Raw genomic sequence first — 69232 nt, forward strand, 5'->3', positions numbered from 1 at the left:
TTCCACATTTAGCAACGACATCTGAGTTTCACACTTACATTTACATACATTTACAGTTACATTTGACCAGCTTTTGTTTCGAGAAAACTGCTTTTCCCTCCCTAAAATAAAGCAACTGTTCATTCTCCTCACATGAGTTTCAACCAGGTTTAGAATGAGACAAGCAAAACACTTTTCCTTCTTCCCTCAGCAACTGTGTCAAGGGAAATAAGTCTTTCCACCTCACCTTCCACCTCCACCTCCAATTAAATCCCCTGTTACTCATTCCGAAGCCTTTATGAAGTTCATAACTCCCAAGTTCTTGTAAACTCTGATATTATCTTTGCCTTCTTGTGTCCTGAAAAAAATCATCTTTCTGCCTTCATGGTTTTTTTTTTTTTTTTTTGATTTCTGGTGAGGGACAAAGACAACATTATGAAGGACATAAGGGACCAGCTGGAAGATTCCAGGATCATCTACTGGAAAATCCTGCTCTAAAGCCTTTAAGAACTCGGGCCCTGCCTTCTCAAAATCTCAGCAGCTTGCAGGAGACAGGAGATATTTTAGGTTTTGGCTTGGCTGAGATTACAGGGGGTGGGAATCATAAACAAGTGCCTGGTTGAGCTGCTATTTCTGTACCTGCGAGGGGATGCTGTTGGCTGAGATAACTGGGAATGTGGGCTGGCTCTGCTCTGCAACTCAACGTTCCCTCTGCTGAGGGGCATCACACCCCCCCCCCAGATAATCACTAAAAAAAGCTGATTTACCAATCAAATCTCTCCTGACCTGGGGAAAATCAAATATTTCACAAGCAAGAGAGGGTTTCACTGGCATGGAAGGCGCCAGCTCCTATTTTCCTCCCTCCTGGTGCCTTTGGAAGGCTGATGAAGCCAAACACGCCCCTCCTTGGAGCCTTTTGGCTTAATTGCCACCTCTGTTCCAACTGAGTTTCATGCTCTCCCTGTTGAGAAAGCAGAAATTTCCTCACCTCAGTCACGTGAACAGTGTTTATAAGCCCGATTTAGAGGTGATGGAAAGTCTTACATCACCCCAAGAACCCCGGGGTGGCTTTTGGGTGAGACAATGGCTGGAGGTGGGTCACGTCAGAAGGCCAAAATATTTATTGGGAGACGGAAATCTGAGGAATTTGGAGATGAGGAAAAAAAGGGAAATAAGGCAGATGGGGAGCAGCAAGGGGCAGAGTCACTGGCAGAGGCTTTGGGGCAGCTCCTGCAGCTCCAGGTGTCACGTGGAAGGAGCTTTTCTGGGATTGTGCCTCCGTCCCCGTGAGGAGACGGCAGGAAAACAACGGCAGGAGGGAAAAACAACAACAACAACCCGAAGAAGACGGGGAAAAATTCTGATTTTATGCAGGGAGACAGGATGAAACATGATTTAAAAAAAAAAAAGGAATAAAGAGCACAACATGGAAATCCAATGGAATATTCTTGTTGGCATTTCACAGAATTTTGGCTGGTTTGTTTTTTTTTTTTCCTCTGAAAACTTAACGAGTTGAGATCGTTGATCAGCCAACCCCTCGTTCTCCATGCTTTAATTGGTTGGTGTTTTTCTCCCTGACATTTATTTTTTTGGAATTTGTGAAAAAAAAAAACAACAAACGGCACAGCTTGTTGGATGCCGTGGGAGTGGGTGTCATGTCTGGTTTTTAATTTAAGGGGTCGTTTTCATTGCCCAGTGGAACTTATTTTGTAACAAGATAACATTTTCTTCTCATATAAAATATTCACTTTTTTTTTTTTTTAGCAGAAACATTTGTGATTTTTTGAGCTACTGCCTTAAAAAAGAGACAGAAAACGATGCCTGGTCCCCTATGAAAGGCAGTGGAAGGATTCTGCTCTGCTGCTCTAGTGCTGTTGCCAGTCCTGGGAGACATTTTGTAGAAGCTTCAATCCCAAATTCCATTTGAAATTTAAATCCAACCCATGCCAGGGGGTTGGATTTAAAGGGATCTTTAAAGGGATTCAGCCCTGGGAGGGCCAGAAAGGAGAACTTTACTCTCCTCGTTGTTTTGGTTTTTTGTGTCCTTTGCTTTTCCTCCACTTCCCCAAAATTAGAAACTGTCTCAGAGTTCACACAGGATGAAGCAGCTGAGTTGTGAAACGAGGAGGAAAAGAAGTTGGGGGGGAGAACACACCCCCTCTTAGACTTCCAACAAAGAGCCCTTGGACACACAAGCCCCGACACGTTGCTCCCAATTATCCCTCCTCTGACACAGCAGCCCCGTGGTTATTATCTCGAGATCAAAGCAAACACTCCAGAGGTATAAAACCTGCCCTGGCCGAGTCCTGCTTATTTTGGGAACTGGCAAGAACCTGGAAAGGATGAAGGCTCCTCTCCTCCTCCTCGCCGCACTCGTCCTTGCCCTGTGCACGGACAGGGGTGAGTCTCCAAGGGTTTGCTTTGCTTGTGGGGAGACCCTCCCAAAACTTTGGCTTTGATGTGGTGGGATGATAAGAGGATTTTGCAGGAGGGTCACTGAGGTCCAGAAAATATTCCAGTCCTTGGGATAAGAAGCCAGGGGACGTGTTCCCACCAGAAGGTGGGTGGACAAGGAGCCGAAATGGGGGATGAGACAGCCACCTCAGACGACTCATGAAGACCCAGCCCAGCCCTCGGAGTGGTTGAGAGCCCTCGGTGCAGCTCCATGGGAAGGGGGTTAGTTGAGGGATACACAGAGCTGGGCACTAAAGCTGCAGGTTTGACCCAGGACTCACCACAGCCCGATCATTATGAATTTTTTTCACTTGTTTATTGGTTGCAATTACAAACCATCATTACCTAAATCACTAGAGATGGTCAGACCACAAGAGGAGAGGCAGTTCTGGTTCCCATCTCTCTCGTTGCCTTGAAGTGCAGCAAGACTGGAAATGATCATTACGGTTGGAAATGACCTCTCAGATCGTCAAGACTGACCATTAACCCATCAGGAAAAATGCCATCACTGAAAGGGTGCTCAAGCATGGGAACAGGGAAGGGGTGGAATCACCACCCAGAGAAGTGGTGGAATCACTGCCCATGGAAGTGCTCAAAAAACATGTAGACGTGGTGCTCAGGGATGTGGTTTAGTGGTGAACGTGGCAGTGCTGTGGTAATGTCGGACCCGATGACCTTTGAGGTCTTTTCCAGCCCCAGCGGTTCTGTAATTCCCAGTGTGGTTGATCCCAGGTCTGGGATGGAGATGCAGAGTCCCATTTTCGTTCTGAGAAGTGTCTGGAGTTTTTTTGGGGGGAGAGCACTGGGAACCTGCATTTCTGTCCTCCTGGCTGGGCTCTACCTGTGCCTCTGGGAGCCCCCAAGGTTGGGCTGTGGGTCAAGCAAGGAAGGGAAGGTGCTGCCCTGAATATTCCTCTATTTTAGGGGAATAGTTGATTCCCTCAGCTCAGGGTTTTTTTGCCTTATTACAAACTGAATTTTTCTCAGCCTCTGCTGTAGCATTTGACCTGCAAACTACCACCCATTCTGCTCCTGGTCTAGCAGAGCCCTTCAGCTCTGTAAATATTCTTATCAGGGGAATACTTATCACAGGCTTTAAACTTGGTATGTGCTAAATCGTTGTGCTCAAGTTGAGAACCTTAAGGACAAGAAAAGGATCTTATCAACTGTAATCACACTTCTTAAAAAGATCAGCGGAAATTACCCCATGAGCAGCCCCACTTTGCTGTGCAATCCAAGGTTGGTTCCTCTTCCAATTAATCCTGAAACTGGTGTCAATCCCTGCACTTCCTAAGGCTTCACACATGTAAGAGGTTTATGTGTGTGGCTGGAATTATCCATGAGAACATTTTCCTCGGGGAATGTTCCCCTTCAGTCAGAGCAGAGGTCCTGGTGGGTGCAGGCAGGAGACATCCAGTGCAAAATACACTGATTTTATTTGAGGTAAACCAGCTTAGGCCAGCCTGGTTTAACTCCAGGTTTACACCTTGGGTAGGGCACTGAAAGAAATAGTCTCAGCCCTCAGATACCTGAAGAGATTAAATAAAATTAGAAATGTTTTTTCAGTAGAATGACCAAAATTGTCCTCCCTGAGTTCAGGGTCTTAATTGAGCTGCCATTTAGGATTCCATCTGCTTCCAGAGTCCTCTAGGGAATGGTGAGTAAGAAATCTCCTGAGGAGAGTCAGAGGTTGGAAAAGGTGATGAAAGGCTCCCAGGGCAATTGGACTCTGAAATGAAGACTCCCAGCTTTGGGAGGATGGGATGAAACAGGATTTGGGCACATGACAAGCTCCACTGTTTCCTGCATTAATTCAGGAAATTATTCTGGGGATGGGCTTGGATTAAAGAAGCTGTATTATTAAGGATTAAGCTAGGCTATGTGTCTGGAAAATCCAGTTTGGGGATTCAGCTTTAGTGCGTTTCTGGGAGGAAAGGGTGGTTCCCAGTGGGGTGGAGCAGAAACATCCCTGGATGGGATTTGCACGAGAAAAGAGAGTGGAGCCACACATTTCTCACACAGATGGTCCTAAGGAGGGTCTCAGACTCGAACAAATAAATTTATCCATCAGGGTCAGGACAATACTGAAGGCAAGAGCCAAGTGGGAGAACTGGTGAGATTCTGGAGATGGAAATGACTGAGGTAGGAAGGAAATTGCAGCAGTTTTGGTGTGAAGTCAAAGAGAGCCGAGGGTGCCAAGGGTGAGGGGTTTGAAACAACCATGGCAATGGAGGGTGACGGGATCTGAGGCACTGCCAGCCCACTTTTATGGCCTCTCTGTCCTCTGTGTTCTCTGCTCATGGACATTTAGTGGGATATAACAGAGTAGGGAATGGGAGGACTATGGATCATGAAAGGAAAAGGAAGGTCAGCACTGGGAGGCCACGGAAAGGGAGAAGGGGCTGAGTTGGAGTGGGAGAAGAAGGCAGCTTCCACCGAGGCAGAGGATGAATAGTGACCTAAAAGGCATTTCCTATGGAAACCAGTGATCCCGGGGTCATGGACTGAGCTGGAGCCAGGGCTGAGCCTGTTTGGGCCACATGAACTTGTCTTAAGGTCACACAAGGGCAGGGATGAGGTTGGGACACTGCGGACAAAGGTGCTGATGAGCTTGGGCAGGGGAGAGGAAGAGCAAGGAAGATGAAGGGCAAGGAAGGCAAAGATAAAGGGGAGAAAAAGAGAAGAAAGATGAAGGACAAGAGGGAAGAAGAGCAAGGAAGATGAAGGGAAAGGAAGGCAAAGCTAAAGGGGAGAAGAAGAGCAAGGAAAATGAAGGGCAAGGGGGAAGAAGATCAAGGAAGATGAAGGGAAAGGAAGGCAAAGCTAAAGGGGAGAAGAAGAGCAAGGAAAATGAAGGGCAAGGGGGAAGAAGAGCAAGGAAGATGAAGGGAAAGGAAGGCAAAGCTAAAGGCCAGTGCTGCTCCAAGAATTAAATGGGTATTAACGGGCCGTAGAAAGAGATATTCTGGACATGAGGATGAGTCTAATCCCCAGAGGGTGACATTGCTGTCAGGAGTGTTTGTGCCAGATAAAGAGATGAGGAGGAAATTCCTCTTATCATGCAAAAAAACCTTCCCCAAGGATCTCTTTGCCATGAATGGCTGTTTTAGCCTCAGTGAGTGCAAGCTGTTTGCATTCATTCCCGTCAGCAGAGCGCTTGGCAGATGCAGAGTGTTCCAGATGTGCACATTTTGTGGAGAGAGGATGTTAATACCCATGGATGGCTGTAAAAAGGAATCTGCTGCAGCCCAGGGGGTGATTTGCTCAGCCCTGTCTTCTGCAGGTCCAAGATTTTCCTCCTGACACAGGAGAGCTCTGAAAATGAACCAGAAAAATCATGGGATGGTTTGGGTTTGAAGGGATCTTAAAGATCATCCACTTCCAACCCCATGCCATGGGCAGGGACAACTTCCACTATCCCAGGTTACTCCAAGCCTTATCCAACCTGGCCTTGAACACTTCCAGGGATGGGGCAGCCACAGATTCTCTGGTCCAGTGTCTCCATCCAAGAACTATTGTCCACCAACCAAGGCTTGAAGGAGCCAGGCTGGAAAGGGATCCCAAGAGCTTCACACTGGAAGTGACAGTAGATCAGGGTGCTCTTTCCAACAGCACAGTGGAGATGCCACACATCTAAATGGATTCAAGGCAGAGTCAACTAAATATCCAACAGGAAGATCCCTGAGGGTTCCTAAAGGAGCAAAGCACATCTGTGGTGGGAATTTGAGCTTAAACTAACTGGGCTCCTGGAGCCAAATTTAACACATGGAGGTGGTTGTCAAGCTGTGGCCGCTGGGCTTGACAGATCGTCCATCCACCACCAGTTTTGTGCTCCTGGGGATGTTTCTGGAGGTGATTGATGGGTGTTCTGTGCTTTTTTGGCAGCTTCCTCCTTGACCTGTTTCTCGTGCAAAGACGCGACTTCCAACATCCACTGTCTCGGCACCACCAAATGCTCCGACAACGAGAAGTACTGTCTGACCACCTATTCCACCACGGGAATGGGTAAGTGGGAAGCTTTTCCAAGGCTCTGATGGCGAGATGGGGATCAGGGGAGGCTGACTGCAGAGCCTGCTCCCACCAGGAGGCGTGGTGGAAGAATTAATGAGGATTGTAGCACGCAGAGAGCAAATCTTGCAGAACTCAGAGATTATCTCTGTAGCTGCACTGATTAAACACTCCTGGGAAAGGGAGACATTGGAATAGAAAGAATTTCCCTCCACAAACTCCTTCTCTCAACTCCAAGGTTAAGTAGGCTCTCAAGAGGTGGTGGAATTAGAAAGGGCCAGGCACTGTGGAAGGAGCCACCCCAAGGCACGGTGACGCTGTCTCAAGATTGCACTTCACAAATGCATTAAAACCCAAAAATTCTTGCCCTAAGTTGCTCTCAGCTGGCCCTGAAACCACCAGAAGGGTTGTGAGGGCTGGAGTTGGTCTCCAGAGGTCACAATATACACAAATAATGGTGCAGCCAGAAGGGAAACCAACAGCAGCAAGTGGGAGTAGCCTGGGATCTACTACCGGATATTGCACATCCAGGTGATCATTGAGGCCTAAAAAAAAATATATGAGATAAAAATCCTGACTTTTCCTGCTGTTTTCTGTCCCTCCCACCCCAGGCAGTGACAAGAACCAGCGCATCACCAAGAAGTGTTCTGCATATTGCCCGACAATCGACCTCAACATCGGCATAGCCGGGGTGGCCACCAGCTGCTGCGAGAGCTCCCTGTGCAACATCAGCGGCGCCAGCAGCGTGAAAACCAGCGCCACCATCATCGCCCTGGGCCTCCTGGCCAGCCTGGCCTGCATTCTCAGCATGGGCTTTTAAAGGCTTTCCCCGGGGGGGAAATGAGGCCTTGCACAGCCAGGGCTCGAGGTGGCACCTGCAGGGTGGGAATGCCGCCCTGTTTCCCCCGCCCGGGGAGGTCACATCCCGTCAGGAAGCGCTTTTGCTCCGATGACAAAGCCCAAGGGCACTGCCCTACCTCAAAAGGATATTTTTGGAAGGGAAAGGCGTGATGTGGAGCCCACCACGGGCACCATCTCTCCTGCTATTGGCATTTCGAAATCAGTGCAGTTTTTCCCCTTCGTTTTATCCCTCGTGCTGGTTTTTTTCTCTTTATACCATTTTTTGCCCCACATAATTTTGCTCCAAGGAGGCCCTTTAATATCAGAGTTGTTAAGCAGCAACTGGGCACAATAAAGTGTTATTTTATCCTCTGGTGTGGCTGCATGGTGTGGGACGTGGGGAGGAGCTGCTGGGTGCATCCATGGCAGCAGGAATAAAAGTGGAGGCTACAAGTGGAAGGGAATAATGCTGGAATATGCTCAAATTGCTTTGCATTCACTTCAGAAAGCCTCTCCCCAGATTTTATTTTTCTGCATTGGCAGAAATGTAATTTTTGTGACTCTGTTTCAGAATAAACTCTATTTAATTTGCTTTCAGTTCCTCTTGTGGGTCAGCTGCCCGAAGAGAAGTTGGGCTCCCCAGCAAACAGAGGGGACAGGGCAGGACTCCACAGGAATGGACCTCGAGCATTAAGTTTTCTTTAAACTGATGGAAGATCTTCCAGTGGAAATTGCTTTATAAGTATTAAGGATTATCCAGAAAGGGGAGAAAAGCATCTTGCACGGTGCTTAAAGGCAGGAAAGCCAGATGTGTGTCCGCTGGAGTCTGGAAATTCCAGCCTCATCTGCGACAAAATATGAATTTGGAAAATGAATCTTTTAGGTTTGCCAGTCAGGTGTCCCAGCGTGGGTAAAATGGTAGGGATTCATCACCCTGCCCTGCCCTTCCCTGTGGATAATCTTGGGAACGAGAGATTTCCTCACTCAAACCCTTCCAAAGGGAGCCAGGGGAGGATGAGTTGCTTTCTCCCGAGGCAGCTCTTCCCAGGGATCACTCCAAGGAAGATCTCCCAGGATAATTAGTTGGCTGCAGCTGACCCAGCTGGTTTTCCCTCTGTAGACTCGTGTCACAGGGAGAGCAGCTGCATGTTCTGCTCCCTCTGATGGGCATTTCCTCAGAAACAGCCACATCTTTGTTATTTTGAACAGGTTTTCAAAGGAAACTTGACCTCAAGACCAGCTCACCCGCACCTGCTCTCACCCCTTCCTCCCATCCATATCCCTCTTCCAGCTCTGTACTCCTGACTGTTTTCTCTCCTAGGTTTCCTCTTTGGCTTCTTCATCCAGTCTTAGTCCTGTTTTTTCCACCCAACCTCTTTTTTCTTGCTACAGCCTCAGCTCAGTGTTTTCTCCTCGGTGGAAATCCAAGGTTGGCCGAGAATACTCCGTCTTTAGCCCCGAGACTCTTCCTTCTCCTTGTGGTTTTTATCATCCCCCAGCTGAGCTGGTTCCACCTTTCTGTCAGATTTGCCCTCTTCCCTTTTCTTCTCCTCCTGCCACATTTAGAGATATTCAAGTGACAGGCAGCTGTGAACACCCCACACGAGCCAAGAGCTGTTCTGTGGCCCTTGGGTGGCCAAATTCTGCCCCACACACAGATCACAGCGTGGCAACAGCTGAACTATTTGGAATAATCCTCAGCCTTTGCTATCCATGTGTTTAGGATTCCTTAGGGACTGGGAAAGGGCAAGATGGGGTTATTAAGGCCCCAGGTCTCGTTGTGCTGAGCTTGTGAGTTCAGGCCAGCTCTTGGCAACCAGGTTTAAAATAAATCGTGTTTTGTGGTGCCTGAACTTGGCAGGTGCCTCTGTTTTGGGTTGGGAAGGAACTTGACATGGCCAAAGGGATGGAGGCACATGGGACACAACCTGCTTCTTGCCTGATTTCTCCCTGATCCCACAGATTCCACTCCCTACTGCCCAGCAACACGACCCCACGTGTGTGAGGCCAAAGCTGACCCATGTCTCAAGGGCCTTGTCTGGAGGTGGGAGCTCAGCTGCCATGAGGCACAGGAGGTCCTAAAGAACATGAAAGCTCCCTTAGAGACCCCTCCCTGGGAGGGTTGGGCAAGAGGAGACTCTCTGCCAACCTCCCTGAGAAATCCTGAGGTGCCACCTCCCGCTCAGGGGCTGGTTCCTAATCCCACATCCCTCCACCCGGGCTTTCCGTTGGATCCCGTGGCTTCATCCTCCTGGCATGGGAGTGTCGAGCTGCCCAGCACAGCCACCTGGGATGCCTGGAGGGCTCTTGGGAAGGAGATGGGAGTCTCATTCAAATACCTGGGATTGCTCCTGGGAGGGAACTGCCTCCCTCTCCCTGTCGATTATATAAGAGCTCAGTTTTCAGGGCTCTGAGTCAAGACCTGGATCAGCCAAGGAGGCCTTGTTCTGCCTAAATTAGGAAGTGCTTTAACTTTGGTCCTTCCTCTCCTTCACTCGGGGTTTTATCACCGTTGGTTTTGAAGGATCTGTGCTGCCTTCTGCTCTCCTTGAATAATTTGGGTGTCTTTCCCCTCACAACATGAAATTTCTCCCCTTTTTCCCCCTTTATCTGCCCAGATCTGACCAACACCCGGTGACTCAACAACAAAGCAGGAGATGAGATGGATGCAAAAGATCAAAGCAAGGTCTAGAAAAGCTTCTGGAAGGCATGGAAAGCGACAAAAACAACCCTTCTCCAAAATTTACTGCTGCTCTGCTGTCACACAGCCAAGTGATGGCTCCAATTTAAAGTCCATTGCCAGCTCATGGCTCCAATTTGAGGTCCATTTTAATTTTCCCAAATGGATGAGATGAGATGACTCTACAGAGGTGACTCAGAATCCTTGGGGTTTTTATTGTTTCCAGTCTTCCTCAATCTTGCTCCTCACTTGGTGGCCCTGGTGTGCCTGCAAGATCCTTTCTAGATCCTTCAGTGATGCTTTTGTGGTTCATAATCAGTCCTCTTTGAGAAAGAAATCTCTCTTCCCACTCTCCAGACACCGGGAAGAGGGAATATCCCAGTGTTAGGACACCAAGGAAGACATTAATGTCCTGGAAACGGCTCCCAGATAAATTCTTGACACAGAAAAGCTCATTTCCAACCCAAATTTCTCCCCTTGGATGCGCTGGGGGAGTTTTAACACCACCACTCCTTCAAATCTAACTCGATCCTATTGCAGGAAAGATCATGCAGGAATAAAATGGATGTTGGGAAACTCAAAAAGACATTTCAAGGCCAGCTTGGACAGGCCTTGGAGCAACCTGGTCTAGTGGGAGGTGGATGAGATGATCTTGAAAGTCCCTTCCAAACCAACCCAGCCTATGATTCTCTGAAAGCCATCATGAGTCTATGGGATAAAACAGGACCAAAAATAAGGGGGAAATGGTTTCTTCCTTGTACCCTCATTGCAAAATCCCATCAAGAAGCCACACCCACTACTTAAGAAGGAAAACCTGTTTATGACACCCTCGGTTATAAAGTTGCCCTCTGAGGAGCACGAGGCTGGATTTGATCATCACCAGGTCCTTGTTGACCTCACCAGCCTCCAAACCCCAGAGAGGGAATGTCCAGTTTGACATCAGGCTTGAACAACCCTGGAATTCACCCCCTGATGACGCCATTCCGGGAGCAGATCAGGACTCAGACACTCACATGGATAAGGAAATCATCCAGTGTTGGGATGATTCATATTAGAGATAGATAAAAATACCCTCCTGGTGGCTGCATCCAGGGAATTTCTGAAGTTATTCCATAATTGCCCGAAAAAGGAGGGTTTGACAATATTTTCTTTCGCACTTTCTGCTCTGCCTGCTGTCCAGGAGTGATTTTATTTTGGAAGAAGCTCTGTTGGGATGGCAACTCATGATGCATGTTGTATCAGGGTCCTCTTTCCCAGACTGTCAGAAACAGATTTTAAGAAATTCAGAGGAGAGGAGCAACACAGAGGAATAAAAGAAAAGGGTTGATTGGAGAGGAGAGAGATTGAAAAAGAGACAGTTTGAGAGATGGCTCTTTGCAGAGCAGAGCTGCAACTCCAGGGAGCCAATTTGTGGTTTCATAAATGGAAGTCTAATTTCGAGAAGCTGTTGGCTTTCTGTTGGAGAAAATCAGCTCCTCTGAAGGATCCTTGGAAGAGGAGCCAGACTTGATTAAATAACAAGTGCCCGGGGTATTTGAGGATTACGAGAGAGAGAAGAGGGATTAACGGGAGGGGAATTGATAAAGGAATGAAGAGTGACATGGAAATTGGAGGCAAATCTTCTGTTTAACTAACCATTAGCTAATTTAATGTGCTGTAAAACACACTGATTTTATTTGAGGTGCTGTAAAACATACTGATTTTATTTGAGGTAAGCCAGCTGAGAGCCTGAGGCCGGTGCTGGTGAATAATTAAGGGAAAGGAATGGTACAAACCCTGATCCATCACTATCCAGAGGGCTTGGAAAAAGTCATGGCTAGGACTGTATCCCTGTGCCTCCAGGCTCTGTTGCTGCATCAGAGCAGCGAGCAAAGCGAGAAACTCCGAGGAGAAAAGAGCAGATCCCAATTTCCCATCGCTCCCAAGACCAGAAGGGCAAGAAATGTGTCACCAAAAGGGTTTCCCCCTCCCCCCCCCGAGGTGCCGCAGCCTGGAATTGCTCAGACTTTTAGGAATTTAATCTTAATATCCCTTAGCATCCCTTTTTGTACAGATCTCCCATGTTTTCACCACAGGACGTATAAACCATCACATATTGGCATCACATTCCAAACGGATTTAAGGACAGGCTTTTACACCTTTCTAGCCTGGTGTAAATCAAGAATAAGAGGTTGCAGCTTTCTGGCCTAAAAGAGGGACAACAGAAAACATGGAGGTAACTTGTTTGATCCCTCTCACGCATCTGGGGTCCCATCCAAGACCCCAGTAACCAACTTTTGATCAAAACTGTCGATCTTTCAGCCCACCAAAGAGGGTCTGTTGCCTTTTCCAGCTATAAATTCGCTGTTACAGTTAAACTGTGTCCGGAAGAACTCTTAAAAGGTTCCGAGAGCTCCAGCCTGGAAAACTCCCACGTGAAACATCCCCCGCCCGTGGGCTGAGTCTGTGTCCACCTGTGGGAACCTGTAAAACTGCTGTTGCAGAGGTATAAAACCTGCCCTCCAAACACCTTCCCAGCGCAGCCGGGAGCATCTGCTGGAGATGAGGACTCCTCTCGTCACCCTGCTGGCTGCTGTCCTGTGTGTGCAACAAGGTGAGCCTCAGCTGCTGCTTCTGGCTAAGATCAGGGGCAGGGAGAAGGGGAGGGCAAATATTTCAGGTGGCAAAAAATTTAGAGGGTTTTCCCCAGTTTTGTTGTCGACAACGTCCTTTGGCACCTTGATTGATTTGAGCACCTTCTGTGCTCCAACTTGATGCAGAAATAAGGTCTTGATAAATTAATCTTTGGATACCAGGTTAAATCCACTCAGTGGTCTATGGGATCTTCCCAAAAGCTGCAAGCTGGAAGTGCCAGAAAGCCTAAAAACCTGTAATTTTTTAAATGAATACCGGTTTTTGGGTACTTTTAGAGACTTTTCTCTACTGCTGCTTCCTCCACTGTGGTGATCCACGTGGTTTGCCAAGTGTCTTCCACCCTAGGAAGTGCAACACTGGGAATTTTATAGATTAAATCAGAGGCAGAGCTGAAAGAACTTCTCTGTGCCCGTGTCATGTTAAAGGCATCCTTCTCCCAAAGGGAAGTCTGAGGTGCTGGGAATGCACCTCCTCCTTCTGGGACTGTTCCATGTGTTGCTCCATTGCTCCTGGCACGCAGGAATAATGACCAGATTGCCAATATCTGCCCCACACCTGATGGTTTCCCAGAAACCACGATACATATCTAGCAGGCCTTGAGAAAGAGGCACCTCATTAATTCCTGCTCTCTGATGCATCAACCCCCTCACTCCCACGTTTTTGGGATGGATGGTTTTGAAGTGCTCCTGGAAGAGTGGGAGCTCTGGCCGGTTTTGGGGTGGGAAAAGGACTATTTATTATTAAAAAAAAGAAAGGATTTTGTGCCCCTAATTCCTGAATGAAACTACAGAACGGACAGAAGAGGGTAATTTTCAAAGCAACATCCTCAGTGTGAGCCAGGATAAAATGGAAAGCTCAGGGATGCCAGGCTCTGGAAGCACACATTCCTGGGGGGATTCCTTACTGGTGTAGGGTTGATGATGTTTTATATTGTCATCAGATTCCAAATGGATTTAAGGACAGGCTTTTACACCTTTCTAGCCCAGTGTAGATTGAGAATAAGAGGTTGCAGCTTTCCGGCCTAAAAGAGGGACAACAGAAAACCTGGAGGTAACTTGTTTGATACTTCTCTGGGGTCCCATCCAAGATCCCAATAACCAACTTTTGATCAAAACTGTCGATCTTTCAGCCCACCAAAGAGGGTCTGTTGCCTTTTCCATCTATAAACTCACTGTTACAGTTCAACTGTGTCCAGAAGAAATCTTAAAAGGTCACGATCCTTCCCACAGAATCACAGAATCCTTACGGTTGGAAAAGACCTCCAAGATCATCAAGTCCTTGCTCTTGGACAAAACCAGGCAGATATTTGTTTAAAGTATCTTCGAAAGTTTCCAGCAAGGAAGATTTCATGGCCTGGAATTGCTCAGACTTTTAGGAATCTTAATATCCCTTAGCATCCCTTTTTATGCAGATCTCCTGTGTTTTCACCACAGGACGTATAAACCAGTTTATTATTTTCTCCTCCACTGCTTCCTTTTTCCTTGCAGGAAGGTGGTTATTGTGCCTTTCCTCAACATATTCTCATTTCTAATAAACACTCTAAAGGCTTCCAACCTTTTCCACGAGGTCACATTTCCAAAACTCCAGTCAGACCCTTTCTCCTCCCTCTCCTCTGGGCTCTCTCCAAATGCCCTGCATAGTTTTTGAAGTGCCGCAGACAGATTTGGGCACGGGGTTCGGTCGCTGGTGTTCCAGCTGAGGCTTTGCCAGGGTGGAAAGGCCACTTTGCATATCTTGCACATGACATTGTGCCTGTGTTCCCTTCCATCCCTGGAATGTGACACTGTTGATTCCTGCTGTTTGCACTGCGGTTCTTGATCGTCGCCGAACCACGTCGTCATCTGACGTTCAAGTGTCTAATTTTTATCCAAGTGTGATTTATTTGTCTTTGTTGAACTTCATTCACTGTTTGTTGCCTTTTTTTCTCTTCTCTTTTATTACATCCATCTGTCAAAATCAGTTGGAATCATAGAATCGTGGAATTATGGGATCATAGAGTCACAGAATCACAGAATGGCCTGGGTTGGAAGGGACCTTAAAGATCATCTCATTCCAATGCCCCTGCCATAGGCAGGGACACTTTCCCCCAGACCCAGTTGCTCCAAGTCCTTCCCAGCCTGGCCTTGGACACTTTCAGAGATGGGGCAGCCACAGCTTCTCTGGGCAACCTGTGCCAGGGCCTCTCCACCCTCACAGTAAAGAATTTCTTCCTAATATCCAATCTAAACCTATTCTTATTTTGAAGCCATTCCCCCTTGTCCTGTCACTTGTTTCTCCATGTTTCCTGTAGCTCCTTCAGGTGCAGGAAGGCCACAGTCAGGTCACCCTGAAATCTTTACTTCTCCAGGCTGAACAAACCCACCTCTCCCAGCTTTTCTTCCCAGCAGAGCTGCTCCATCCCTCTGATCATCCTGGTGCCTCCTCTGGACTCTCTCCAGCAGCTCCATGTCCTTCCTGTGCTGTTCCCCAGGGCTGGAGGAAGCTCTGCAGGAGGGGTCTCACCTTAGAGGGGGTTGGAGGGGCAGAATCCCCTCCCTTGCCCTGCTGCCCACACTGCTTTGGATGCTGCCCAAGATTCCTTGGCTCTGCTTCCAGCACTTACAGAACTCTACCCACAGTGTCTTCTCACCTTTGTTGTCCTTGGCACCATCTGAAAACATGATGTTCATCCTCCATCCCAACCCTTCTGTCACCAGGGATGATGCTGGACAGACCTGAGCCCACAGCAGAGCACTGGAGCTGCATTGCTCAAGTTGGTTTGACCACTCATCATCATGAACTACCCTGTGAGAGGGTTTCCATGCCTGGCTTTGCACCCATTCTATGGCATTTTCACTGGCTTGTCTTTCCTGGTCTTGCTCAAAACATCACTCAAGACTGTGCCAAAAATTTGGCAAAACCTCAGAGTCTCCTCTGCTCTGCACATGAAAATTCAACTTTTAGTGCCAAACAAAGCAAAAAAGACGAACATTGTTCTGACCCTCACAGGATCAACAATTGAGGACTTTTTCCTTCCCTTCCATCACAAACTTCTTGTTTAATGGTTTGACTTTTGTTGTCCTTCCACATTCTCGCCACCAACTTCTTATCGGGCAAAGCTGCTCTCCCAGGAACGTGTCCTCTGCTTGATTTCTGCCCTTGCCATGCTCACAGACTGCCCCCAGACTTAGCACCAACTCGTGTGGTGCTGTGTTTGCTTCCCTTCAAAAACTATTCGTGTTTTTAAAGGAGCTCATCCTGTCTCCTTCCCACAATACCACACACTTTGCTCTGGGTGATTTCATGAGCCCAGAACTCGACCGCCGCCATAAAATCCTTCAAACCATCTGCCCAGCGGACACTTCGGTGTGTTCTCTCACCCAGACAGTGTCTTTGCTCTTTTTCCTCTTTTTCTTTGCCTTCCAGAGGTCTATCCTACCCCATTCTGGCTTTGAGGGCGAGTGTGTAAATTGTTGACAGGAAAGACAACTCATCGCTGCGAGTTGACGTGAGTCACTCATTGACGTGAATTCTCTACCAGAGTTGCAGATATGAATTATCTCACCAAATCTCCCTTTACCACTTCAACCAGACTTTTGGTTAAGACTTTTCCATTTATTCTGTTTTACACCACAACAGGACCTTGGCAGAGCATCTGGCAGCTCTCCCCAGACTTCTTAGAACTGAGGTTAGGCCAGGTCAGTGAGTGATGTCTGACTACAAAAAAGGAGATGTGACAGCAGTGTTTGAGCCAGGAAAGACAAGCAGGACACTAGGCATTGTCCACCTCCTCCAAACACCCTCCCCCAGACACCCTCAAATTCTCCCTGCCAAGTCCTGCCTGGTGTTGCCCAGGAGAAACCACTGGGCAGGAACTGGCAACTCACGTGGCAGAGCTGTCAGGATGGAGACGCTATTTATTGCTCGGCAATAATCGCCAGCATAAAAGCCCCCAAATCCTCAAATTCCACTCACATCTCCTGCTCCCAGAGATTGCAAACAGATCAATAACACTCCTCAGCCTGAGACACAAGAGACAGAGAAGGATTTAGCACAACTGCCACGGGTCAAGGGATAAAGAAATCAGCGGTCACCCACACACAAACATTCATCAGCAAGGAAAATGGAGATCTCTGGGCAGCAGCTTTTGTGGTTCTCAAACCATGTAATGTGCTTTCTCTGTTTTACTTTTTTTTTTCCCCAGCTTATCCATTCATGTGCTACGTCTGCCAAGAGCAGGAGTCCAACAAGGACTGTTTGACCATTTCCATGTGCTCAGAGGAGGACAAATACTGCGTGACCGTGCGGAAGGACGTCAGAACGAGTATGTTCCTGAGAAGCACCTTGTTTGTTCTGGAGAGGAGCAGCCCCAGGAATGGGGCTGCTCATCATGACTTTCACCCCAGTCATGGAAACAATAGGCCCTGATCACCAGCTTTTAGGAGACATGGACCTTGTGGCTCCCTTTTGCAGTCACTCAGTGTCGATGTTGCTGCCGGGAGGTGGGAAATGCTGGAAACAGGTTGAGCAGCACCAGGGAGTGAACTCAAGCCTGGGGGTCGAGTTCATGTGCGTTTTTCACTCTTAGAGTTGTTTTTAGAGGTTTTTGGGGCAAAAAACTCCATGGTTGACTCCTTGTGCCATGAACAATCCTTCAGGTCTGTGCCCTCAAGGACCTCCAGGTGCTCTCAGCTCAAACCTGAGGTAATGCAGAACATTCCCCCTGGTTTTGTGCTGTAGGAAAACCATCCTGGTGGGAAGTGACCCAGCTTGGGCATCACTTCAGGGAGCTTGAACTGAAAGGCACCCACAGGTGATAATTCCTCCAGGAACAGAAGAGACCTGGAGCCCAGGGAAGACCAACATCATGTTGGTGGACACGCAGGGTGGACATGGCCAGATTGATGCTGGTCCTGAGCAGAGGACCAAGTCATGGTTGGACTTGATAATCTTAAAGCTCTTTTCCAACCTTAACAGTCCTAGGATTCTGTGACATTGTGGCTGGCCCATCCCTGGAAGTGTTAGATGTTATTCTGAGCAACCTGGTCTAGTGGAAGGTGTCCCTGCCCATGGCAGGGGAGTTGGAATTCGATGATCCTTAAGGTCCCTTCCAACCCAAACCATTCCATGATTCTATGATTCATTCCACGAAATTTGCCTTGAGCGTTAGTGCCTGCCCTTCTTTTATTCCCCAGCACCGATTTAGCCATGAAAGCAACTTAACAATGATTTTTACATCCTACTCTTCCTTTATTTCCCCCCTTCTCTTCTCCGTTAGAGCCCAACAAGCCCAAATACATCATCTCCAAGATGTGCTCTCCGACGTGTCCAGCAGCAAGTCAGCAACAAAGCTCTCAGAGGGTTTCTTGCTGTGAGAAACCCTTGTGCAACGTGAATGGAGCCAGCAGCAAGAAAAGCAGCTTTGGAGTGATGTCTCTGGCTGTCCTGGCCAGTGTCACCTACATCTTTGCACGTGGACTGTGATGGGCTGGGAAAAGCTCCAAGTGACGGCTTTGTTGGCTGAAATAAAAGTGGGATAATTTCTGCTCTCAAAGATTCATGTTTTGCGACTGAGCTTCCCCTCGGGATTTTTGAGAGAGCCTGGATAAGTCAGGTGCTGAACTCCTATTGATTTCCTAAGCCTGCTTGAATCCAAAGTGTCCCCAGACATTCAACTCACCTAAGGAAACCCGTAAAAGATGAGCCTTTTGACATGTTCAGGCTTCCAATCGTTATTGCTCTGAAGAGATCCTTGAAGGCGTCTTTTTGTCTTTTTAAGTTTCAAAGCATTGTGAGGAATAACAGCCCACCCTGGATAAAACCCAGGGAATGGCTCTGTCAGCACAGAGGGATGATCAGGATCTTCTGCTCACAGGGAGTCTGGTGATCACACACCAGTTTATAAACAAGGAAGAAGAGGTAAAGTTTTTTTTTCTGGCAGCATTTTGGACATTTTTCCAGCCTCAGTGGGGGAGCAATTTCTGCCTCTTGGCTCTTGGTGGGGTTTTATCACGATTTGAAATGGCCATTCTTTATCACCCACGTGAGAAAATGGGGAAAGGCAGGGAAAAAAGGGGAAAGGCAGAGAAAAAGGGGGAAAGGCAGAGAAGAAGAAAGGTGGCTGAGAGAGGAAAGGCAGAGAAGAAGAAAGGTGGCTGAGAGAGAAAAAAGATGGGAGGGAGAAGGGAAGGGAAGAAGCAGAACACGGAGCTGAGAATTACCCTCATGCTGCCTCTTCATGGACCTGGGCCAGCTGGAAAACACATCCCCATATCTATTTCCCTCTTCTTTTCCAGGGTCAAACCAACCTCCCAGCTGTTGCCAAGCCCAGTCATTTAGAGCTTGTGAGCTGGTTTCTACAAAACCACGCTCCTGGCACAGAAACGACCGATTGTGTCGGGCTTTGTTCTGCTTTGCCCTCCCGGCTCTCGGCTCCCTCCTCTCCCCTCTGGAACTGCAGCTGAGGGGACACAGAAAAGCTCTTGTGGGAGGCCTGGGAGTGTCACAGAGAAGAAGAAGGGCAGCCAGCCAGGCCCTAACACAAACAGCCCAGAGCCCCTTGGGTCATAGCCCTGCTGCAAGCTCGCTTTTCCTGGAAAACATGCTAAAAAAAAGGGAAATCTGGCAGCATCGCTAACTCAGCTGTGCTCTGGGAGAAACCAGAGCTGCTCCAAACAAGTGAAGGGTGGGTTTTGTTTTGGTTTTTTTTGTAGGATGAGATGTTGCACTTGATGGCTAGATGAGATCTGAAGCGTTGCCTTGGAACTCTGCTGTGTTCTGGTGGGAGGATGAGCATTTTGGAGACATTTCATGTTGCTTGGATGACAAAGCAACTGGTTTTCCAAGAGCAGCCAAAGATGCCACATCAGCTCCTTGTTTTCTGTTGTGAACTTTAAATCCTGGTGCCTGATTTTAAACATATTTTTAAATGGAATTCCACGAGGATGATCAGCCAAAGACACCACATCAGCTCCATGTTTTGTGCTGTGAGCTCTGAATCCCGGTGCCTGATTTTAAATATTTTGTTTAATGGATGGTGGAAAATGAAGCAAAAAAAGAGGTGACACCACACTGGTGGGAAAGGACAAGAAAATGCTGACACTCAGCTGTGTTTTGGTTGCACATATGGAGGGATGAGCATTCTGGAGATGTTTCATATTGCTTGGATGACAAAGCAACTGGTTTTCCAAGAGCAGCCAAAGATGCCAGATCAACTCCTTGTTTTTTGTTGTGAACTTTAAATCCTGGTGCCTGATTTTAAACATTTGGTTTAATGGAATTGAAGCAAGTTAAGGAGGTGCCCCCACAGTAGTGGGAAAGGACTAGGAGACGTTGACAGCCTGTGATCTGAGCAGACTGGGGAGCTGTGATGACAAGATGTCAAAAGGCCCAAATGTGAACTTGCCAGCAGAACCAGCTGATAATTTTCTCTCAGCAAATACAACCACAAAAAGGAAGCAAATTTATGGTGGAGAAGTGGGAGAGTTTTTATACCAAGAAGAAGGAAGAGATGCCCAGCTGGTGAGGGCAGGGCTGGCAGCACTGGTAGGGGCTGTGCTGCATCCCATGCCATGAGCAAGTGTTCCATGGATACCCAGCACAGAGGGAAGCCAGTTCTTCCCTGGAATACCTTGGGTGCCTTCAAAAAGCTCCAGGAAAGTTGGGCTCTGAGCCAAAGCCGTCACTGCTTTGCCACCTGTCGAGTCTTCCCAAGAAAGAGGAAGCAGAAAGAGCAATTTATGTCTCAACCAGTTGCACTGGATGTGAGAAAGCAAAGACCTGGTGGGGGAGACGAACTGGAGGGGAGGGAACAAGTCAAGGGGTGAGATAATTCCACTGAGGGTGGTGGGGTGGGGGCAACCAGGACAAGCAGAGCAAAGGGGAGAGGACAAACCTCCTCCAGATCCTTTGCAGAGCCTTGTTGCCTTCCCAGCTCTTCCCTTCCTCTTCCCCACGCTGGTTTCAGTACTGATGGCACCCACAGGGATGTTGCCTCCCACAAGATCAAGTGGAAAAAGTGGTTGCTGGATCTCCTTGTCCACAACTTTAGAGGAGTTTCTTGTCTGGAAATTTCTGGATGCCGAAGCACCGGGATTAAACTCTTTGATCCTGTGGAGGTGAAGGGACTGAATTTAAAAGGATTTACCTGGTTCCTGGAGTGAACAGGAACAGGAACAGGAACAGGTTCCTGCTCCTCACAGTTGTGGGAACAGAAGGTGTCTAAAAAGGGAGCATTGGGGGTGGGATTTAGGAATGGATTTTGTCAGAGCTGGTGCTTTGAGTGGAAAATCCCTGTAAGTCTTTCAGATAAGGAAGGAAGAGGGATCTCCTTCTTGGCTGGAGGTGAGAAATGGGCTAATGAGAAGGTCACAGCTCCTTTTCCACACTGGTACCTGCCTTCCCTGAGCTGGAAGAAGATCAGGGCTTCTCTTGGCTCAGAACTTTAGGCACAAACAGCCAATTCTCCTCTTCCCCCATGGAAAAAAATCCCAAATCTGTCACATCTGCCTTTTCCAGTGAAGCTGCACTGTGAGGTTTGGTTGGTGGTGCTCTCCAGGCTGGGCTGTGCCTGGTGGGAGAAGACACCCAGGTGATACTTGAAGGTGCCACATCCAGAGTCAGGAGACATGTTTGTGCTTCCAGCTTGAAATATTTGCAGAGTTGAAGGGAAGATGAGTGGGGAGGCACCAACCACATCCAACACAAGAGCAAGAACCATTTTGCTGCCAGAGATGTTAATGAGATGGACTAATTAACACATCAAAAGCAAAGAAAAGTGATGTTTTCCCTATGAATACACACATGACTGAGGGATGCCTGCCCAAGTGGTATCCAGGAGGAGGCACTGGGAGAAAGAATCTGTGGGTTCCTTGGAGATACCAAGCCCAGCCTGTTCCTCCAGCTCCTGTTTCTTCACAGCAGGGAAATCTGGGTGTTCGTGACAACAAATCACAGGCTCACAGAATTTAGGTTGGAAAAGACCTCCAAGATCATCAAATCCAACCTTTGGCCCATCCCCACCTTGTCCCCCAGCCCAGAGCACCGAGTGCCACGTCCAGGCCTTCCTTGGACACCTCCAGGGATGGGGACTCCAAACCTCCCTGGGCAGCCCCTTCCAATGCTTAACAACCTTTTCCATGAAGAAATGCAGCACCCATCAATGAAAAGGGGGCTGGGGACACTCTGGGGACACACAGAGCTCAGTATTGGGAAAAAAAGCGCTGAAAAAAGGTCACCAAGCAATTTGCAGTGGTGTGAGGGCTACCGAGGAGATGGGGGGCGAGCAGCAGGACTTTAGTGACAGATGGGTGTTATTCCCACCTGTGACAAGATAACAAAATGTGTATTTAAGGTAAAAGTGGTACCTGTCACACAGCTCAGCGTTAATAAAGCTTTTGGCACCGTGACACGTGATGGGCTCGAAAGGAAAACTAACAAAACACAGCGTAGCTAAAAATCACGAGCAAAATAACCACGGACAATTTGCTGTCAGGTTGGAATGATCCATTAAAAAGGGTCATCTGTGGCTTGTCTTGGCTCTGGGACGATGCAAAGTTTTAATTGTCGGTTTGAATGCTGGATTAGGGAATAAATCCCTCGAGCTCACAGGTGACAAACGGAGAGAACCTGCAAACAGGAGAATTTTGGGGGATTCTGAGGGATCCGAGTGATAGTCTGAGAGATAAAGAAGGGGGTAATTCAGGAAGGACAAGCACAAAGCTCTGCAGTTAATGTGGACCCATCACATGCACAAAGAGGGCATGAGGAAATCTCCCTGACAGGAAAAGGTGTCAGACCACAGGTTTAACATGTGTCAGACTTAGGGGGAAATTGTGGAAATTGTTGGAACTTGTTGGAAGTCTGCAATCCTTTGTGTTTGGGAAGTTAAACTGGTGAGTGATGGGATGGGATCCTTCCAGGCTCTTCTCCAAGGGGTTGCTCCATTCTCCCCACTTTTTGACTCAGGGTTCACACAGCAGCAAAGAGGGGTTTGGGTAGGATCAGTAAAGATTCCTGGCACCTGACATGTGGTGAAGAGCTGGAGAACTGCCTCCAGAATCAGCAGCTTTAGCACCACAACAAAAATGCACCAAAGCATAGAAGAACAGTGTCCTCAGCATCTCCTTGGTGTCTTCAAGGGGCTGGAGAATGAACTCAGTTGCTTCTCCTGGTTCTTTCTGCTTTCACAAGTTCAACATATGTCAAACTTAGGGAAAATTTGTGAAACAAAGCCTTGTTGGACCTCTGCAATCCACTGAAAAGTCTTACACATTGTGCTGGGAAGTGTAAATAAGGGAGAGATGGAATGGGATGAGATCCTTCCAGGCTCTTCTCCAAGGGGTTGCTCCATTCTCCCCACTTTTTGACTCAGGGTTCACACAGCAGCAAAGAGGGGTTTGGGTAGGATCAGTAAAGATTCCTGGCACCTGACATGTGGTGAAAAGCTGGAGAACTGCCTCCAGAATCAGCAGCTTTAGCACCACAACCAAAATGCACCAAAACATAGAAGAACAGTGTCCTCAGCATCAACCTTGGTGTCTCCAAGGGGCTGGAGAATGAACTCAGTTGCCTCTCCTGCTTCTCTCTGTCTCCTTTCTGTCATTCCCATGCGGAGCTGGTTCCCTTCCCTAGAGCAGAATTTCCTAGTGATGCCTAAGCTTGACTTGCTTTATCACAGGACGTTTTGGGTGGGAGGGAACTGTAAAGATCATCCCATTCCAACCCCTTTGCCACGGGCAGGGACACTTTCCACCAGACCAGGTGGCTCCAAGCCAAATAAACAACTTGTCTACCAACAAAGGTGACCCAAAGATGCTCCTCCACTCGCATCGCGCAGGAACTTCACTCCAAGGATGTTTGTTCAACTTCCAGGACACCCCCAGGTTTTCCAGGATCTCAGTCAGCATAAAAGTGTGTGGAGAGAGCTCTGCATAGGAATGACAGGTGGTTTTCCCCTCTTCCAGGTGATCTCTCGCTTGGGCAAGTCCTTAAGCATCGTCGTCCAGCACGGGAGTGTCAGGGATTCGATATTCCTTGGTCCAGGAGGGTCAGGAAACAGGAGCTGGCTCTGTGCCCAGCGCTCCCAACAGCTCACCCGGCACCTGCCTCCAACTCCAGGGCCGCCTCCAGCCTGAGATGTTAATCAGCAATTAAAGAAGGGGCAGACGCCGCTCCTGGGAACGGGGAACTCCCCTCGGCAGCCCGCAGGAAATCGGAGTAATAAAACTCGCTGCGAGATCTTCCGGGAGGACAAAGAAACGTCATCGTGCAAAGATCTCTGTATAAAAGTGGCTTTTGTCCTCTCAGGCTTCTCCTTGAGGATTTCATTTAGTCACAGTGATATGTGTGACCGGGTCATCTGCCTGTGTCACTTTTACACCGGGAGGTGACAGCTCTGCAGTTCTCCTGCCTCGGAGGATGAGCGCAAGGTAAAGGTAAAAGGTGAAAAGCAAAGCACAAAACCTCCCTGATTTTGGACTTGCTTTTTATTGATTTTAAAGAGAGGGTTCTGTCTTGGCTCCCTTTCCCTTTCGTTTTCCCCGTTTGAGGGGAAATGGCTGAATATTCCAGCTCTTTTGTTTGCTTGAGCTGGGTGTTTTATGGCCCCCACCCTTAGGCTCTTATCTAAAATCAGTTTATCCAGGGTCAGTTTGTACCTCCTCTTCTTCTGATCCGGAGGCAGACACGGGAATCTCCAGGACAATGAAAACATTCCTTTCCTATTTAACCCTCCACCTGTTGTTTCTTCTCAGTCCTTTCCTGCCCTGGAACGTTCCCATTCCAATGTTTTTGACACCAAATTTAACATTTCTACTGTAAATCTCCACAATCCCTTGCACTATTTGTGCTGCCTCCCTGGATCCCAGGGAATTCCTTGCTTGGAAAGAGGCACATTTTTGGTGGAAGGGATGGGGAAAGGACTGAAAAGCCTCTTCCTGCCCCCAAAAAACCTGGAGACTTATTTCATTCCCATGGGATGCAGCAGAGTGGCCTGTCAGTGACAGCAAAGAAGCAGCTGGAACTTGGTTTTCCCAGGAAAAACCTGTGTCTGGAGCATCCTTGGATGCTCCAAATAAATTCCTGAAGGTCTTCTGGGCAACTCTGATCCAAAGCAACCACGAGGGACTTGAGGAGGAGGCAAATCCAGGGAGGGATGATGATTTATTCAGCACACTGGGTCTAGTCTCACACTGAGTTTTTTGGGGAGAAAAGACCCTTTGGGTTTAAATTTCATACATTTTATAGTTTCACAAAATCCCACCCATTTTCAGATAAGTTTGATATATTCATTTTTGCCTAAAAAGGTTTCTTTTCTCTGATAAGGGGCTTTCCCTTCCTTCCGATTGGGTACGAAGGGTCCTCTGTCAAAACCGATGGATCTTCCTTTGTTCTTAGCCCAAAGAGAGAAAAGAAACCTCCGTGTACAAAATTTCCACGTGGCCCCGAAGGATTTTAATTTTTAGGAACTTTTATATTTCCCTTATCCAGCTGAAAAAGACACTGATGCCCAGGTCTAGTTTGGAACTCGGATATCTGACAACTTTGCAATACTCCTGAAAAAACCCGTATTTTATTTCTCATGATGTCCTCCCAGTCCTCTGCCAAACCAATAATCTGTGTTTTACAGTGATGTGGTTTTGGGAGGTGGGACAGGACTCTCCCACAGAGCAGTTCCTGTCCCCTCCAGAAGAAGAGGAATCAGAACATTCCTCATCTCCAGAGAATCATGCAATGACTGAAAAGAAAGGCCTTTGTCTCCTTCCTGTGTCATCGAGCCACGAGCTGTTTGAGCAGTTTTGCTCCACTGAACATCTCATTTGCAAATCCCACCGGGTGAGAGCCACGTGCACAGGCCTGGCCAGGCCCAGGAAGTCCCACACAAGCCCTGAAATAGAAACGTGGTGGGGAAGGAACCTCTGCAGGTGCCACAGAAGCTGAGCGAGCTTGTGGTGAGCCCACCTTTCAAGCCTGAACTCCTCAAGTGCCCGTTCAACCCCGAAGCCTCTCCCTGCAGCCCTGGTTTGAATTGCTGCACCATCTCTGCTCTCCTGAGCCATAAAAGGAGCTTGGCACTCATCATTTCCTGATTTAACACATGCCTCTTCTTCCCTCACATGCCAGTAACCTTGAAATATTTAACCAAGCACCAGTTTGCTCCTTGATCCAGCCCCTGCCTTATCTCCTTCTCCCTTAAGAATGTTCCTGTACCTGGCTCTGCCTTTCCCCAGCACACACCACATTCCTGCTGTTGGACTCTACCCCTGCTGCCTTTTTTACTGTGTCCCTCCTCTTGTGAAGAGATGTTTTTTGGCCTTGTATTCTCAACACGAAGCCAACGGTTCAATGATGCCTCCAACAACCCCAAACAACCTTCCAACAACCCCAAAACTCCAAGGAATTTGCAAGAAGAGGCTGGAGCAACCAGGGCAGTGTTTTGTGTGTTGGTCTAGAGTAGAAATCTCTGTTGAGCTTTGCAGCCTGTCCCACGCCACAGCCTCGGTAAGGAGGTGGGAGACACAAGCTTAGACCATGGAATAATGAATATCCTGAGTTGGAAGGGACTCACAAGGGTCATGGAGTCCAAATAAGCTTTCAGGAGGCCTTCCTTCCTTTCCTGGTGCATCTTCCACCACAGGGAATCGGTTCCTGGTTTCTCAGGTCGCCTGTTCATTTGCAGCACCCTGTAATTAATGCTGTCCCTGCCCAGCCATTGCAGAGTATCGGGATGACTCCAGATCCTGTGGTTGGTTGAATCTCATGTGACTCTCAGGTCCTCCCTCTTCCTTCCTATTAACAGACCTAATAACAGACAGGCCTCCTCCAGGAAACAGTGGGACTGATAATGTGAAATTAATGTGCAGGAGAAAACCAGGAAGCTGCAGGTCCTCGGACACTTCTTCTGGGGATGAGGGGAGCGTCTCATGGAATCACAGAAGGGTTTGGGTTGGAAAGAACCTTCAAGATCATCCAGTTCCACCCCTTTGCCATGGGCAGGGACACCTTTCACTATCCCAAGTTGCTCCAAGCCCTGTCCAACCTGGCCTTGGACACTTCCAGGGATGGGGCAGCCACAGCTTCTCTGGGCAACCTGTGCCAGGGCCTCCCCACCCTCTGAGTGAAGAATTTCTTCCTAATATCCCATCTAAATTAGTTTAGCAGACACTGAAGGAAGAAAAGAGCTGAAGGAACATACCTTCACCTTCCTGATACCCAGAAATTAAATCTCAGGTGCTTCACGTCAGTGCTGTGAGATTGCTCACGTGTAGTCACAAAAAGCCAGACAGACTCTCATGGGCAAAACCTCACCTTGTTAAAGAGACAGGGGGTTGATGAGTGTGTTTGAATTATGGTTTCTCAGTTACCACAAAGCTGCAACTTCCCAGTTTTTTAGCATTTGGTTTGTGAAGCAGAGAAGAAAACAGTCCCAGCAGCCTGTTCCAGTGGAAGACGTTAGACGACAGAAACACACTGCTCAATACCTCCTGCTACACTCCTGCTACAATACCTGGCAATGAGAAATAAAGATGAGAGAAAAGGGAACCAGGAGTTTGCAGGCACGGATTTGTTTCCCAAGCAGAGTACTCTGAATGCACTCTGACAAGACAGGAGCTGGAATTTCTTCTGACAGATGCATTTGCCAGGAAATGCTGACTCTGCAGAATAAACCCCATCTGTGGTGTGGAGTTTGTCAAGCCTGCTTGTTTCCTGCTGGCTCACCAGCCAGCTCCTCCATTCCCAGGCTTTCCTGACAGCCAGCTTCCCAGGATCCCTCCCCCACTGCCCTCCCTGCAGCTCATTTCTTGGAGGATTTAGTTATTTCTATGGGACCTACTCAATTTGGGCCACTCCAACAAACCTTTCTGGTGGACTTGTTTGCACTCTGAGGCCTCATCCTGCCAAGCAGCCCAGGCTGTCCCATGCCATCCCAGCTCTTCAAGCTTCCCAAATCCTGTGTGTCTAATCCAATTTAGGCTCTGGTAAACAGATGGGGGAAGTTGGTTCTGTACGTGCTTGGCTCTTGGATGGGGGGCTGTGCATGCAGAGAGGTCCTACACGAAGAGGGGGTGTCATGCATTGCAGGGGTGGGTTATGAATTTGGCGGGGAGGAGGATGCTGCATGCAGGACATCCATGCAGGGAGCCTTGCACACAGGGAATATGTGGGCACACAGGGAATACGTGGGCACACGGGGAATATGCGGATCCAGGGTGGTTGGGAGCGTGTGGAGGGGGTGTGTGTGCGCTCAGGGCGTCTGTGAATGGTGATGTACAGAGGAGGGGAGGGAGGCACGAAATCGGCAGGTCCTGCGGGTACAGGGAGCCGTGAACCAGAGGGTTGCACTTGAAAAGGGCTGCGCACTAGTGGGGTCCCGCACATGGGCAGCACTCCCGCTCCTGCCTCCTCCTTCACGGAAGCAGCAGAGACACGAAAAAAAGGGGCGGGGGTGGGGGGGAGTGTGTGGAAAACCCCTTTGGAGCAGGGCTAGGGCAGATCCGGCCCCTCTCCCCTCGGCGGGGCGGCCGCTCCCGCCTCTTTCCCCGGCGCCGGTTCTCCCGATCGGGAAACCGAAAGCGGGCGCGGCCGGAGGGGCGGAGGGGGGAGGCGGGGCGGGGGCCGGGCCCGGCCCGCGGGGCGGGGCCGCCGCCCTTTGCCCACCCCCGGTGCCCGGCCCTGCCGCCAGCCCTGCGCTCCGCCAGCCGCCCCTGCGCATCGCCACGGCCACAGCCCCGCAACATGAAGGCGCTGCTGCTCGCCGTGCTGGCCGCGGTGCTCTGCGTGGAGAGAGGTAAAAAGGGAAAAGGAGCGGGGTGGGCCCGCCAGCATCACCTTCTCCTGGGGGGTATCCTGGCCCCTCGCCAGCTCTGCGTTGAGAGCAAATTGGGGGGGGGGTTGGGGGGGGGGCGTGGGGGGGAAGGAATGATGCGTGTAGGCGCTGGAAGTTGGAGGTTTGCAGGGGGATGTAAGGGTTGGAAAGGGGCTGGAGGCGCAGAGCTGAGCCGTGGGAGGGTTTGGAGCGGGCTGGGGGGTGTCTTTCCCAGCCCTGCCTCGGATCAGTGTCCCTCCTGAAGCAGGAACTTCGGGGCTTCCCTGCCTCTAGGAATAGGTGAGCGTCTCCAGCTGTAGCATCTCCAGCTGCGCGCGTGGATATCCTGGAGCTTTTCCCAGTTGCGGCTCGAACAAAGACCCAGGGCCGGCTCCTCTCCCCCCTTTTTCGGCGCGGCGAGCCGGGATAACGGCGCTGGGATGGGCTGGGATGCAGCCGAGGGGAAGGAGGGTGGAGGGGAGATGCAATGGCTGATGGAGCAAAGTCTGGGCAGATCCTCTCGTGATTCTGCCCCCTCCGAGCATCCTTGGGGCGATGACCCCCCAAGGGACAGTGCCCTGTGAGGAGCATCATGGGGCTGCCACCGAATCTGGGGAGAACCCGGGGGAGAACGTGGTTCCTGTTGCTGGGCGTTGAACTGCCAAGTTGCCCAAGTGGCAGGGCCTGCCATCCCCTCCTTCCCGTGGGCTCCATTTCTGACTATCCCAACTCCAAGGGGGCCGCGCAAAACCGCGTATTGTTTCCATATCTCGCTGCTTGGAGATGCCAAACAAAGAGCGAACAGGAGAGTTCTGGCCTCTCGCAGCCCCCGCTCGGCAAACACGGGCCCTTCTTGCCTTCTGAGGACACCGGTGAGACGAAACGAGTTGTTTGTTGCCCTTCCCACTCCCCCCTCCCGGTGGGATCGGGCAATTCAAGCGTTGAGTCTCGGGCAGAGCCCAGCTGGTGTGTGCTCAGTTCCAACTGGGAGGATGGGCTGTCCAGGCCAAGGCAGGGAAGGGTTTTTGCTTCCCTCCCCATTCCAAAAAACCTTTCAGCTTTAAAAGTAAAGTTCTGAGCCAGGCAAAAGGGTTTGGTGCAGGGAGTTTTATCCCCAAACGCTTCCAGCGTATCCAGGGGGTGTTTTACAGAAAAGCTTTACCTCCTGCTCAAAGATCTTGTCCATGTTATTTAGGGATCTTGCCTATGGTATATAATGATCCAAGAGCCATGGAAAAGGGAAGAGTTTTTGGCATCGGGACTGAATGGAAGAGCTACCAAAGCAGCAGCATTTTCCCTTGTGCTGCCGAGCTTCAGACTCGGCTTTTCCAGGCTTTCCCCCCCCCCCCCCCCTTGCATTGCTTTTCACAAGAACGATTCAACCTCTTATCTGAAGGAATTCCTTCAAACGCTCTGCTCTGTTTTGGGAGCTCTTTGTTCCTCCGAGTAGCCGAGCAAAAAACAAATAAACACATCAATCCTTAAGTTGCTGAAAACGCGGCTTCCCTTTTGCATTGGTCGGGCTTGGGACCATTATTTTTTTTTTCTTTTCCTGTAGCCTTGAGCTCCAACTCTTTCCTCCTCCAGCTGCAGTAAATTAATTCTGCCACCCTTCTTGTGCCTTTTGTCTCAAACACTCAGCCTGCCTGTGCTCTCTGAACTCTGCAGGGGGTTATTTAGGTGGATTTTGGGGGCAGCAAGGGACTGAATGTTTCCTCACTTAAATTATGTCGAAGGACTTGCCTCTCCTGGAAAGATTCCGTCTCTGTTAAGGGGTAATAGGTGGGTGTGACAAAGAAAAACATGGGGACAGGTAGGAGATGCTGTAGATTTAGTCACATGGCAGAGAATGTCATGCCTAAAGGCACTTTTGTGTCATGGACAAATATTTCTGGTGTGTTTGCTCCTGGAACTTCTCGAGGTTTAATGAGTATCATCGAGCCACTCGTGCTCCAGCATAATGAGCAAATCCGTGTGGGGACATCTGTCCTGCCCTAATGCCCACAGGAAGCCTGTAATCCACTTCATCCCTGCTTGCAGAGGGTTCCTGTGCAATGGGATGAGTCAATTTGCCTCCTCAGAGTGGTTGCAAAGTGGAGGGTTTGGGACAGGTCACCTGAAGGGGACGAAGGAGCAGAACTGGGCTTCGCTCCGACATCCCACTGGGAGTTTTGGCCAAGCCATGGGAGCGCTTGGAGGGCTCAATGACTCAACAGCTGGTTCCATCCTCCTCTCCCTCTCCTAAATCCAGAGCCAGGGCCCACTGAGGAATCCCTGCTGGGGTTTTTGACTCAGCTGGTGGCCCTGGAATCCTGTGTGGTGGCTGTGGCTGCCGCTCAGGTAACCCGGCTTTGTTGCAGGGATCCTTGCCAGAGTGATGATCCTTGGAGGGTGGATGAGACACTCCAGGAAATTCCTGCTCGGGGGGTTCTAGTGTTGGCTTCTCCTCCAAAGCAGAGTCCTTTGGCTGCCCTGATGTGACATTCAGGACCTCCCACTAACCCACTTCAATCTGTTTCTGTGAGATTATGTTTTGTTTTCTTTTCTCCTTCTTGGCTGTGGCTGCTCAAAAGTCATTCTCCTGAGAACAATTGTTAGGGTTTTTTTTTCTCAATTTTCTTGTAGAAACCTTTTATTTTCCTGAGAGAAGAACCTCAAACCTTTTATTTTTCTGAGAGAAACAAGATTGAGAAGAACCTTGACCCTTTTATTTTCCTGAGAGAAACAGGATCGAGAAGAACCTCAAACTTTTTATTTTCCTGAGGGGAACAGGATCGAGAAGAACCTCAACATGTTGTGCAGTTCCACAGCAGAGTGGGACAGCTCTGAGAATTATTTGTCCAACCTATTCTTCAAAATATCTGTGACAGGGACTGCTGAGCCTCTGTGAGGCTTCACCAGCTTCACTTCTTTGGGATAATATTTGAAAGGGCCTACAAAAAAGCTGGAGAGGGACTTTTTTAGTGATAGGACAAGCAGGAATGGCTTCAAACTGAGAGAGAGTAGGTTCAGATGAGATGTTAGGAAAAAATTCTTCCCTGTGAGGGTGATGAGGCCCTGGAACAGGGAAGTTGTGACTGCCTCATTCCTGGAAATGTTCAAGGCCAGGTTGGAGCAACCTGGGATAGTGGAAGGTGTCCCTGGGGGTTGGAATGAGATGATCTTTCAGGTTCCTTCCAACCCAAACCACTCTGATTCTGTGCTGATCTGTTCATGGTGGGAGCAGGAATGATTCTGCCTTGAACTTCCCATCCTGGATCAGCCCCTGCTCTGGTTTGCATCCTGTAAATACAGAGGAGGAAGGAGGTGCCTCGTGGAAGAGCTCAAAAAATCAGAGCCCCTGAAACCTTGGGAAGAGCCCTGATCTGCCTGCAGATGTAGGTCAACAACTGCAGTGTGGGTGTGATGTTCTTGTGTAAAATACAGAGGAGATCAAAGTCCCTGCATCTCTGCTGAGTCCAGGCTGTTTCCACAACCATTTCTCACCCCCGAATGCTGTTTTCCAATATTTCCCCTTTCCTGAAGGAGGAGGGATGGGAGCCAGCTAGTGCAGCCCATCCTGCTGGTGTAGGGTAAGCCATAAATGTTGTGCCAGGGGAGGTTTAAATTGGATATTAGGGAAAATTTCTTCCCTGAAAGGGTGGCCAAGCATTGGAATGGATGGAATCACCATCCCTGGAAGTGTTCAAAAAACCTGTAGGTGCTTTGCTTAAAGACTTGGTTTAGTGGTGAACTTTGCAGTTCTGGGTTAATGGTTGGACTCAGTGATCTTAGAGGTCTTTTCCAGCCTAAGTGATTCCATGATTTAAGGGAGACCTGCCTTGGAGGAAGGCATGGAAATGAATGCTCCTGCTCCAGATTGAAAAGCTTGGATGCACAAACTGCCCTCGTAGTGCTGTGGCTCCCTGAGCAGTGGGATGGTGCAAGTCCTTGCAGGTCTTGCTGCAATGCTGGACTTGCTCCAGCTGAGAAATCATTTCCACCAGGTGATGTAGGTCAAGTGGAGCCTGATCTTGGTGTCACAGAATCACAGAATATGCCCAGCTGGAAGGGACCCACAAGGATCATCGAGTCCAACTCCTGGCCCTGCACAGGCCCAGCCCCGAGAGTCCCACCCTGTGCCCAAAGGCAGGGCATGGAAAGCTCGAACCCATGAGTGTGTCACACAATCATGGAAAGGTTTGGGTTGGAAGGGACCCTAAAGATCATCCAGTTGCACAGACAGGGGCGCTGTGTCCGTGGTGGCTGAGCTGAATAAGCCCAAATCCCAAAAACTTGCCTCTGCTGTTTAGTTTTGAGTCGGCAACTGTGGCTTGAACTTGGTGCAAACAGGAGGGTGTTATAAACTACCAGGCTGTGGTTGTATCCAGGCTTTAGCTGATCCTTCCAAGAGCTCAAAATATATCCCTTATGCTTGAATCTTTCACTAGCCCAGTTTTTTTGGGGAAAAAAACCCCAACTGCAGGTCGATACAGGTGAAATAGCTGCGGGGGGATGCGATACGTGCCGTGTGTCGGAGGTGGTGACGACCAAGTGAGGAGATCTTCCCACCAGCCTTAACTGAGGTATCTCTTTTCTCTTGCAGCCCACACACTCATCTGCTTTTCGTGCTCTGATGCCTCCTCCAACTGGGCCTGCCTGAAGCCTGTCAAGTGTGGGGAGAATGAGAACCACTGCGTGACGACGTACGTCGGAGTGGGACTCGGTGAGTGCCGGCAGCGCCTCCTGCCCCTCTCGGCCACTCTCCTGGGGCACCTGCTGAAGCTGCACGAAGGCTTTTCCTTCCTTTGGCTGGGGAAAAAAAAAGGGAAAGTTCTGCTTAGCAACCGCTGTCGGACCATCCCCCGGGAATTTTGGGGAGGGACGCGCTGCCGGGAGGAGTCACGTTAAGGCCCACGTGCCGCTCCGACGCTGGAGGAGTCCGAGGGGAATTCAGGGAGGGGGTGGGGAGGTTGTGCTGATGAATAAGTGAAAGCGTGGAGGATGCTGCAGGCTTCCTCTGTGGGAAGCTCCAGGCTTGCTTCTCCTGCTTTTTTTTCCCCCCTTGTGTTTGGGTTGTTCATCCCAGAGCCCCACCTGGGCTTCTTTGCTTTCTGTGGCCGAGGCAGGAAGGGACGTTTGTGTTTTTCCTCCCTGAGTGTCAGGAAAGGTTTGGGAGGCTCTGAGCTTCCCAGCTGCTGCTCTGAGAGAAGCAGGGTGCTCTGGGAGGTCTTTGCAGAGCCAAGATCCCATCCTGGCTGTGCCTTCCAGGAGGAAGGGATGTTCCATGCCGGAATGGGTGGGTTGTGAATGCCTGGGAGCTTTAATAAACTCCCATCGCAGCCCACTGCTGATTATTTCCTCTTCTCTGCCCCTTCATTTGGGCTGTGCCTCTCTGGAAGTGCACACTTGGCTCCAGAGTGCCTCCCTTGAACACCCAGTGCTCCTTGTCTCGCTTGAGGAGTCCCAGGGTGAAGCTGGAGTGAGATTTTTGGGATTCCTCAGCAGAGCTTTATATGAACCAGGCCCCGATAACAATGGGCTGTGTCCATGACACATCTCACACATAAACAACGCTTAGAAAGTTTATAAAGTCTGAGCCGAAAATGAGCATCAGGAAAAGGACAAAAAGAAAGCAGAAGGGTTTTGTGTCCTCCCAGTCTCTACTGGAACAAATGGGTGCCATTACCTGCACAAGTGATGGCACAGAGCAAAGAAACAGTTTATGAGAGCACAAACTCTTCTGTCCCCAGTTAAAAGTCTCAGCTCCTGTTCAGGCTCTTCTCCCACTGATTTTGCCACTGCACATTTGTGTGGGGTCTTGTGGAAAAAATTCCTGGCCTTTTTATTTTATTTTATTTCTTTTTTTAACCAGAGAAGAGCCAAACCTTGCTTTATGATTGTTAAATTCATAACTGAACACTTGAGCCCTCTATAAATCTATTTAAGGCATTTTATTAATTGAACTGAGGCCACGGATTGCTGAGGACACCTGAAAAATTACAGGAGAGGTCTGTGCTGAACCAAGTCTAGTGTTTAGTTACAGCAGAGAAACCTTAAAGGTTTTTTTCCAGTGCAAAATTTGCCCTCACACACTGATTCTTTCTAAGTCTTGTCTTAGGAATACTCCAAACCTGTCTTTAGAAACAGTCTCACCTTGTCTTTAGAAACACTTTAAACTTGTCTTGGGAACACTCTTAAACCTGTGTCTTGGGAACACTCTTAAACCTGTGTCTTGGGAACACTCTAAACCTGTCTTGGGAACACTCTAACTTTGTCTTTAGAAACACTCTAAACCTGTGTCTTAAAAACACTTTAAACCTTAGTCTTTGGAAACACTCTAAACCTGTGTCTTGGAAACACTCTAAACCTATACCTTGGAAACACTCTAAGCTGTCTTGAAAACACTGTAAACTGTCTTGAAAACACTCTAAACCTGTCTTTAGAAACACTCTAAACTTGTCCTTAGAAACACTCTAAACCTGTCTTTAGAAACACTCTAAACCTGTCCTTAGAAACGCTCTAAAATTGCCTTTAGAAACGCTCTAAACTTGTCTTGGAAACGCTCTAAACTTGTCTTGGAAACGCTCTAAACTTGTCTTGGAAACGCTCTAAACTTGTCTTGGAAACGCTCTAAACTTGTCTTGGAAACGCTCTAAACTTGTCTTCAGAAAAACTCTAAACCTGTCTTGGAAATGCTCTAAACCTCTCTTATTTTCTTCCTTCCCACCCCACCCCCAATCCAGGCGGCAAATCCGGCCAGTCCATCTCCAAGGGCTGCTCCCCCATCTGCCCCAGCGCCGGGATCAACCTGGGAATCGCGGCCGCCTCCGTCTACTGCTGCGATTCCTTCCTGTGCAACATCAGCGGCTCCAGCGGCGTCCGGGCCAGTTCCACCCTCCTGGCCCTGGGGATCCTCGTCAGCTTCTTCTACGTCCTCCGGGCTCGAGAGTGACGGGGTTGGCCAAGGCAGAGCCACCTCCCGGAGGCCCCCCCGTGGGTCTCACCAGCCAATATCTTCTCTGTCGCTGTCTGCAAGGAGATCCTCCACTTCTCAGCGGGCTTCCGAGGCCGTCGTTTCCCAGACTTTCTGCTCTTCCAAGCGTCGGAGCCGTGGGCGGTTCGGCCGAGCTGTTGTCTCTCTCTCTCTCTCTCTTCCCATGGACAAACCCCGCTGCGCCCTCGCGCCTCCTTGGCCAAGGTGGATCATTTTGGAAGGGTTTTCTGCTTTTCTACCTAATAAATAACCTCCCCCCTTGTTTCTAAGGTTGGTTAAAAGCAGGCTGGGACTCGCCAAGATTAACCCCCCACAGCACCACCAGGTGAAGAGCTCAGACTTTCCTGCCTCTCTCCTGGCTCCAGCACGTGGGTGGCACCACGGGCTTTGGGAATGCATGATCCAAAGGGAGACACATTCCTGGCCCCCCCTCCCACCCCCTTGCAGCTGCAGTCTGTCTTTTTATAGAATAATTTCGTTTCTTCTGAATCCTGGGCTGACTTTTTCTGGAAAAAGAGTGACCTGTACCTTGTCCTTCTCAGCTCTGTAAGTGCCAGACCTGAATAAACATGCTCCTGTTGGTACCTATGGTGGGATGTGTGCTGTGTTTCCTTGCCCCAGGCAGAGATTAGGAATTCTCTTATGGAAAATCCAAACCTTTGGGCCTCTCACCCTCCTGAGCAGCTTTTGAGAGCTTCATTTCAACGTTCCCTTTCACCTCTGAGCAGCAAGTGCATCTCTCCTCCCTGTTGCTGTCCTTGCTGATTAACCCTCCTGGGCCTGCTTGCCTCAGCTCTCTTGGGAATCGCTTTTTCCAGGTGAATTTTAGTGAAAAAATGCCAGGTTTTGAGGGCTGAATCAACCCCAATGGAGCAAACACAGCAGGAGCAGGACCTCTGGAAGTTCATCTGCATCTTACAAAGACTTGGTGCCTCAGTTTCCCCAACTTTGGACTTGTGATGGTGAGAGACAACAACGCGGATCCCTAAAAGAACCGGGTCTGTCTGCAAAATTCAGTGGAGTCACAGGCCAAGATCCCAATATTCAGATCTCTGGGCTCGACCTTCAATGCCTGATGGTGCACGTGGACCTGCTGGGGGTGACTTCATCTTTCCTGCTGTCCCCTCAGCTCCCAGGATCTTCCCAGCATTGCTCCTGGAAGTTCTGAGCTGTCCCATGGGAGATTTGTCCTCCTGCCATCTCTGTGTCATCCGTCCTGCCTGCTTCGCTCACCTGTGGACCTGCCAGACGCAAAACCAAGCCAAAATTCAGCCTTAAAGTTCCAGTTGAAAGCTTGTTGTCACTTCCACTGGTTGATCAGAGGTGCACTGGGCTTTTTTTTTCTTCTTTCTAGCAGCAAAAATCAGGTGGTTGGCACTCCTTGGCCCTGCCTTCCTCGTGGTTCTCCTGTTTTGTGTCAAAATCCAACCTAAAGCTCCACACACTGTTCAATTTTATCTCTGTCCCCCCTTAAATGAGTTGACAAACAGCTTCTTTTGAAAGGTGGTAGAAATATTGGCAGCAAAGGTGGTTTCATGGTTTTTAACCCCTCCTTCCCCCCGTGTTTTAATTAAATGACACGTGTTAATGACAGGCTTCCTGACAGAAGGGACTGGTGGTGAGGATGTGACCTGCAATTAATGAGGAGTTTGGGAAGGATGAATCACTTGTGTGGGTCCTCAGATGTGCCTTCCTCTGGGTCAATCATCCTCCCTCACCTCCTGGGACCTGCTGGGGCCACGGGGCCCCACAAACCTCTGCTATGCACGTGGAGCACAGGGAAAACTGGGGAAAAACTTCCTAAAAATAAGGTGAACATTCCCCAGCTTCCCTGTGCCTTGGCCTTCCTCCCAGGAGGGTTCCAAACCTCCTTACTTGGGTTAATTTGTTCCTCAGCACTTGGCTGTGACACCGAGGTGGCACCCAGGGTGCTCTGCCTTGAAATGATGGGGCTGTGACTCTTTTCTGGCCACCTGATAACAGGTTTGGGGGTTGATTTTGGACTTAAAACACCTCTAGGAAAGTGCTAAACTTCAAGCCATGAGCACAGCTGTGTCCTAAAGCCTGGCCATTCCTTTGGGAGGCTCCTGAAGGTGCCAAACTGGACAAACCTGAAGCCACAAGACCTGGTTGTCTCTTCCAAAAGCCATTTCCTTCCTATCTCAGCATTCCAGGGGCTGCCGGTGCCAAGGATTTGGTTCTAAAGGGGAGCAAAGGCTGGTGGGAGGAGCATTCAGAGGCTGCTTATCCCATAAAATAACAATTTATATTAATGACATTGCCAGGGGACAGAGCTGAAGGTCATTCACTCGTGGTTTTGAGCTATAAATGATGGATAAATTGCATATTTTGGAGATTTGTTTTCCCTCTTCACTCCCTTTTTGTCTTCCCTCCTCATGTGCTATAATCCTTATGGAAAAAAGAGATATTTTCAGTTTTGAACACATGTGCAAAGATCTCTTTGACAGATTTAAGTATGTTTGAGAGAGGGAGGGTGTGACAGCTCATCACAGTTTAATCCTGAGCATTTTATCACCAATTCTTCCAAACCTCCCAATTTCTGCTCCTGCCACAGAGGGGTTTTTTTTGCCCCCAAAATCCCCGGAATGAGAATCCATGTGAGAACCTCAGCTGTTGTAAAGCCCAGGAGGGGAAAAAGGCCTGAAAATGGGCAGCTGAAGTGATTAAAAACATTAATAATAAGACAATAAACAGGAAGAACCCGGCGTTTATAAAGTGATAAAACCTGGGGGTTGATGAACCAAGTGCCGGATTTGGAACTTGAGGGCCGTGGTGGGACAGCCCTGAAGTGCTTTGGAGGTGTTTATGTGGACTTTGGAATTAAGAGACAGAAATCTGAGCGGAAAACTCGGATATTCACCTCTTCCCACAGGACAAGAGGTTACAAGGGGAGGCAGCTTTGCTCCCTAGAAGCCTAAAATATCCTGGAATAGTTTTTACTGGAAAAGAAGAAGAGCTTAAATGAAATACCTGCCCGTTTTGGAGCATGTTCATGAGAGAAAATGGGTTCAGTGCTTCCATGCTGGAAATGGCTGTATTTCAACAACCATCTACCACCAAGGGCTCTAATTTTTTTTTTTTTGGTGTATTTTCCAAAAAAAACCACTCAGAATTTATTGTGGCATCAGCCCTTTCCACCCAAATTCTGGGTGTTTGCTGTTTGCCAAGAAAGAAGGACTTTAAAATGAACCGAGTTCTTCCAGGTTTTTTTAAGAATTGTGGGTTGTTTTTGTTGTTTTTTTAAAGGGCAAAATGTCTTCTTTTGGAAAAGACAAACCTGAGGTGGGGGAATTGTACAAACAGAAGGAATGATGTTTAATTATTACTCCAAGGATCCACCTCTTTAGTCAAAGAATGTTCTTTCTCGGTGTTGATTTACTCTGGTTGTGGATTATTGGAAGGGATTTTTCTCCCAGGGACCTTATTTTCCACAGAAGAGGCTTCACCCCTGTGGGAAGCCTGCTAGCTCTGTCTGGTGTCTGTATGTCCAAGGAATGAGTTCTGGGCGTCTGTGCCCTCTGGGAAAGGCAGATGTGCTGCACATCTGGATATGTGGAGGTTTAGGGTCCTCAGTGGGGTCTCGAGATGAAAGTGGCTCTGAGTCCTTCCTTGATTCTGAAGGAGTTCTTTCACCCCTGGAATGGGATCTGAGCTGGAGTGGGATCACAACCCCCCAGTCTGACGTTTTGGGAACCCAGGGAAGTGAAGTCCTGCCATCTGCTGGTTCTTCCCAGTCTCAGGAGAGGAGCTTTGAAGCCCCAAACTCAGAAATGAAGGAGGAAGAGCTGCCTTTAACCAAATAACTGCACAAAAAGCAGAGCATCAGCAACATCAGAGAGAGATTAAAGGTTTTAATTCCTCCAGCTTTGCTCTGATAGTGAAAATTAAAAAATAAAAGGCTTAACAGGCTTCCCAGGTCCAATATTTTCCGAGAGAATGCCTTTTTTTTTTTCCCCCAGCCCAAATCTTTTTGTTTCATCAAAATTGAAATGGAAATCTAATAAGCCAGTAAAGTGTTGCTGAAAAAAAAATCAAAATATTGATACCTTTTATTTCAGCTTTGTTGGATGATCTGGTTTCACTGGGATGGTTCCACTGAGACATTGGTTTTACTAATCCATAGGTGTGAGATTTGTAACTGTGTATTACCTTTGTTGTAACAGAATAAGCAGGATAAAGCAGCATCAATTCCTTTAAATATATTAATGTAAGTACAAGTGGAGTGTATGTCACATATTGTTTCTTATATTCTAATAAAAAAATATATGGAATTAATAAAAAAGAGACACTTGGAACAAAGTCTTTGGCTGATTCTGTGGATATTACAGAGGTTATTCCTTGTTTTGGGTGAAGGGAAAGTGCTTGGATGGGATTCAAAGCTGGGTCAAAAGGACAGACATGAGGCTGAGCCTCTGGAATATAGGAGGGATAAATGCATCCTTGTCATCTCAAGGCCTTTGGAATCTCTTCCTGTGATGGATAAAGAACAGGGATTGTCTTTGCCTTCAATAGCTCATAAATATCCTTGACTTTTCTGTGACCCTGCCGGGAACGGGGCTGAGATTCGTCCTTGGAGCCTGAGCTCTTGTTGGAAAGGGAGGATATTTTGGGCACAGAATGGCCCCTGAGTGGGTGGCTGGGGGGCAGCTGCTCCTCTTCCTGCACTCCCAGGGTTTGCAGGGATCGCTCCAACCCCCCTCCTGCCTGTGGACAGATGGACACAGGGACACACAGACATGGAGCTCGGGAGACCCCTCTGCTGTCCCAAACCAGGGCCGCTCACAGTGCATTGTAAGGATGGCTCACTGGGATTTTTGTTTAAATTTTTAAAGAATATTTTATTGTTTTATTATATTATTTTATATATTATTGTATATTTTTATACATGATATGTACTATATATGATATAGTATATATTTTTACATGCACTCAATAATATATATTTTATATGATATAGTATATATAATATATTTTATACACATTATATATTATTTATTAATTAATAATTTATTTATCACATTATTTATTATTAATGTATTTATATTATTTATATAATATATTATATATAATATATCGTATATAGAATATATATTATATAATATATAATATATATAATTTTTATATAACATATAAATATATATTTATATACAAAATATATATTACCTAGTAATAGTATATATTATATTATATATATTATATGATATTATTTGTTATTTACTTATATTTTATTTATTATTTATTCTATTATTTATAAATTACATGTTATTTATATGTTATATATAATATAAACCATATATATTATATATATCTACATTACATTTTTATATATTATATATGTAATCATATATATTATATATATTACATATTGTATATTGTATATATTATATATTACTATATATATGTATATATATTATATAATATATATTATATTATATATAATATATAATAGTATATATAAGATATGTAATATATAATATCATATATTATATATAATATATATTATGGTATATTTATATTATATATATGATATATTACTATATTACATTTATATATATATTTATATATTTTTAATATATATATATATATACATGTATTTATGTATATATATATATATATTTATATATATATACTTTTTGAGAGCCTGGTTGGATCCCATGGGAGAAAGGGATTATATTCCCTGAGGAATGTGAGACAAACAGAGAATAACAGTGATGGGCTCAGGGGTTCTTTAGGAACAACAAAAGGCTGTTTGAAACAAAGATATAAAAATACCTTTCCTTCTCTGGATAAACCTGGCCTGGACATTTCCTGGGAAAGGGTCTTCTCCACCGCCCTCCTTCCTTGCAATCCATATTTGTAAGGGATTTTGGGAATGGGAGGCACCAGTGATGACAGGGAATATTTTGGGGACTGGAGGACATTGCACAGCAGGGGATCACAGAAAAAAACCACTCTTCAGAGGCTGCACCTCCCTCCTCCCTGGAATTCCCAACATTTCTTCTCACATTGCTCCTGATACTCCCCGAGGACCTGCCTGCATCTGGACAGGCCCGGGATGGGGTCTCCCACATTCCAGGTGTTCAGAAAGTCCAGGAAAATGGTCCCAACATCTCCAAATCCAAGAGGGGGCCTCATTAATGTTTTGACAAAGAGATTCTGGAGCTGCTTCCTTCCTTCTGGTCCATATTTCCAGGTGAGCCTTATTAAGAGATGTCAAATGCCTGGAATTGTTTCTGGGAACTATTCCCAGTGTTTCTCTTCCAGTTGGCTCTGGAAGAGATGCTTCTCCTTGGTATCCTGAGGTTGTGTTGATCGTCTCAGGGTATGAGACATCAGTAAATGGGTCCAAAGTGGGAGAATTCCTGCCTTCCTATCAGAGAATCATGGAATGGTTTGGGTTGGAAGGGAGATTAAAGATCATCTTGTTCCAACCTCCCTGCCATGGGCAGGGGCACCTCCCACTATCCCAGGTTGATCCAAGTCCCATCCAATCTGGCCTGGAACACTTCCAGGAATGGGGAAGCCACAGCTTCGCTGGGAATTCCATTCCAGCCCCTCAGCACCCTCCCAGCCAAGAATTCCTTCCCAATATCCCATCTAACCCTGCCCTCTGGCAGTGGGAAGCCATTCCCTGTGTCCTGTCCCTCCATTCCTTGTCCCAAGTCCCTTTCCAGCTCTCCTGGAGCCCCTTTAGGCCCTGGAAGTTCTCCCTGGATCCTTCTCTTCTCCAGGCTGGACATTCCCATCTCTCCCAACCTGTCTCCAGAGCAGAAGTTCTGCAGCCTTCTGATCATCTTCATGGCCTCCTCTGGTCCCATTCCAACATGTCCACATCATTCCTGTGCTGAGGAATCCAGCCTGGATGCAACAATCCTGGTGGAATCTCATGAGGGCAGAGTAGAGAAGTTAATTCCTGTCCTTTATTGTCCCTCTGGACATGCCTCCCCTCTAACCATGGCAAATACAGGTTTTGGAGGAAGAAATAACACTGGAGCCGGGGAAGAGTCTCCAGAAAGGTGATTCACTGGGAAGTTTTGATGTGGAGGAGTCAGGAAAAGCACGTGGGTGGAGAATTTGCAATTTAAAATCGGAGTGATGCTGAGGGAAGGCAAAAAAATGACTGAACCGAGAGGGTCGGCCGGTGCCGACCCTCTCCTCCTTCTGTCCTCCTGCTTCCCCTGCTTCCCACTTCATGGCTTTTGAGGGCCACACGAGAGACCATGAAGGGGCAAAAGGGTGAAGATGGCACCTCCAGGTGCAACGGAGGAGGCTGGAAAGGTGGGAAGTGCTTTGCACGGCTGTGGGAGCATGTTCCAACCTTCCTGCTTGTCATCTCCCGACGAAAAGAGATTTAAAACCTTGCACAACGTACCTTGGCCTCCTTGGGTTTGGAGATCTGACCCTTCCTGGGATACAGGGACACTTGGCCAGTTCTGATGTCACCGTGACTCCGGTACCTTCGTGTAGAAGGAATGAAAGTTGCAGGAGTGAAATGTAACATTTACAGCATCGAACTCGCAGAGGAAGAGGTGTGAGGAGCATCAAATTCCTGGAGGAAGAGCTGTGAGGAGCATCAAATTCCTGGAGGAAGAGCTGTGAGGAGCATCAAATTCCTGGAGGAAGAGCTGTGAGGAGCATCAGACTCCTGGGGGAGAGATGCAAGTAGCACCTTGCTCTCCTTCTCCACTCCAGTTAACACCACTAACAACTGGGTGGATCGTGTTTCACACACATTCCTGTGACATTCCTGTCACTCCTGCATCTCCCAGAGCCAAGTCCTGTGTTTTTCCATAGGTTCCAAGATCTCCTGGCTCACGTCGTGTCTCTCATTGCTCAAATTGCGGGGATGTGGTGACCCTTTCTCACTCCAGAGTCCGAGTTTCACCCCAAGGCTCCTTGCTGAGCTCAGACCTGTTAAACCTGCTGGGTCCAGCCCCCATTTGGTATCACATTTCAAAATATTAGAGGAGAAATGACCGAAAAAACAAGAGCTCTCAGCAGATGAGGGATGGTGGCACCTTGTGTGTGATCACTTTGGAGTGTTCAGGGTCTTTGCCACATTGGAATTCAACTCATGGGTTGTTCAAGGCAATTTAGATAATTTTTTAGGTAATTTTCCACCTTATTTAGGAAAAATTTAGAATTTTTTCCTCCTTAATTAGGAAAAAAATAGAGAATTTTTCTCCTTTTTTAGGAAAAATTTAAAGAATTTTTCTCCTCATTTTATTGTCACGCGGAGGTTTCTCATCCCAAAGCTGGTTGCAACCAAATGATTCCAAAACCCGAATTTTGGAAATAGTGAAAAATTAAAAACTACCAAAATGATCCTAAAAATTCCTCCCTTCCTTCCTCGGGAAACGGGCTGGGATGCGGGATTTGCATTCTCTCCTCTTGTCAGGAGGTGGCAGCGCTGGGCCCCAGTTCTACCAGTGCATCCCGGATAGGATGTACTGGGATGGGTGTGTCGGCATTCCAGGACCACAAGCCCCTTTTTCCAAGGAGCAGGATGCAGAAGGAAGTTCACCAGGAGTCTAGAGATGAGAAGAATTCCAGCCCAGCCTTCTCTCTGACCCTTTTTCATGGCAGATGCTGTTGGGCCTCCTGAGCCCTCCCTTCTCATCTTTTTTCCAGGCCGAACAAATCCACCTGTTTCATAATTCCCTGTATTGCCTGTGGTCAAATCCATGGCCAAACCACCTGGAATCTTGGGATCAGAGGGAAGTGGTGAGATAGGTCACAGAATTGAGGGCTACCACAGCTGGGCTCTGAGCAACCTGGTCTGGTGGAAGGTGGGTCGGAACCAGATGGTCCTTAATTCCAAATTAGACCATTCTATGGCTGGATATGGAATGGTTAGGAAGGACAGGCTGCAAAAGTGAGGAAGAGGAGTTGCTTTTATGTAAGAAAACAGCGAAAATCCCTCAAGCTTGGCCTGGGGATGGATGATGAGTCAGCTGAGAGCTTTTGGGCAGGTGGATCAGCACAGGGGATGTTGTGGTGGGTATCTGATGCAGAACACCTACTCACAAAGTGGATAAAACCTCCCTCACACAGCTGGAAAAAGCCTCACATTCCCAAGGGTTGGGACTCAGGGAGGGCTTTCAGCATCCCAGTATCAGCAGGACAATCATGGAGGCTTTTGGAGTGAACTGGTCACAGATTCCTGAGAAAAGAGAGATTTTCGTGGACCTCACAGTTGTGAAAAAGGAAGGACTTGTTGAAGGTGTGAAGGTTGGGCTGCAGTGACTGTGAGTGGTGGAGCTCAAGATCCTGAGGGTGGGGAACAAGACAAGAAGCAGCATCATGAGCTTGGAGCCAGCACGGATTCCCAAAGGAGATGTTGGGCCTCACCAGCACAAAATCCTTCAGTCATGATGGGCTGGTTTGATGGATGAGGAGGGAGAGGTGGATGTGGGTTTTCTCCACCTCATTAAGGTTTTCAACACTGTCCCACAACATCCTCCTGGGTGAGGTGACAAAGGAAGGGTTGGATAAAGTGGACAAGGAGGTGGATTGAAAACTAGTGGAGCAACCAGTTCCAGAGGTTTGTGACCAGTGGCACCAAGTCCAGCTGGAGGCCAGTCACCAGTGGGGGCACCACAGGACTTGTTTTTGGGGTCAAAGCTGTTCACGACCTTGAAGATGTGGCAGAGCCTGCAGGTTTGCAGGTGACACAAAACTAGGAGAAGTGGTGGACGTGGACATGCCACCCAGAGGGATTTGAACAGCTTGGAAAAATAAACAGTGGGAATAAAGAAGAATAAACTTTGGGAAATTCAGCCAATGGAAATGTGGAGTCTTGGATCTGGGGAGGAGCAACCCCAGGCAGCAGGAAAGGCCATGAGATGGTGGAGATGGAAACAGCTTTGCAGAGAAGGAGCTGAGGATGGTGGACATCAAGCTGCACGTGAATCAGGAATGTTCCTCGGTGGTAAAGTCAGCCAAGGACCTTCTGGGCTGTGCCAGGAAGGGCAGGAGGTTCTTCCCCTCCCACTCAGCACTTGTGAGGAATCCTGTGTCCAATCCTGGGCTCCTTAGCACAGGAGATGCATGGACATTGGAGCAGAAGCATCTTCCTGAAATCTTCCGGCACCGGGAGGCCAAGCCTGGGATGTTTTTTGGTGCAAGACACACACAATACCTTCATTTAGGTTTTCTACTGGTTTGGGCAGAAATCCTGAGAACACATTCCAAGATGTGGCTATTTCCAGCTTCAATTCCAAGCGCTGCAGTCTAGAGGGAGATGAGAAGGGCCTGGAGGCAAAGCTGGTTCTTCTCAGTCTGTTTTACACGTGTTGTCCTTGTTCTTCCCTTCTGGGTCAGCGAGAAGTGACTCAGGTAGGAAAGTATCTCCTGTCCCTTGGATTGAAGGAGGCAGGGGATAATTAAAGCAGGTGACAGCTACACTGAGCAAGTGATTTACATTCCTGCATCGTTAACAATGCCTTGGAAAGCTGGATGGAGCAAATCATCTCCAAACAAGTGATTAGTGCCTCAGTCAGAGTTGACAGGAAGGGAAAAGACAGGAGCTTGGAAGCAAAAAGAACAAAAGGAAGCTGGAAGAAATTTGATAGGGAAGGAAGACAAATTCCCAGTAGTTATAAATATATGATCAATCCTTTCTGTGCACATCATAAACACAGAGAGAGAGAGAACACATTTGAGTCGTTATTAACTCCTATAAGATCTTCCCTCAGGACAACTCTATCCATGGCCACCGGCCAGGGAAGTGATGGATGTGAAGGTCTCCCCCAGAAGGAGTTAAGTGCTACACAGAGGTTAATCTAAATAATAACCTGGAGATAAGAGGTGCCTGCATGGAATTCAAAGAGGGAGAAAAACAGGTTGGGAAAAAAAATAAATAAGGAGGCAGGTGAATGTTTACCTGGAGGGAACAAGACTCCTCAGGAAAATAAATCAACTTGTTCCTGGTGAATATACAAAACATCCCTGATTTTTAGGCACAGCTGACATGGCTGGGGCAGAGGGGGGATGTAGGGAGGTCTGGTGGGAATGTGGGATGATTAGCAGGGTTGGAGAAGCCCTTTGTGCTTGTGGTGTGGTCTGACCTTTGTGCCCCGGGTCTGGCACTGCCCAGGCTCCGTCGTGTCTCTGGTGCAGCCCTGGGAGCCAACAGAGCCCTGGGATGCAGCAGAAGGATTGGGGGCACCAGGCTGAGGGAGGGGATTCTCCCCCTGTGCCCCACTCCCTGTAGATCCCACCTGGAACACCTTGTCCAGCTCCGGGGGCCTCAGCACAAGGACATGGAACTGTTGGAGTGAGACCAGAGGAGGCCACAGAGATGCTCCAAGGGCTGGAGCACCTCTGGAGCCAGGCTGGGAGAGCTGGAGGTGTTCACCTGGAGAAGAGAAGGCCCCAGGGAGACCTGAGAGCACCTTCCAATGCCTAAAGGGGCTCCAGCAGAGCTAGAGAGGGACTCAGGACAAAGAATGGAGGGACAGGACACAGGGAATGGATTCCCAGTGTCAGAGGGCAGGGTTAGATGGGATATTGGGAAGGAATTTTTGGCTGGGAGGGTGGTGAGGGGCTGGAATGGAATTCCCAGAGAAGCTGTGGCTGCCCCATCCCTGGAAGTCTCCAGGACCGGTTTGGACAGGGCTTGGATCAATCTGGGATAGTGGAAGGTTTCTCTGCCCATGGCAGAGGGGGTTGGAAGGAGATGATCTTTAAGTTCTCTTCCAACCCAAACCATTCCATGATTCTATGTCCCAGTCCACTACCAAGGTGGAAAACAGTGTGGAAAGAGCTGCCAAGCTTCCTGAATCCATCTGCAGCTCCAATCCATGTCAGACCCACCCGTTACCTGCCCAGCCAGGTGCTTTGATCCTCCTGCTTGTCAGATCCAGGGAGGATCTGCCCTTTGCCCAAGGGCACCTTCCAAAGACTCACTTGTGGGAATCACCCGACCTTTACAAGCTCCATAGGTGAGAGAGAGAGAGAGAGAGGGAGGGATGAAATGTCTCACAGAGCTGTCCCAATAAAAGGATTTTAGAGCCAGGCAGAAACATGCTGGATCTTGGCCATGCATTGTAGGGAATGGTAGTAAAATCAATTAGTAGGAATAAGGCTGCTCTGACTAATGAGCTAATGAGTGGTGCCTCAGTGAAAATGGCTCTGAAAGAGCTGCAGGGTTGGATTCCTGCTGAATTATTCACAGGGATAGGCCAGAGTCAGGCTTGGGGCTGTTTATGTCTTATACTTGGCTTTTCCAGGTTTCTCTTGAATTTTTTGAGATGTTCCCCATTAATGGAGGAAGGTGGAGGTACCTGTTTAATTCCTCCCTTTTTGGTGCAAAGTGTCCCATCTCTGGAGAGTTGGGGTTTCTGGGGGATGCAAGTGGGGGCTGGGATGTGTCAGAGGGGAAATTTGTGGTGGTTTAATCCCTGACACTCTGAACACCAGGTTTGCTGATCACACAAACCCATCCTCGCTGCTTCCATGAGTTCCTTTCATTAGTGACCCGTGGAGCTGCTGGAACAAGTCCAGAGGAGGCCACAGAGATATTCCAAGGGCTGGAGCTGCTCTGGAGCCAGGCTGGGAGAGCTGGGAGTGTTCACCTGGAGAAGAAAAGGCTCCAGGGAAACCTTAGAGCTCCTTCCAGGGCCTAAAGGGGCTCCAGGAGAGCTGGAGAGGGACTTGGGACAAGGGATGAAGTGATGGACAAGGGGGAATGGCTTTCCAGTGCCAGAGGGAAGGGTTAGATGGGATATTGGGAAGGAATTCTTCCCTGGGAGGGTGGTGAGGTACTGGAATGGATTTCCTGGAGAAACTGTGGCTGCCCCATGCCTGGAAGTGTTCAAAGCCAGGTTGGAGCAACCTGGGCTAGTGGGAGGTGTCCCTGCCCATGGCAGGGGTTGGAACTGGATGATCTTTCAGGTCCCTTCCAACCCAAAGCATTCCATAATTCCACGATCCCATAATATTTACTCCTCTTATAGGAATGTTTTTGAATTTAACCTTTCAGTAGGTGTGTGAGAAGAGCTTAGCACTGGGATTGACACCGTCCTGTCAGCATTCCTCCCTTAAATCCAATCATACTTTTTTGCTCCTACATCCCTCCGCCCTGGAAGAAATCTGGGATTCATAGGAGATATACAAGAACTTATCAGAGTAATGAGGACGCAGAGTTTAAAATAATGAAGTCAAGAAGGCTCTCAAACCCAACCAGTCCCTGAAACTCTGCTCTGGAGGTGGACGGGCAATTTTAGGATTTCCTAGTGGGATCTTGGCCTGGTAATGGGGCAGCATGAGCAGATCTATTGGGAGTTTTTGGGATTTGGAGGCTCTTTCCAGTGTGGATGCAACTGCTCCCATCAGATGCCTCCACCCAGAGACTGTCTCAGCTGGTGAGGTAGGACAGGAAAGGGCTTTGGCACAGGTTTCTCAGGCTGGAAGTAAACATTTGGCCGAACTTCTCCTTTTATTTATGACACAAACTCCTCTGAAATGCGGAGGGTTCTTGTATCAATTTACCTTTGAACACAGACACTAAAAATACCTATTTTTTTCCCAACCATCCCGTGGGTCATTGAGGCAGATTTATGCAGCTTCATAATTCTTTTCTCTGTGATTAATGGGAATCCCCCAACACAATGGTTATGGTTTCCCACAAAATAATAAAAGGAATTCAACAAAACCCTCGTTGGATGTTCCCATTAGTTCTTCTTGTTCCTCTGGGGAGTTGCCAGTCCTGCAAGGCACCTGCCACACAAAAGAGGAGACATTTCAGGCCTTCAAGACTCAGATAAGATCAACTGAAACCATAAACAAGCCAGGTATGTTGACACCCCCCCAAAAAAACAACCCTCCAAACCCAAGGAGGGAGCAGCATTTAAGAGCAGGGTGTTGGCACATGTTCTTCCCTCCAAGATTTGACAAGGCAGTGGAGATCACATTTCAGATGTGCATGTGAAACCAGTCATTTGGCACATTGTTGGAGGCCTCTTAATACCAAAAACCACACCCCAGCCGTATTAAATTGTTTTCTTTTCTTCCCCCCTTCAAGAACAAGGCAAACACAATCAGCAAATTTCTCTCTTCTTAATAGGATTATAACATTCCCCTGCTGAACAGGAGGAATGGCAAAGCCAGGAAATACCAAAAAAGTCTTTCCCTGGGTGATTTTGGGGCTGGAAATAGCTGCTTAACTTTCATAATCGACATAATTACTGTATTACAGAGGCAACCCTGAAAACAATCCGTCTGGATTCCTGAGGATTTAAGTCATCCAGGAGTGCTGCTTGCAAAAGAAACAGGGTTCGTAAGATGATGAGACCATGTTTAGTTGAGATATTGGGGAAAAATCCTTCCCTGTGAGGGTGGAAGGCCCTGGCACAGGGGATAGGGATAGAAAGGATGAGGGAGGATCATGGAATCATAGAATAGAATCACAGGATGGTTTGGGTTGGAAGGGATCTTAAAGATCTTCCAGTTCCAACTCCCATCATGGGCAGGGACATCTCCCACTATCCCAGCTTGCTCCAATCTGGCCTTGAACCCTTCCAGGGATGGGGCAGCCACAGCTTCTCTGGAACATCTAGGATGGTGGGGTCATTCCTTACGGTGGAATTCATTCCCAAATCCTCCAAAAAACAGGGAAAGACCCCAAAATACTTCACACTTTGTTGTTTTCTGTGGTGGCCTGATGAAATTTTCTTTACCTCAGGTAAACCAGAGCGTGTTAATAAACAGAGCTCTAAACAAAGACACAATGATAGGACAAAGGGGGATGAGAGGGGTCGAGTTAGATGGAATTTTGGGAAGAAATTGTTCCCTGTGAGGGTGGAGAGGCCCTGGCACAGGTTGCCCAGAGAAGCTGTGGCTGCCCCATCTCTGGAAGTGTCCAAGGTCAGGTTGGAGCAATCTGGGATAGTGGAAGATGTCCCTGCCCATGGTAGAGGGTGGGAACTGGATGATCTTTAAGGTCCTTTCCAACCCAAACCATTCTATAATTCACTGGAGCTTCAGATTTGGAGAGAAAATGATTGGGTTGTTTGTTCAATATTCCCAGAAAATCTTGGAATGTTTTAAGACAAAACAAGACAAAACGGCCTCAAGTTGCACCAGGGGAGGTTTAGATTGGATATTAGGGAAAAGGGCTTCATGGAAAGGATTGTCAAGTACTAGACTGGGCTGCCCAGGGAAGTGGTGGAGTCACATCCCTGAAAGAGTTCAAAAAACCTGTGGATGTGGCCCCTGAGGACACGGATTAGTGGTGCTGGGTTTGTGGTTGGACTTGGGGATCCTAAAGGTCTCTTCCAGCCTTAATGATTCTACATTGTAAGAGTTCAAGTGAATAACCCCAAATAAAGTCCCTCTGACGGTGTGATACAACAAAAGTGGTGGGAATATCTCCTGAAGTGTCTTTATTTCACCTTTTCCTCCTTTGTCATTAAAAGTGTGTGTTGGGAGGGCACCTGGAACAGCCAGGAAAGGCTCTTCTTGACCAGTTGTGGCAATCCCACATTCCAACTGGTTCATCACACCTTCCAGGAGGATTTACAAACATGCCACTGGCCTGAGGCACAGGACAAACCTGCAGGCGCCTGAGGCAGCAGGAATGGGGATGGGAAAGATGTTTGGGAAGCAAAGGAGTCAGGAGTTGCAAGCACACATGGAGAGGGTTGGCCCAGAGCAGAGGAGCTTCTCCCTGCACCATCCTCCTTGAACCCTTGGGATAATGAACCAGAGACATTCCCTTGGCCCAAATTTATGGCCTGGTCCTGTTGTCTTCCCAGTGCTCCATGTTTTTTCCTGTGAGTAAAGGGATTTCAAGCCAGTTTTCCACTTTAAGGCCAGGTTGGACGGGGCTTGGAGGAACCTGATCCAGTGGAAGATGTCCCTGTCTGTGGGAGGGGGTTGGAATGGTCTTTAAGGTCCCTTCCAACCCAAACTATGATTCTCCTGGGAATAAACTCTGTCCCCAACTGAAGGTCCAAACACAGAGGAGCAAAGTCCTTGAGGTTCCAAGCCTTGAAGTTCACAGCCACTAATGCTTTTTCCCCCCAGGATTTCTGGAAACCACCCAGACCTCCCTAAAAAGGAAGGAGAAATATCACCAGGCTTCAATACAAGACAGGGTCACCGGGATTATTTAACGCCCCAGGGCTTCCCCGTCATGAGACACCCACCTTAAACAATCCCAGCCATTGTCCAAAGCCCGAACCCTAATTTTCTTCTCCAAGGAACATGAAAAGAGGTGACGGTGGAGGCAGGAGGTGGGGCTTGATTTGCAGCTCCTTCAATTCATTTATAGCTCAATGGGACTCGTTTTTCCAGTAGATTTGGAGCTGGGGACACGATCAGTGCATGGCAAACCCCCAGGAAGTTTGACATCAGAGCCAGTTGAAGAGCAGTGACGACCCAGGCAACGATGAAGGTGTTTCTGTCTCTTCTGTTGGTTGCCTTCATTTGCACAGAATTTGGTAAGTTCCTACTCTGATTTACCCAAATCCCACCAGGATATTCAGCAGGATGGGGTAGGATGTGTCCAGTTCCCCCTGAAATTCAGGACTCCTGCTTGGAGCAGTTTTCAGCCCAAAAGAAAAAAAATCTACCTTTGGAATATTTCCAGCCTGTCAGATGTTCAGGATCACGATGGTGTCACTGGGATTGTTGGTTCAGGCTCTTTAGGAAGTGTTACAAGGCAGGGTGTGATTATGCCATGTCATCTCTTTAATGCAAATTCCAGCTCTCACTTTTTTACAGGTCCTTGCTCAATATCACTCCTTTTTATTTATTTTTTTTAACGTTATTTTTAACTTTGAGGATCTTTTTTTTCTTAATACTTAACCCTGAAAGTTGCCAGCCAGTTTAATGCCATGTGGGTGGAATTCCTCTAAAAATATGTTCCCTGTGGGATTTATCAAGTTTTAGCCACTAGAAGTGGGAAAGAGGGGCTGGGACAAAGCTGGTGGCCCATGTGCTGCAGGGTTGATGTTTGTTATAGGCTGGTTTGGGTTGGAAGGGACCTTAAAGATCATGGAATTCCAACCTCTGCCATGGGCAGGGACACCTTCCACTATCCCAGGTTGCTCCAACCTGGCTTTGGACACTCCCAGGGATGGGGCAGCCAAGCTTCTCTGGGCAACCCGTGCCAGGGCCTCCCCACTCTCACAGGGAACAATTTCTTCCCAAAATTCCATCTAATTCGACCCCTCTCATCCTCTCTTGTCCTATTATTATGTCTTCATTTAGAGCTCTGTTTATTAACACACTGAAGTAAAGAAAATTCCATCAAGCCACCACAGAAAACAACAAAGTGTGAAGTATTTTGGGGTCTTTCCCCATTTTTTGGAGGATTTGGGAGTTTGTCACCATAAGGAGTGACCCCACCATCCTAGATGTTCCAGAGAAGCTGTGGCTGCCCCATCCCTGGAAGGGTTCAAGGCCAGATTGGAGCAAGCTGGGATAGTGGGAGATGTCCCTGCCCATGATGGGAGTTGGAACTGGAAGATCTTTAAGATCCCTTCCAACCCAAACCATCCTGTGATTCTATTCTGTGATTCCATGATCCTCCCTCATCCTTTCTATCCCTTTTATTCTACCTGCCTACTCACTGGAGGGGATAGACTTGGAGCAGGAGGTGTGTGGACAACAGCAGCCTGATATTTGGGATGATCTATCTGGGATGTAGAGGTGGGGAACAAGCCCCATGAATCCAGGGATGCCATGGAAACCTTTCCTCTCTGTTTCCATCAGTGGGATTCAGTTGTTTCTCCTCCATCACCAGCTCCACGAAACCAAGTATGGAATGACATTCAGGACACTGGTGTTTTAATCCCCTAGAAGGGAGGGAATCCCCTCATCCTGGGAAGATCTACATGAGCAGTGATGCCATAACCTCTAAGGGTGGAATGTGGCTGCCCAGAGGGAAGGACACCCTGGAATAGATTCCCTATCCCTTGTTTCCGCTACCACAACGACTTCTTGCTCCTTCTGCTGATCCCAAAATCTCCTTTGGTGTTCTCCTGGATGACCAAGGAAAGTCCTGTGCAAGAGCTGGGACTATTACTTGGGATATTCCCAAACCCAGGTGGTTTAGAGTATGATTTTATCCATGTCTGGATGGGACGTGGAGCTCTGTCAGGATTTTCTTTCAATTTCTATTTATTAATTTATTTTTAATTTTCTACTTCGTTTTCCTTCCTAAATCCTGGGACCTGCAAGGGGCAGATTCAGCAGGGGAGGAACAGGTGCTTTGTTTGGTTTTCTTTTCAGAGAGCAACACAAATGCTGTGGTTTGGATTTGCAAAATCTCCTGAAACCTGAGACCGGTGACGATTCTTCCCCCTCAAAGATGTGTTTGACAACTGTCAGACGCAGAATTAAAGCAAACAAAACATTATAAAGTTTGCTTTGAATAAAAGCAAGAAAATTCCCAGGTCTGTTTAGAAAAGGACTTTTTTTTTTTCTAGCTTATTAGTTGATCTCTATTTTCACAAGGTGACTTTCTGACATCCTGTTGTGGGTGTGCCGGGATGAGCTGAATCCTTGCTCTTTTTCCAGTGGGATTTACAGGAATTTCAGCAGGAATGTCACACAGATAAGGTGACAACTGCCTTCCAGACCAAAGAGGGGCTGCTGGGCTGTACCAAGTACGTTGCTGTGATTTTAAGACAAATTCAGGTTTCTCTGAGGGGGTGGAAAAGAGGATCTGGAGTAAAGGACCCACATCAAGTGTTTGGTTCCTCAGGAAAACCTGCAGAATGCCCTGAAAATCTTATCCTGAAATATCTTTCTTGTTGATGGGAAACACCAGACACTATTTTGGCTTGATACCTTAAGCTTGGAGTGCTCTGTGTCACAACAATTTGGGCTCTTCAGTGTTTTTATCTAAAATTTCTCCCTCTCAGAAGATTTTGGACAAGGAAAGACTTGGGCTGTGGTTATTTTGTGTGTCTAGGAGCTGAGAGGAACCTGCAGCTGGAAAGGACCTTTGCAGCTCAACAGGGAGCTGATGAGGAACATCCATAAACCAGTGAGGAATAAGGCAGGGTCAGATTTGGAGTCCTGAGTACCAAATTTTGTTTCTATGGCCTCCGTGTGAAGCAGAGGATGTCCCCATAGAATCCATCAAGGTGGTTGTTTTCATGTTTAATTCTTCCCTGTGAGGGTGGTGAGGCCCTGGCACAAGCTGTCCAGAGAATTTGTGGCTGGCTCATCCCTGGAAGTGTCCAAGGACAGGTTGAAGCAACGTGAAGAATGAAGACCATTTCATTCCAATCCCCTGCCACGGACAGGGACACCTTCCACTAGCCCAGGTTTCTCCAAGCCCTGTCAAACCTGGCCTTAAAGTGAAAAGCTGAGTTGAAATCTCTTACTCGCTGGAAAAAAAAAATGGAGCACTGGGAAGACAACAGGACCAGGCCATAAATTTGGGCCAAGGGAATGTCTCAGGTTCAGTATCCCAAGGGTTTAAGGAGGACGGTGCAGGGAGAAGCTCCTCTGCTCTGGGCCAACCCTCTCCATGTGTGCTTGCAACTCCTGACTCCTTTGCTTCCCAAACACCTTTCCCATCCCCATTCCTGCTGCCTCAGGTGCCTGCAGGTTTTTCCTGTGCCTCAGGCCAGTGGCATGTTTGTAAATCCTCCTGGAAGGTGTGATGAACAATTTGGAATGTGGGATTGCCACAACTGGTCAAGAAGAGCCTTTTCTGGCTATTCCAGGAGCCCTCCCAATAGGCACTTTTAGTGAGAAAGGAGGGACATGCCATGAGCAGGGACACCTTCCGCCAGACTAAGTTGCTTCAAGGCCCATCCAACCTGGAATACCTTCAGGGATGTGGAGTCCACAACCTCTTTGGACAACCTGTTCCAAGATTCTCATGGACAAGCTGTTGAGGTATGGGCTGGGTGAGCAGACAGGGCTTGAAAACTAAATGTCGAGGCCTGGAGATCAGTGACACAAAGTCTACTTAAAGAACAGTAACTGGAGATCAGAGATCAAAACTGGCTCCAGCCCCATCCAACATCCTCATCAATGATCTGGATGAAGGGGCAGAGCACCCTCAGCAAGTCTGTGGGTGACACAAACCTGGGAGGAGTGGCTGATACCTGGGGGGGTCGTGATCCCACCCCGAGGGACCTTGGCAGGTTGGAGAAATGGGTGAAGGGAACCTCATGACATCCTGGGTAGCATTAAAAGAAGTATCAGTCAAGGTGGATGATCCTTCCCTTCTGCTCAACACCTGGAGCCCTGTGCCCTGTTCTGGGCTCCCCCCAGGAAAAATCACATGGACACACTGGAGGGAGTCCAAGGAAGGGCCACGAGGAAAACCAGGGATGGCTCAGCCTGGAGAAGAGAAGCCTCAAAGAGAGAATCTCAGAAATGTCTATAAATCCCTGAAGGGAGGGGACAAAGAGATTCTTCCCAGTGGTTCCCAGTGCCAGGACTGCAGGCAACGGCCACAAACTGGGACACAGGAGGTTCCCTCGGAACACCAGGAAACACTTTTGGACCAGGAGGGGGACTGAGCGCTGGCACAGGTTGCCTGGGAAGGTTGGGGAATCTCCATCCTTGGAGAAATTAGAACACAGTCTGGACACATTCCCGGACAAGAGGTTTTAGGTGGTCCTGCTTGAGCAGGGGGACTGGAGCAGATGAGCTGCAGAGGACTCTTCCAAGCTCCCTCGTGATTCTGGGAGTTTGGGAGTCTCTGGTGCCTTCCTGATGTTCCACCAGTGCAAAGCCAAGGAGAGAAGGAGCTGCAGGGACCGGAGCTGAGGTCGATCAGCCAAAGGTCTTTCCTGGTTCACGGGGTCTTCTGGGTGGGAAGCTTTGTCTTGCTTGACTCGTCACAAGGGCTCCGACCCCACCTCTGAAGCATAAATTATAAATCACACCCAATTAATTAATTAATTAATTAGCCCCTCTAGTCCTGTTATCCCTCTTCCCGTCACCACAAGGCCCAAGGTTCCTGTGGAGCCTCCAGACATCCCGGGGGGCCTGTATTGATCTGAAGGATCCCAGATTGATCCAGGGGATCCCAATTGATCCAGGGGATGCCGTGTTGATCCAGGGGGTCCTGACTGACCTGAGGGGTTGCAGATTGATCCGGGGGGTCTGGATTCATCCAGGGGATCCCGGATTGATCCAGGGGGTCCTGTATTGATCTGAAGGATCCTGCATTGATCCAGGCAGTCCCAGATTGATCTGGGGGTCCTGATTGACCTGAGGGGTTGCAGATTGATCCGGAGGGTCTGGATTCATCCAGGGGATCCCGTATTGGTCCAGGGGGTCCTGTATTGATCTGGAGGATCCTGCATTGATCCTGGAGGTCCCAGATTGATCTGGGGGTCCTGGATTAATCCAGGGGATCCCAATTGATCCAGGGAATCCCATATTGATCTGGGGGGTCTGGATTGATCCAAGGGATCCCAGAATGATCCGGGGGGTCCTGTATTGATCCAGGGGTCCCAGATTGATCTGGGGGTCCTTAGAGGTCTGGGGGGGCCCAGATTGATCCAAGGGGCCTGGATTGATCCAGTGGATCTCAGACTGATCCAGGGGGGCCCATATTGATCCAGGTGTCCCAGATCGATCTGGATGTCTTGGGTTGATCCAGGGGATTCTGCATTGATCCAGGGGTCCTGGATTGATCGGGGGGGGGGGGGGGGTTCCTGATTGATCTGAGTAGTCTCAGATTGATCCAAAAGATCCCAATTGATCCGGGGAGCTTCAACCACCAGCCTGCTGTATTTCCCATTCCCACTGGCACAGATGCATTTTACCCTTCCATTTCCATTCTCAGCGTGAGGATTTGGGAACATCCCTCCCCAGGGAGGGGCACGGAGTGACTCTGGTGTTCCACACTGGAGTCCAAGCTCATGTTTTCCCTCCTCCCAGCTCTCACCTTGCAGTGCTACACGTGCAAGAGCGAGACCCCCGTGGAGAAGTGTGTGACCATCGAGAACTGCTCGGAGACCGAGCACATGTGCAAGACCACCATGTATTCCCTGGAGGAGGGTAAGGACAACAACCCCTTTATCCCTACTTTTGACATGAATCCTGAAGGAGGGTAAGGACAACAGCTTCTTCATCCACACTTTTAACAAGAATCAGTGTTTCTACGGTGAAGCTGCTGGTGTGGAGAGCAGGTCCTTTTTTTCACTTAAATGTGGGAAAGAGCTCCTGTGGGGCAGAGTCTCCTGCTGCTGCTGCTGAAAGCAGTGTTAGTGTGAGTATATATTTAAGGTTCTCAAGCTCCCAGTAATGGTGAGCATGGTTAGAAATGAGAGTTTAATTTTTTCCATGGTTGTGCAGTGATAGGACAACAGGGAATGGCTTAAAGAGGGTAAGTTTAGGTTGGATATTTGGGAGAAATCCTTCCCTGTGAGGGTGGGGAGGCCCTGGCACAGGTTACCCAGAGAAACTGTGGATGCCCCATCCCTGGAAGTGTCCAAGGATGGGTTGGACAGGGCTTGGAGCAGCCTGGGATAGTGGAAGGTGTCCCTACCCATGGCAGGCGGGTGGAACTGGAGGATCTTTAAGTTCCCTCCCAACCCAAACCATTCTATAGTTTTATGACACCAACTTCTGGTCACCTGAAGGTGAAAGAGGAATGCCCTGAAGTTCTTTGTAGCTCTCAAAGGGGCTTTGCCAGTCTGACTGGTGACCCTGAAGGTTCTGGAGATGAAGGTTCTCCCTTTGGAAGGTCCTGCTGATGAGTCCCTAGTGACACTTGGAGAGGCAGGAGATGGTGAGGAGAGTCCAAAGAAAGGCAGAAAAAGTGGCTAATCCACCTTTTTCAGGGTAATGCTCATCCAGACAGGACAAAGAACTCATGGTCACTCAAGGGGAGCTGCTTCCCATATTCCTGGTAGGAATCACATTGTGTTTGAACCAGAACTCAGACTTTGGTAGTGAAGGTAGGAAGAAGCATTTCACTAGGGACAAGGAGAGCTCTCCTTCATTTCCCCCAGCCCTAAACATCCCTTCTGTCTCTCTTTGTGTCAGTTTATCCCTTCACTGGAGTCTCCACTGTCACCAAGATGTGCTCATCCGTGTGTGTCCCGTCGGACGTGGACGGGATCGGGATGACCCGCCCCGTGTCCTGCTGCTACTCCGACCTGTGCAACGCGGATGGTGCCACAAGCCTGAGGATCAACCTGGTGCCAGTGGGGCTGCTGGCAAGTTCCTTGTGTGTCTTCTTCTGGACTAGACCCTGAGGAGCTGATGGGAAGTTCTTTCACTCTGGAGAACCCAATGAAGGCGAGGAGAAACCCCCACCAGCCCAGCTTTCCCTTCGGATGCTTCATGAACAACCTCCAATTCCAACCTTCAAAAATCCATTCTTTTTTATTATTATTATTATTATTCACCCCTTTCCCACGATTAACAGAGGAGGAAAAACTCAGGAAGTCCCAACACAGTTTTTTAATTTTAATTTTTCAACCGCTCCCACAAAACCGGCTGTGGAGTTTCGTTGCTCTGCTGGGCTGGTTGGTTTGGAACTGAAAAATTCCGCTGTGTGAAGTATATTTAAGGCAAAAAAAAATATTATAAGAGCCTTTCATGGCTCCTTAGAGCAGGTCTTCTCCACCCCAAAGCTTTGGGCTGAGTCTTTGTTCTCTCTAGGTCTTCTTTGTACCCAAGAAATTAAGGAGACCCTTCTCTGTGTCCAAAATATGAGGCAGGAGATTCAGCTTCCCAGGCCAATGATCTGATCCAGGGAGGCCGAAATCTCTCATTTTCTGTACCCCTTCAAGCAGAATAAAAAGAATGTTGTGTTGAAAGTGTATTGATCCCATTTAATTGTGTTATTTTCTGCCCAAACCCCAGTTCCAGCTTTCAGGATTGTTTATACAGGGAGATGAGTGAGGTTTTGTGGTCGGTCTTGTAGGAGATTTCCAAGACATTTCCAATTATCCCTCATTGGCAGTGGCCTTCCATGAACATTTCTTCCACCAACATTTCTTCCACCAATTCCACTGGAACAAAACTGTCTTGACTTGGAATTTTGGGTGATTTGTGTGATGATTTTGGCCTGAATTTGGAATTAAGTGTAATTTTCCCCCTTTATTTTAATCCTCCAGAGCATCACCTGAGTTCCTTGTGTGTTGGCCAAAGCTCCCACATTTTGCTCCATCCTGACCTGGTTCTGTGTTTTCCTATAATCCCCTTTTTCAAGTTTCAGCAAAAAATATTTGCCTTCAGTTATCATTCTGCTCGTGATATTTATAACAATCAATAAAGTTGTGATTTAAATGGGATGTGATTTAAATGGGATGTGATTTAATGGGACGTGATTTAAATGGGATGTGATTTAATGGGATGTGATTTAACCGGGATGTGATTTAATGGGATGTGATTTAACCGGGATGTGATTTAGAAGCTATATGGTGTGAAATACAGAAGGCTTCCAAGAGAGGTGGTTCAATTCTCTTCTTTGGAAGTTTTCATGGCTCAGGTGGATGAAGTCCTGAGGAAACTTGGGAGCTTTGATCAGGAATTTGGATTGGAAGCCTCCTGAGGTCACATTTCCAACCTGGGCTCCCTACAGTCCCACCCTGAGGTCACCAAAACACAAACACCAAATATTTCCAGGCATTCTCCAAAGTCTGGGAGATCTTCCTGCCATGACTTTCACCTCTCCTGCTTTGCTTCCCGTTGCCAAACTGAGACCAAATTTGGAACGAGCTGCAATTCCAGATCCAAGCAGAGCTCCCAGGTTGCTCAAATATAATTCCTTTGCTGGAAGAACATCGTGTACTTGGTCATGGTGCTGCCCTGGCATGGAGAGAGCTGGATCAACCACATTCCTGGCTCTGGAAGGGCTTTTGGAATGAGTTGAAGGCTTAATTAGCTGGCAGTGGGAGTTTTGCAGTGTCCTCTACCCACGAGCCATGGCCAGAGCTCCATTCCCAGAGGCAGTTTTGGATTTCTCCTGCGAAAAGACAAATCCATGGAGGTTCTCCCTTTTAACCTGCCTGTTCTGGCAGAGCAGCCTCAGGTTTTGCTGGACCCCCAAGAGCAAAACACCACCACAGAGTCCCATTGCACATTGATTTTATTCCCACTCCCAGCCTTCACTGCACCTTTTGGGTTTAACTCCAATATTTCATTGAGGGCAGTTTGGTTCTCTTTCAAACCCTTCATCTCACAGTTTTCTTCAGATTCCTCATTCTCATCGATGAGAACACTCCTTGTCTACCCTTCCTACATCATTTATATTAAATATGTTAAATGTCCACCCTCTATCTACCTTTCCTACATCATTCATGTTATATGGACCTGTCCATATAACCTGTCCACCCTGGTAGCTCTTTTCCAAGCCTCAAATCCCTTCTCTAAATCCAGGTATCCCTCATGAACCCATGAGAACACGAACCCATTTGTACTCCAACAGAGGACCATCAGAAACCCTGATGGAACCTCATGGAGAAGGAAAAGTGTCCCAGATCCTCACCAGTCCCAGGACATGCTTGGAAGTGCCAAGATGTGAATTGGACACAATAAATTCCTTCTGAAATCTGGAGAAAAATCGAGTCTCCCTGAAAGCAAAGCTGGAGCCAAGATACATGGATAAGAATTTCCTCATCTGTGTGTGAAGGCACTTGCGACAAATTCTATTTTAACTTCTTACTCCAAAAATAAAATTCTAAAGAAAGCCCCATTTATTTTTCACTGTTGAAAATGAAGCAATGGATGGAATGAATCACAGAATGGTTTGAGGTGGAAGGGACCTGAAAGATCCTCTCATTTCACCTCCTGCCGTGGGCAGGGACACCTTCCACTGTCCCAGGTTGCTCCAAGCCCTGTCCAACCTGGCCTTGGACACTTCCAGGAATCCAGAGGCAGCCACAGCTTCTCTGGGAAACCTGTGCCAGGGCCTCACCACTTTCACACCTTTCTTTCTTTCTCTTCTTTTCTTTTTCTTTCTTTCTTTCTTTCTTTCTTTCTTTCTTTCTTTCTTTCTTTCTTTCTTTCTTTCTTTCTTTCTTTCTTTCTTTCTTTCTTTCTTTCTTTCTTTCTTTCTTTCTTTCTTTCTTTCTTTCTTTCCTTCTTTCTTTCCTTCTTTCTTTCCTTCTTTCTTTCCTTCTTTCTTTCCTTCTTTCTTTCCTTCTTTCTTTCCTTCTTTCTTTCCTTCTTTCTTTCCTTCTTTCTTTCTTCTTTCTTTCTTTCTTTCTTTCTTTCTTTCTTTCTTTCTTTCTTTCTTTCTTTCTTTCTTTCTTTCTTTCTTTCTTTCTTTCTTTCTTTCTTTCTTTCTTTCTTCTTTCTTTCTTTCTTTCTTTCTTTCTTTCTTCTCTCTTTCTCTCTTTCTTTCTTTCCCTCTTTCTTTCTTTCCTTCTTTCTTTCTCTCTTTCTCTCTTTCTTTCTCTCTTTCTCTCTTGACTCTGAATTGGTCAGACAATTGGACTGTATGTCCCTTCCAACTGAAACTCAACTCTTCTCTTCTCTTTTTTTCCTTGGTTTATTTTTTTCTTTTTTTTTTTTTTCTTTTTTTTTTCTGTTCCCCAAAATGCAAAATCCTGCTTTGGGGGTGAAACCAAGGAGTGAGTGTCTTGGCTTGGGGGTTCCTGGATACCTGGGTGATACAGCCCACATTTATATGACCAAAATTTCCAGCTACTCACTCACTTCATAGGGATAAAAAAAATATCCCACATTTGCCATTTGCTGTCCAGAAGTGTTTGTGTGTCAGCACTTCTGCACATGAGCCAACATTAATTTCAGACTCACCAAGCTCAGTAAGAAATACGACCCTCCCAGATTTTCACAGCACTGCCCTTTCTCAGACACGAGTTACTGGGCTCAGCCTGGCCTGGCCTTGCCCTGTGGTGGTTGATCAGCAGGGCATCCCAAAATGTCCCTGTCAGAGAGGACTTAAAACCAAATACATCAGGAGCCAACTATGGTGTTGTGTTGGCATCTCTGAGAACAGCACTAAAAATTCCACTAAAATTCCACTAAAAATCCACTAAAAATTCCACTGCAGCCGTGAACGCTGTGAGTCCAAGTCAAGGGCAGAGACACGAAAATCATGGAATCACAGGATCACAAAGTGGGTAAGGTTGGAAGGGCCCACAGTGTCTCATCTGGTGCCACCTCCCTGCTCCAGCAGGGCCATCCCAGAGCACAAGGCACAGGATGGTGTCCAGATGGGTCTGGAATATCCCCAGTAAGGGAGACTCCAAACCCTCTCTGGGCAACCTGTTCAGGGCTGGGTCACTGCCCAGCAAAGAAGTTCTTCCTCATGTCCAGGTGGAACTTCCTGGGCATCAGTTCCTGCCCGTTCCTCTTGTGCCATTGCTGGGGCCCCCCGAGCAGAACCTGGTCCATCCTCTGCCCCCTCCCTGCACACTCTGACAGCCATGAGGGAGGTCCCCTTTCAGTGTCTCTTCTAGAGGATGAACAGCCTCAGCTCCTTCATCCCAGAGATGTTCCATCCCTTCAGCATCTCTGCAGCCTCTGGACCTGCTCTGGGAGCTCCACGTCCCTGCTGTGCTGAGGAGCCAGAACTGGCCACAACCCTCCAGATGTGCCTCCCCAGGGCTGAGCAGAGGGGCAGAGTCACCTCCCTGACCTGCTGTTGAGGTATGGGCTGGGTGAGCAGACAGGGGAGTGGCTTGAAAACTAAATGTCCAGGCTCAGAGATCAGTGACACAAAGTCTGCTTGAAGACCAGTAACTGGAGATCAGAGATCAAAACTGGCTCCAGCCCCATCCAATATCCTCATCAATGATCTGGATGAAAGGGCAGAGCACTCTCAGCAAGTCTGTGGGTGACACAAACCTGGGAGGACTGGCTGATACATGAGGGGGTCGTGATCCCATCCAGAGGGACCTTGGCAGGTTGGAGAAATGGGTGAAGGGAACCTCATGACATCCTGGGTTGCATTAAAAGAAGTATCAGTCGAGATGGATGATCCTTCCCTTCTGCTCAACACCTGGAGCCCCGTACCCTGTTCTGGGCTCCCCCCAGTACAAATCACATGTCAGTGCTCTTCCTGATGCATCCCAGGATCCCATTGGCCTTCTTGGCCCCCCAGAACACGTGGAGAGCTCCTTGTCCACCAGAACTTCCAGCTCCTTCTCCACGGAGCTGTTTTCCAGCAGGTGGTTCCAGCAGGCTGTTTTCCAGCCTGTGCTGGTGCAAGGGGTGATCCTTCCCCAGGTGTAGGACCAAGGCCAAGCCACTGCTAGGCCTGGGAAGGTGAGCAGAGCACATCTGGCTGATGGAACACCACCAGAAAGGTGAAGACAACCAAAATCAGCTTGCAAGAGACGCTGATACAGCTCTGCCTCAATAACAAGAAGCCACACTTTTTTTTACTGAGTTTGCAGGTCCTCAGGTCTGGGGCTTGTTGGGTTTGCTTTGTCTGAACTTGTCCTGACCTGAAATGAGCTTTGTGTTTGCTTTGTTCATCTGCAACAGGAGCTTCCCTAATTGGCTGGGTGATTATGCCCGAATTTACCTCACTTTTGTTTACCTTTCTCTGGTGCAACTCTAAGTTTGCACAGGGGTTGTCACAAGGAGTTTTGTTGTAGGAGGAGATGTTTGTGACAGAAAGAAACACAGACGTGGTGCAGCAGCAGAAGCCTCAAGAGGTGGAAAAATTTCTTCATGGAAAGAAAGGTGGAGTCACCAACCCTGGAGGGATTTAGATGTGGCACTTGGGGACGTGGGTTTGGCAGTGCTGGGTTAGTGGCTGGACTGGGTAACAGAGGTCCTTTCCAACCTAAAAGATTCTATGGATGTGCAGGATGTGGCACAGGGCAGTGCTGGCATGGGGTGATAGGACACAGGGTATTAAGCAAGTCCCCAGTGGTCAAAGAAACAGAGACCTTGAGGTGGGAAAAATCAGCTTTAGGCACAGCAAAGAGAACAAAGAGCAAAAAAAACATTTACCACATCATAAAATCCCCTATGAGGCAGACCTGAGCCTTCTGACTCAGGGAAAGGGAGCAAGGAATGAAAATGGAAATGTTCTTCAACCAGACAGTGGTCGAGCACAGGAACAGCTCCCCAGGGAAGTGATCACGGCACCAACCCTGTTGGAGCTCAGGAAGAGTTTGGACAATGTTCTCAGGCACGTGGTGGGATTTTCTGGGGTTGTTCTGTGCTGGAGTTGGACTTGGATGATCCTCGTGGGTCCCTTCCAGCTCAGGATATCCTATGAATCCATGAATCATAAACCAAATGATTCCCAGCAGACCCTTTGCTGAGGGAGAAGAATCCATTTCCACCATCATATTCCTCCTAATGGAGGGCTCAGGGTGCAGGTTATTAATAATAGTAATAATCACATCAACAATAATAATAATAATCTTTCCCTTTTTATGTCTAAATAATTTGATCTTCACTACTCATAATTATTTGATTAAACTGTTATGATTTCATACATAGTAACAGATAATAGTAATAATAATTCATGCCAGTAATAATACAGAGTAAGGAGAGAAATAATAAACTTTTAATTTTAAGTAAAAGGTGTGTTTCATTCTTTGCCCATAACAGGATTTTGAGTGTAACAAAACCACGGAGATTCCATGAGGAAAGGAAATCTGGTAACACAGGACCCTTCTTTTCCCAGGAGCTCAGATGGATCCTCTCTGAGGGGAAGGATTTTTTGGAGCCAGTGATGGAACTGAGAACTGGGGCAGAATTGTGGTGTAAAGATCCACACTTCAGCTTCTCATGGCTCCCTTGGGAATCCTTGGAAAGACAGAGAAACACAATAAATTTGATGTTCAGAGGGGTTGTGGTTACTCCATCCTTGGAAGTGTCCAAGGCCGGGTTGGATGGGATTCAGAGCAACCTGGAATAGTGGAAGGTGTCCCATGGCAGGAATGAGATGGTCTTTACGTCCCTTCCAACTTGACTAATTTTGTGATTCCATAAAATATTCATCATCCATGAATAAGGGGGAGCTGCTGGCTCGGGCCAACCCAGTTCCCACCCCACCTCCATCCTCCTGTAGCCTAAGGAAAGTCTCTAAAACATTCCATCCCCCCAAAACGGGCTTTGGAGGATTCAATCCACATTTCCCAGCTGTTTGTGCGAAGGAATATTATTGTCCATGATGCAGCTTTGGGGAAGGGGAGGACAGAGCTGGGCTCCCACGGGCTCTGCTCATGTGTGGAAGAACAGGAACCAGGGAAGAGCAGCTGGATTGTCCCCCAGGGGGTTGCACCACAGACCCCAGAGCTGCCTTCCAACCTCATGGGTGTTGTAATTCCAGATTTTTGATCCACACCGGGAGGCAACTCCTTTTATTTCAGCTTTCCCCCCAAAACATCTTTCACCAGACACCAGTGGCTGTCACTTCCAGCTGGATATCTTTCCAAATATCAGGACCAAGCTCCGTTCTTCCCCTTCAGAGGAGCACAGAGCAGTTCCTGGGCTGTCCCCAAGCTCTTCCCAGCTTGTTTGCAGAGGGGATGGTGAAGTTGCCATAGGGAGCACAGATCTGTAAAGGAATAATTATTGCCTGGTGGCACAGCCCTGCCCTTGAGGGCCTGACTCATGTTGCCACAGCCTTGAAGTAAAAAGATAATCTTCTTATGTAACTGCCTTCCCTGATCGAATTAAGTCATCGAGATTTGTTTTTAAAAATCAGTTTTGAAAAGCACTTCCTGGATTTTACAGGTATTTCCTGGTCTGTGCACACACACAGCTCTGCTTGCAAAATGTGATGCTTGCTCTGGGGACAAATATCCAGTTTGGTTTTTTTTTTTTTTTTTTCCCAGCAGGGTAATGTAGCACTGGCTGGACAGGCTGGGAGAGCTCAGGGTGTTCAGCCTGGAGAAGAGAAGGCTCCAGGGAAACCTTAGAGCACCTTTCAGTGCTTAAAGGGGCTCCAGGAGAGCTGGAGAGGGACTTGGGACAAGGGATGGAGGGACAGGACAAAGGGAATGGCTTCCCAGTGCCAGAAGGAAGGGTTAGATGGGATATTGGGAAGGAATTCTTCTCTGTGATGGTATAAGGGGCTGGAATGGAATTCCCAGAGAAGCTGTGGCTGCCCCACCCCTGGAAGTGTCCAAGGCCAGGTTGGACGGGGCTTGGAGCAACCTGGGCTAGTGGAAGGTGTCCCTGCCCATGGCAGGGGGTTGCATGGAAAGGAATGGGAAAGCTGATCTTTAATTTGCCTTCCAACCCAAAGCATTCCCTAATTCCATGGTTGCTGAAGGTGGGTCTCTCCAGGCTTGATCAGAGAGGTACATGGAGAACCAGAACACAAATAAGAACAGACAAGAGGAATTATAAATAAGCAGTAAATGAGATTAAGTCCTGCTGTGCAACTCCATGGACAGCAGGGAACTGCAGGGATGCACTTCCAGAGGGGACAGCTCAGGCACTGCTGAACTTCAGGCTGCAGCTCCTGTTTTCAGCAGCAGCAAAGGGCTTGTTCATGTAGGGACATAAAAGAAAAAATCCTCTGGATGCTCCTGAAGGGCTCTGTCATCCCAGCAGGGGGTCAGAAGTGCTTCCTGGAACACTTCTAGGGAAGAATCAGCAACACAATGGACTCAGATCATCCTGTGAGGATTGGAAGCAGACACAGATCGGAGTTTCTCATTCAGAGGCAGCAGTGGAACATTCTGATTCCCGGTTTTTCTTGGCTGGGACGTGTCAGGCAGTCAGGAAGACGGATTTTTACCTGGAGGGCTTTCAAGAGGGCATTTCCCTGCCCAGCTGCTTCTCCCTTTGCCCCTGGGGAACGGGAGAAAACACAACACGTTCAGAGAAATGTTGTACAGTGATGTGTTTATCCAGACTCCTGCCTGGCAGCTGCTGATCCCAGGGGAAAACAACCTCCTGCTCTGAAGGAAAAACTGCTTGGGCAGCTCCAGGACCCGTGGGAAGGACTCTCAGCTGGGAGCTGAAGCAACAAACCACAGCCAGATTGTTCTACAAAAATTCATCTCTGAGCTGGGACAGGAAGAGGACACAAATCAAACATCAGGTGGCAACTCATCCCAGCCCCATCCAGTGTCAGGAAGGGGTGGGATGCAAACCAGCCTCTCTCCACTGACCAAGGAAAGTCCTGCCTGGTTTCCTCAGCTTTTGGACACATCCAATTATTCACCTCTCTCTGAAGTTCTCCTTGCCCTGGAACATGGACTGTTGATGCTCTCCCAGCATTTTAAAGAAGGTGTAGGAAAGACTGAGCCAAACTCTTCCCGGAGGTCACAGAATAAGAGGCAAACCCAAAATGTTGGGAATGCTCAGCAGAAAGGGCAAAAGGGAGCAAAAGACTCATTTATAAACAATGGGGGGGGGCAAAACTGCAGGGAGAGGCTCAAAGAGCCTCCAGGGGTGAGGAGGAGCAGAAAAAACATGTGGGCCCAGGGTTCAACTGGATAAGGAGGGAATTACATATCAGCAAAAAAAAAAAAAAGAACAAAAAAATGATAAAAAATAAACAAAAAATGCTAAAAAATGCTAAAAAAAAAGGTAAATACACAAAAAAATTAAAGAATACTCAAAAAATGATACAAAAATACACCCAAAAAATGTTGCTTTTCTTTTGGAAGGGGGGGAATAAATAGGCAGAGACATCATTTCCAGAAGCAGGAAAAGTGCAGACGGCTTTATACCAGGTGAGTGGAACAGAGCTATTTATTAATTTTAATATCAAAATACCTGCTCCAAAGAGAGGCTCAGCTTTCTGCTGAACCAGGAAGCATCTCCCTGTGTTTTGAGAGCTTTGTTTTGATCTGGGGGATGAAAATAGGAACACAAAGCCTCACCCTCCACAGATTTTCTGCTTTTCAGCCTCAATCTCTTGCCGGAGCCGTGATCCCTCCTGCGAGAGCTGAAAGGAGGGAAATATGCTGCCAAACAGGCCAGAGATCAAAGAGGTGAAGCCTCCAAGGCCAGTGGAGGAGGGGAAGACTAAATTCCTCCACGTGGTTCTTGTCAAAGGCTCCAGGGATGCTCCAGTGACAGCATGGAGAGGTGGCTGCGACCGGCCCTGTCTGGGGCTTGTCAGGGGTGGGGATCTCCACAAATCCCCACAAATCCCCTTGGTCCAAGTGCTTCATAAACAGGAGGGAAGAAGGACATGACTCAACCACAGAATCATAGGATCAGCTGGGTCGGAAAAGACCTCCAAGATCATCAAGTCCAACCCTTGATCCAACGCCGCCGCGGTTCCCAGCCCATGGCACTGATGCCACATCCAGTCTCACCTTAAACACCTCCAGGGACGAAGAATGCACCACTTCCTTGGGCAGCCCATTCCAAGGGCTGATCACTCTCTCTGGAAAGAATTCCTTCCTAATATCCAACCTAAACCTCCCCTGGCAAAGCTTAAGACAGAGACCTCTTGTCCTACTGCTGCTTCCTGGGAGCAGGTCCCTTCCAACCCAAACCGTTTAATGATTCTGTGACTCTGGGATTCCATGAACTTACTCATCAGATCCAAAGACACTGGAGGGGATGGTGGAACCGAGGAGCAGCTGATGGAATTCGGGAGCAGTTCATGAAAGGGCTGTTGAGCAGCAGAAACAGGTAACAACCCAGGTTTGGTTTAAGACAAGCAGGGGGCAACACTGTAGCGATTAAAGTTGAAAATCTGATCTAAAAGGCTCAGCCCAAAGGCCATGGAAAGAAAGTCATGATGGAAGTGGTAGATTGTGGCATCACAAGCCAGCTGTGAACCCTTCCCTCACTTAAACAGATTTTACAGATGCACAGCAAGACAAGAGGAAAGATAACAACTGTGAGGAGGTCTCCCTTGAGCCTCCTCCTCTCCAGGATGAGCCCCCCCAGCTCCCTCTCCTCACGGGAATTGTGCTCCAGACCCTTCCCCAGCCTCGTTGCCCTTCTCTGCACCTGCTCCAGCCCCTCCATGTCCTTTCTGAACTGAGGGCCCAGAACTGGACAC

General features: G+C 48.1%; 4 protein-coding genes across 4 annotated transcripts; all 4 read left to right on the forward strand.

Moving 5' to 3' along the window:
* The first annotated feature begins 2132 nt into the window (after positions 1 to 2132).
* LOC135405715 (lymphocyte antigen 6E-like) lies at positions 2133 to 7655 on the forward strand. The gene is made up of 3 exons (XM_064640335.1): positions 2133 to 2379; positions 6319 to 6438; positions 7053 to 7655. The coding sequence occupies exons 1-3, from the start codon at positions 2322 to 2324 to the stop codon at positions 7259 to 7261; spliced, it is 387 nt and encodes a 128-aa protein (XP_064496405.1). The 5' UTR covers positions 2133 to 2321; the 3' UTR covers positions 7262 to 7655.
* Positions 7656 to 12281: 4626 nt separating this feature from the next.
* On the forward strand, positions 12282 to 18187 carry LOC135415136 (lymphocyte antigen 6E-like). The gene is made up of 3 exons (XM_064656766.1): positions 12282 to 12554; positions 16779 to 16898; positions 17853 to 18187. The coding sequence occupies exons 1-3, from the start codon at positions 12503 to 12505 to the stop codon at positions 18056 to 18058; spliced, it is 378 nt and encodes a 125-aa protein (XP_064512836.1). The 5' UTR covers positions 12282 to 12502; the 3' UTR covers positions 18059 to 18187.
* Positions 18188 to 28215: 10028 nt separating this feature from the next.
* LOC135405929 (lymphocyte antigen 6E) lies at positions 28216 to 35943 on the forward strand. Its single transcript, XM_064640481.1, has 3 exons — positions 28216 to 28361; positions 32965 to 33084; positions 35105 to 35943. Exons 1-3 carry the CDS (start codon positions 28310 to 28312, stop codon positions 35311 to 35313), a joined length of 381 nt encoding a protein of 126 aa, XP_064496551.1. The 5' UTR covers positions 28216 to 28309; the 3' UTR covers positions 35314 to 35943.
* Positions 35944 to 51571: 15628 nt separating this feature from the next.
* LOC135415194 (ly6/PLAUR domain-containing protein 2-like) lies at positions 51572 to 59510 on the forward strand. The gene is made up of 3 exons (XM_064656888.1): positions 51572 to 51821; positions 57244 to 57363; positions 58354 to 59510. Exons 1-3 carry the CDS (start codon positions 51770 to 51772, stop codon positions 58563 to 58565), a joined length of 384 nt encoding a protein of 127 aa, XP_064512958.1. The 5' UTR covers positions 51572 to 51769; the 3' UTR covers positions 58566 to 59510.
* Positions 59511 to 69232: the final 9722 nt, after the last annotated feature.

The sequence above is a fragment of the Pseudopipra pipra genome, chromosome 1 (assembly GCF_036250125.1).
Source record: "Pseudopipra pipra isolate bDixPip1 chromosome 1, bDixPip1.hap1, whole genome shotgun sequence".
NCBI lineage: Eukaryota > Metazoa > Chordata > Aves > Passeriformes > Pipridae > Pseudopipra > Pseudopipra pipra.

Coding starts and splice junctions, on each gene's coding strand:
- LOC135415194 (XM_064656888.1), top strand. CDS start 51,770: ATGAAGGTGTTTCTGTCTCTTCTGTTGGTTGCCTTCATTTGCACAGAA. Junction 51,822..57,243: donor CTTCATTTGCACAGAATTTG/GTAAGTTCCTAC, acceptor CCCTCCTCCCAG/CTCTCACCTTGCAGTGCTAC. Junction 57,364..58,353: donor CATGTATTCCCTGGAGGAGG/GTAAGGACAACA, acceptor TCTTTGTGTCAG/TTTATCCCTTCACTGGAGTC.
- LOC135405715 (XM_064640335.1), top strand. CDS start 2,322: ATGAAGGCTCCTCTCCTCCTCCTCGCCGCACTCGTCCTTGCCCTGTGC. Junction 2,380..6,318: donor TGCCCTGTGCACGGACAGGG/GTGAGTCTCCAA, acceptor CTTTTTTGGCAG/CTTCCTCCTTGACCTGTTTC. Junction 6,439..7,052: donor CTATTCCACCACGGGAATGG/GTAAGTGGGAAG, acceptor CTCCCACCCCAG/GCAGTGACAAGAACCAGCGC.
- LOC135405929 (XM_064640481.1), top strand. CDS start 28,310: ATGAAGGCGCTGCTGCTCGCCGTGCTGGCCGCGGTGCTCTGCGTGGAG. Junction 28,362..32,964: donor GGTGCTCTGCGTGGAGAGAG/GTAAAAAGGGAA, acceptor TTTCTCTTGCAG/CCCACACACTCATCTGCTTT. Junction 33,085..35,104: donor GTACGTCGGAGTGGGACTCG/GTGAGTGCCGGC, acceptor CCCCCAATCCAG/GCGGCAAATCCGGCCAGTCC.
- LOC135415136 (XM_064656766.1), top strand. CDS start 12,503: ATGAGGACTCCTCTCGTCACCCTGCTGGCTGCTGTCCTGTGTGTGCAA. Junction 12,555..16,778: donor TGTCCTGTGTGTGCAACAAG/GTGAGCCTCAGC, acceptor TTTTTTCCCCAG/CTTATCCATTCATGTGCTAC. Junction 16,899..17,852: donor GCGGAAGGACGTCAGAACGA/GTATGTTCCTGA, acceptor CTTCTCCGTTAG/AGCCCAACAAGCCCAAATAC.